The following is a 72,089-nucleotide window of genomic DNA, read 5'->3' on the forward strand; positions in this document are numbered from 1 at the left end:
AAGATAAGAAATGGGAACAAATCAATTCAAAAGCAAATGCTGGAGAGAGGTCAAAGGAAGGAAAGGGGTGACTGGAATGGCAATGGGCACAAACAGATAAATAAGTGGGGGGAAGGCTGTCAACAGCAATTTCTGGTGAAAGGGAGTAGTGTCCAACAATATTTTGCCATGAAGCAGCTTCTGGATCTTTCAGACAGGTCTGAAGTTGCTTCCAGTCTGTAATCTAATGTGTTTTGAGTGTTTTCCCATCTGCCTAGGCTTTCACCAATATCACTGAACTTCATGTAAATTCTATTCTACACAGATTTCAAAGTCTTACAGTGTCTTGTTTTGCTGAGGTGGGGTTCTTAAGGTTTAGTTAATGTATTTTCACACCTAATTTCAAGTCATTACTGAGAATATGAAATAAAATTGCATGTAATACCCCTGAAGCACCTGAAGCTTTTACTACATTTACTGTTCTTTGGCCAGATTTTGGCCAATGTGGACTACCAGTTCACATTCAGCCACTTATTTTAAATAACCCCATTCTAAATAATTTTAAAGCAAGTTTTTATTAAGGAATATTATTTCTGTGACATATCCTTATTAGTTTATTTCATATTCTCATAACAAGTATTTTTGTCTTCTGGGATTTATTAATTTTATTAATAAATACATGGTGGTGATTTCAATATTTTTATTTTGAATAGTTATGTAACACTAATGCCTATAGGCTACTGAGGCTGACTGTACAAATACAGACAAAAATACAAATGCAGTCATTGCTACAGATAAATTATAATCTAAGAAAAATGATACAATGGATCAATACTAAATGTTGAACTTAATGGGTAAAAGGAAAATAAATCCTATGTATTAGTCAGGGAGGACCTTTAAAACAAATTTTCAAAGTTTGAATGACTATATCAGTTTAAAGAGGCAGGTTCTGACCAGGTGCTAAGCTCTGGAGACTGTTTTCACTTTTGAGGAAACCACTCCTTTCCATGAAATACCTGTTTTTATGAAACAAACTTTCATGTATTACTTGCCTTAGGACCCACCGATAATTTTAACTGCATGTCTCTTTAGATACCTCAAAGAAATCTGCATTGCGTTGCATTTACCACTGTGAGCTACAGCAGTGATATTTTATGTCTCTTTTGATCTTTTTGTAATTGTTTTTTACTAAAATATTTTGGATTTGATCAGAGCACAGTGACTTAAATGTAATTTACCTTCACCTCCAGAAAACCAACACCTGAATTTTGCAAAGCAACTTCCCAAACACTAAGAGAGGGAGATGACTAATTTTTTTGCAGACTGTCCCAGCATATGCTCCCTTCTATCTCTTCTCAGGACAGTAAGAGCTTGATTTGAGATATTTTTTCTGATATCTACACACAAGAGCTACACTTTTTATTTCTAAACTGCAGAAAGTGATCCGTAGCTGATGCGGAGATGATGCCACTAGCCCTGCTGTTTCTGTCTGTCCTACTGTGGGAGACCCATCCTTTGATTTGGACAAATAGCTTTACTTCCATTGAGACAGCTGGTCTTATTAACACAAGTGATTTAGAGGAAAGTTTTTAATCCAGGCTTTAGCATTTGAGAGGTTGTTGCAGGGCTTGGCACAGGGGAAGATATTAATTCCAAATTACAGCTTCTCAAATACAAGATTAGCATAAGAAAATTAGGATAGCTGGTCATTTTACAGATTCCACTTGCTATCCATGCACTTACTCCAACCTTAATCAACTGTTTCAGTTTTAATGGAATGAAGATCTCAGTAGTCAGCTTTTCCAAGGTTTTAGCAGGCATTACTTTAAAGCAAGGTTTGCTGCTTCTCCACCTTGAAAATTTTGAAGGGGGTGTGTGCAGTTTCATGCAAAATGCAGATAATCTGAAGGTTTTAATAAACAATCATGGTATCTACCTGGTACTTACACTGGTACGTTCACTTTTACCATCTGCCCTATCTAAGATGTCTTAAAAATAGATACCTTCAGGTCACTTCTTCTGGCTTTTTCAGAGACACAGAAAAATTAATTTGACATTTTTACCAAAGATATTTTACTTACTTTCTGACTCATCTTCTGTAAATGATGAGAAGATTATTATATTAAAAATAAAATTCAAAAAGGTATCTGTGGATGTAATATAACTAGCTGAAATATGCGTAAAATTAAAAACATATAGACACTGTTTCTTGCTCAATCTTATTATTTAAAGGTAGGGACCGAAGGAAGACCGGAAAAGGACTTGAATGCCATGCTCAATTACAGCTAAATGGCAAAAGCATGTGTTTAATAAATGGGAACTTCACTTTTCTAATGAAATGTATTAAGTTATAGAGCACTACATATATGATATATAGACCAGAATTGTATTTCAAATACTTGAAACTCTTTGCTGAGCAGCAGAAGGTACTGAGGGGCCTGGACCACATGTAGTTTTGAGATTCTTTAAAGATTGTTTTTTAATGACAATTAGTCTGAATTATGAGATGTACAGAGTGTCTGAATTCTGCCTAATATCAGTAATATCCTGGCAGTTTAGTTAGCAGAGAACAAGCCATTTTAAAACCAGTGAAGGAAGGAGAGGGAAGCTAGCACTAACAAATGAGCAGCTCATGATTCAAGGATTGCTAAGAGCTGGTTCAGAGCTCAGTACAGGCAACAGCACAACTTCTGTTTTGTTGTTCTATTAAATTAATGCCTGTATAGCAACAGTAATCAGACACATATTTCTGTGTTGTGCTGTTAAGCTTTGTAACCTAAATGAAAATCCGTGGGGCATATTTCGTATAGGAAAAACCTTCTTGTGTAATAGCAGCAGGGAAGAGAAGATATAACTGCACTAGACAGTAGTGCAGGCAGGTCTCAAGTAATGTTTCCAACTCATCAGGAAAATTTCTAGGGCATGATTTTTTCCCTGAGAAATGCAGTGAATCTCTAAATCTGCCAGTACTTTCCCCTGTCAGTCATTGGCTCCTTTTTGGATTTCTAGCAATACAATAACATATCTTTTAAGTGAGGACAATGTGTTTTGCTACAGTGTTCATAGCTGTAACTGTTAATGGATGAAAAGAAGCCTAAACAAATGCACTGAACTATAAAGACAAGACAGACACACTGATGACTTGATTTGGATGCACCTTCTGAGACTAGTTTCATAGAAAAGGCACCTAGGGTGAAAAGCTGAATCACAGACCTGTGAAATGGGGTTTAAAGAAATGAATTATTCAGAAAGACCAAAGAGAAACTTCGGACATCTTCTTAGTTCATTAATCCTGCATGAGCAAAAGTAGTAATCAAAGGACTGTATCTAGAAAATGAGGTATGCTTTTAATTCTAAAAAGAAGGGACAAGTTTGAGTTTAGGATCCTCCTAACTGGGAATTAAATTAATTTAAAAAACGGATTAGCAAAGGCATCCATCTTGTACAAAGAAAAAATTAGCAGAAATTTCAGCAGAGAACCCTGTAATAAGGTTGCCTGCTGGAGACTCTGGCTGGCTTTATCATTTATTTTTTCCTTTTATACTGCATCTGTATGTATCTTCAGCCACTCCAAGATCCCTGTCATTCTACACATTACATTAACACATAGTTCTCCAGGATATTCCTTAAGAGAAATTTTCTTCTTTGTGTCCACAGTACAGTGTATTTTAATTCTGAATTTATGGAATCCTGATTCTGGTCTTGTGTTACTTACCCACTTGTTGCTATAATCTACTGACTACATTATTTCAGTGACCTCCATGCTGGTCATACACACTACTGCTGTGCTGTGAACCCACTCCAGAGATAAAGACTTCAGGTGGCAAAGGAACATGAGTCCTTACCATGTCATTGGATTGGTAATTCAGAGTCTTCAGTTTCTTACTCTAGGTTTTTCAAGCACTTTTTAACATCCCCTTCTACCTTCACATATCTTATTTCATAAGATCATTACTGTAGCACTTTGTGTGTCTCTGTGTGTGTGTATTTCTACAAACTGCTTCCTACAGGAATGAAGCTTTAGGAGAAAGACTACTGAATGAGTGAAAATGAGCAGAATATGTTTCAAATTTAGATGTGGTATCTTCAGGATACAGATGTTGCACATTCATGAAGTAATGTAGCAAAAGTTATAAAAGTTTCATGTAACAAAACATAATTAAGCTCAGCAGTTAAGCATTGAAACTCTCTCTTAAAGTTAGTTCTCATAATTAAACTTTTTACAACAGCATGCCATAAACTTTTGCAAAGTAGATACCAAGTAAGGCTTTAATTTCTTCCCTGGTGGCAGCACTCTTTAACCATATCTGCCTTCATTTTGCCATTTTCTCCCTCCAGCTATTCAAACCTCTCAACTCTGCTATACAGTACAACACTTTTAATAACTGATCCTGCTGCAGAAGGACTTGGAAGAGAGAAAAATAACACTGCTTTCAGTTGATGCACTGCAGGACTTCATAAAGAGACTTGCTGTACAGTAGAGAGTTCAATGCAGAGTGCAGGAAAAAAAAGCATCATCCACCACTGGTACTAAAAACATTCACAGGGAATCAGAGCCTCAGGTTTTGGACTAGTTTCAGTCTGAAAAAATGCTATGATACTTGCCTTGCAAAGAATCAGAAGCAGTATCTTTTCCCACATAGTCTTGGTTGTACATGCTGTTTCTTTTTACTTAAAAGGCCTGTGGTTTTGATTCACAGATAACAGTCAGTAAGTGCAACCTAAGCTGCTCTGGTATCTAATATTAGCCTTCACCACAGTTAAGTGTCAGTAAGAAAGAATTATGCTTGTTCCTCCCATAATTCAGTTGCTGTCATTTAAACAGTCATGCAAAATATTTTTGTTTAATGAAAGTATTGACATTTGTAAAGTTGTATTACTAATGCTTGAAAAAATATGGAAAGATAAAATCTATTAAGTAGTAGAACGTAGGTTTACAATTTTCAACAGTATCTCACTGAATATGCATTTTTATACTTGCTGTTAAAAAAAAAAAAAAGGCTGTACTGTGTTTTAACAGTTTCAGCAATTTGTTCTAACTGGGAGTGTCCAAGGACACAGGCAAAGCAGTATCTGTGGGCAGAAATAGTGTCTTTTTCTGGATCAGCAGGAAAAAGCTGAAAAATAATTTATAAAATATTTAAATAAATTCTGAACTGTTGTTTTTAACTGCCATTCAGCCTTGAAATATGCTGCTTCTATTTCTATTTAAGCCTGGAAAGAGTTTCTAACCAAATGTTGAGGTTTTTCCTATCGGTACAATCTAGCTTGCCTAAATGATTTAATTTTCTTTTATAGGTCATTCTTATGCAAGAAGCTAAAAGTAATTAAATTTGCAGGATGAAAACATGGCACAGGCACTGCTGGTACCACCTGGACCTGAAAGCTTCCGCTATTTTACTAGAGATTCTCTCGCAGCTATTGAAAAGCGCTCTGCAGAAGAAAAAGCTAAAAAGCCCAAACAAGAACATACAGATGATGATGATGAAAATGGTCCAAAACCAAACAGTGACTTGGAGGCAGGAAAGACACTGCCATTTATTTACGGTGACATACCTCCAGGAATGGTATCTGAACCTTTGGAAGACCTGGACCCATATTATATCAATAAAAAAGTGAGTAAATTATGTTTTTTACAAAATACAATATAAATTTATACACCAGAAAAGTTTAATCACAAAATGTGATGGTTGGAACTATAAATCTGCTAAACATCCAGAATCATATTTTGATTTATGCTCTTCCATATTGTGACTGCTTCAATTCTGTTGAATTACTTGCTGTTTACTTAATTATAAGAAAGATGTGTCTTCTTTGATCTTGCCTGAACTTGAGAACAGAATGAATTATTTTAATTTATATATAATAGTAAGACTGGATATGACAAAAGAGATGTTCCAAGCATGGTTTTGCAATGGAAATAGTTGTAGATTACAAGGTAGCATCCACTCAAGTTAGTGAAATAGAGGAGTGTAACCATATTCTTTGTATTTCTATAGCTATATAACATATGCAAAGATACATATGAAACACATGTCTATATATGTAGCTTATAGAGACTCTGTAAATGTTGGCTCATATGAAACTACCACAATGTGAACTATTGTTTGACGTGTTTGGGTTTGTTATGATAGATCTCTACTGCAGAGATTAGAAGTCTCTGGCAGACCATGGAAAGGCTTATTTTTAAGGAAGGAATTGCAAAAAGACATTTTTGGTGTTCTGAAGAGTTTTCATACAGAAAGACCAGAGAAAAGAGTTATGAAATAAAAGTTATGTATCTAAGTTACATGTGTGGGGCTGTAACACAACAGGACCATTATTAGCAAAGTTGTGTTTCATGAAGAATGCAAACTCCTAAAAAAGGTGCATTTTCCCTTCCAGTTTGCACAGCCATACACAGTCCTCCTTTCCACATGATCCCCAAGTCAGGGACTCAGAGATAGAAAAAGTAGTTCAAACAGATCCATTCAAGTAAAAGTTTGACTTTTTAAAAGTCAAGATGTACAATAGAGTGTATGGGTTTTGGTCTTGTAGCAATGATGCATAAAATTGGAAGCAGACTGGTGTTATTTGAGTTAAGAGAAAGACAAGAAAAAAACAAGTATTTGTTTTCCATAGCTGTGATTAGCTGTTGACTGTTTTAAAATCCTCCAGGGTCTGAAATAATCCAACCTGGGAACAGGTAAAAAGTACCTTAGGTCCTGCACTGATTAGTGAAAGTACAGGTGACAGTAGAAGCCTGTTTTCCTCTGTACTCTTGTTTATTTCTGTGTGCTCCTTTAGCAGCATCAAGATGTTCTCTCAGTTTCTGATAGACCTCAAAGTGTTGTGGGTAAGGAGAGTGAAGGAAGATGAAGAGGTGGATAACATCCCTAAATTAAAAAATGCAGAAGGTGTTATATGAAGAAGTACTTGGGACTATCTTTTCCCATCTCTCTGGAACAGAGATAGAACTGGTCATAGTTGCTCTATTGACGGCTTGAAGCATTCCAGGCTGCCATTAAGATAAGAAACTTGATGTTGAGCCACTATTAAAAAAATCAAGGCATAAAATACTTTAAACTCCAAACAAACTTGTTTGCTGGAAAAAGATCATCCAAATAATACTCTCACTTTTGTGTCTAAATTTTTGGTGGCCTTTGGTTTGTAAAACAGGTTTAAAAATTATGGCCTCAGTAATGGAAACAGAAAAGAAAACAGAATCTGTATGTAATTGCATAACCTAACAGTTGCCAAAGTTAAATAAACAATGGTGTAGATAATACAAGTATGTACATTATTAAGGAAATTAAAGCTCAAAGAAGTACCATTGCCAAGGGTTATTTAAATTCATATGGTTTGGGTTATAACAACAGTTCCATGCAAATTCTTACTTGCAATATAATTGTCAGTACTAAGCTCTTTTCTGGACTAGCTGCAAAACTTCAGGAATTAAGTTGCATAAATGAGTTCAGGGATAAAATTGTCTGAACAAGTAAATCTGCAGAAAGCCTGAGAAGTCCTGAAGTATAGTTTCTAACCTCTATTAGAAATAGTAGTCAGATTTGTTTGAACCAAAGTGTAAAAGGTCACACTAATTCTTAGTATATGAGGGCAATTAGTAAACTGTAGGATCTTTAGTCACAGGTGACATCTGTGTTTATATTACCTAGCAGTATAATTATGCTCGACAGAAAACAAATGGACATCTTAAATCATGGACTAGAATTAGTCATCCCTCCTCTGGTGTATAGTAGAAACTACCCTTAATCATTGACTTGTCAGTGCAGAGGAAATCATATGTGAATTTAGTCTGTCTTCAGGCTCAGCTGCAGCAGTGACCTTGGGACAGGCAACATCTTTCTAGCATTTCCAGCTGGGTGAAGGACTGTAGGGCAGGGAGAAACGAGTGTGTGTCTGCTCTCTGCCACCCTCAGTGTAAGTTTGGTGTTATTCTGTGAACAGGCACCAGCAACACTCCTTAACCTATTTCCTTTCCCACTGTGAAGAGGTTTGCTTTCCTTGCCCAAGATGATTGTCCAAATAGGCACTAAAGGCCACAGAGAGGGTAGAATTTTTCTGATCACAGCCAAGTCAAGAGACTGGAAATCAACATGGAGAACTATGATACTATATAGCTCTGCTGAGAGTTTAACAAAGACTCTATTATCTTAACACAAAGCAGAGCCATTACCATCGACAAAAAGCCAAAGGAATGAAGAATAGTCATGTCCTGAAGAAATTTCAAGTGGCACCAAAGATGCAAGTAAACCTTATTCACAGACAAATACACTTAGGCAACGACTGCCCACAGAAATAGAATAAACTGAAAACAAACCATAGGTTTATCGGACCAAAATTTAAAATATAATCACTAGCTAAATTTTCTGCTCACATATAAGAAAGTAAGAGCACATTGTTAAAAAGAAATCCAGCAATTTTAAAAAAATTGCTGTGACAGAATGCCAAATTCTGGTATATGTCTCACATTGCTTTAAACTATATTAGCTGGCAATATACTAATAATTTTTTTTCACAGCTATATGTTTTAGAAGATGCATATAATTGGTTTTGGTAATATTTAAAATAGAAAATGAAAGCAAAATAATTTTTAAATTGTGGTTGATTTTGTAATGACAATTTCTCCTTGTCACTACATATATATATGTGTATGTAATTCTGTCAAGTATTTGTTCCAAATACAAACTGGCATTTAGAATTGTCCTTTTGCTATTTTGGTTTTGTGTTTGCTCACAAGGTGGAATGTATTTGATAAATTTGAAGCTCTCACTTTAATCAAAGACTTCATAAAAATAAAATTTAAATATTTTAGTGGCAAAGTCCTGCATTTTGCTTTTGTTGGCATACTGCCATTGTTTTTTGTAATTCCCACTAATTTTAATTGCATCATAATTCAGTCCATATGTTGGCAAATTTTGCAAATTGGACAATTGGCTGTGGAAGGCTTACTCCATCATATTACTAGAAATCAGTTATTTTCCTACCACAGGTAGACAGTAGAATGGAACTTGTACCTCTCAGGTAGAGAATGGAAACTTTTAGTAGGAGGTGAAGATATATATGTAGTCAACACTGTATTTTAATTTTGTATTTCTTTTTTACAGACTTTCATAGTATTGAATAAGGGAAAAGCTATTTTCCGATTCAGTGCCACATCTGCCTTGTATATTTTAACTCCTTTTAATCCCATCAGAAAAATTGCTATCAAGATTTTGGTACATTCATATCCTTTTTTCTTAATGTTGATTTACATGTTGCTGTTAAAAATACTTAATGGTTGAAATAATACTTTTCATGTGAATATACAAATTGTGTCCATTGGAGTGAACTATGCTAAATAAATATATGTTGCTCACCTTAAAAAAAAAAAAGAGGTATTATCCCATGTGAATTGCAGCATGATCTTCATCCCTGCTGAGAGAATTCTCTACTGAACCACCTAAATCTGTCAGAGTTTAAATATCAGGCTTTATAACTAGAAGGAGACCTGATCCCATCCTAAGCCCTGCAGCTAAGGCCACATTAATAACAAACCATTGCACTTGAACATATCTAAGGTCACACTTTTACCAAGACCAGTAGTACTATTCATGAACTAGACTCACTTAGCAAGGACAGAAGAGCATAGGTAAAGAGCAGCATTTTCAGCATTGTGTTTTCAGCATTGGGATAGGTGTCCTATAAAAGATTTGGGATAAAGGAGAGTATTTTCAAGTATATTTCAATCATGTTCAAAGAAAAACTCAAGCCAAAACAACCAACCTCTGACTAAAGATCCTTTAGAATTATCTACCTGTATTAAATAAGTAATTACATTTGGGTAGTCATCTCATGATTTACAGACTTAAAGATATGTTTAAACTTCATTTAAAACCTAAACCTGCTATAACTACAAGAGTATTGCATTTTTTTACAGAAGTGCACCATAATATGCCAGATGGCACACCATTTAAAATACAAAAAATTATGTGCAAGGCTTTCTTTTTAGGCTTTAATTAGAGCGTCATGTTATTTGTACACATTTGTAAATACTTAATATTTTTTAAGTTATTTCAGTATTATAAAGCTGTCCTACTTTTTGGACTTATGTGCCTTAACTATAACCTACATTATTCAGCATGCTTATCATGTGCACTATTTTGACCAACTGTGTATTTATGACCATGAGTAACCCTCCAGACTGGACAAAGAATGTAGAGTAAGTTAAATAATTTTACTTCTTTATTTTTATGTCTTTGTTTTATGTGTGACTCCAAACAAGAAACATTTATAAAAATGTAAATGCCAGAATGGGTTTTTCCAGAGTTAGGAGGAATCAGATTCCATGACATCATCATCATTTCCCATTTCCCCCTGAATAAGTTAAATTATTTAAGAGTAACACCACATTTGCTAAAATTATGTGTGAGGAATATTTGAACTTCTGTTGTGTAATACAAAGAGGAGCTCTTGTCCTTGGATATTCTGAGCTGTACATCAAACAAGGAGCTACAGGTGTGCATGTAAAATTGCATGAGTATCCACGATCTCATCACAGTGGGGATTTTTTGTACTTTACTGATTTGACCTCGTAAGTGCCTGCCATGGCAAGAACACACAACCCACAAACCACAAGAAACTCAAACTGCCAGGGAAACGGCCTTACCTATGGAAGGGTAAAAAAGAGCTAACCAAAATAGGAAATATTTTTCTTTCTTGTTCATGGTTATAAATGCATGTTTATTCTTTAACAAAATACATGCTTTCCTCTGAACTACTGTAGAATCACAGAATGTTTTGGGTTGGAAGGGATCTTGGAGATCACCCAGTTCCAAACCCCTGGCATGCAGGGACATCTTCCACTAGGTCATGTTCCTCAAAACCTTTTATGTTTTTATTTGAAATAATACTACTCATGAAAAACCTTCTAATCACTTGTTGCTTCTCTCACTCCTTCCTTTTCTTGAAGAGCCATTACTGGCTTTTATTTATTTATTTCTCTGCATTAATGAACCTTACACTGAACCCTGTTTAGAAACAACTACCATTAACCCATTCCCAATTAACAGTGATGATAGCTTGTCAGAGTTGCTGGGAGTCTGAAAGGAGAGCAGTAGGGTCTGTAGGCAGAATTCTGTGACCCATATGGTCTCAGGAAGTGCCTGCATTATGCTGGTTATAACTGACTATTCCATGTTAAGTGAATAGCTGTTCCCACACCAGGTAAGCTGGTAATCATGCTCTCCATCTTTGAGAATAACAGTCTGGGTATGTGATGATTATTTATGAAATAAACATGTAATATAGCTGTTAGTATAGTTATTATCTGGAACTGATTTTTACAAAACTCTCTGATTTAGACATAAAAAAAACTTCTTCTGTTTTTGTAACACTTAGATATCTACCTGATTTATGAATGCAGGCGAAGAGGCAACCCTGTGAGTGGCAAAGAATGTACATATAAATATCAAAGTCTGAAATATATCCATGAATACTAGAGCCAGAAATTATTTGTGAGCACAAGAAGTGAGATCAAATGAACCTTTTAGAAAATAAGTAGCATATATATCAGGTTCAAATTTCAACAAATACTGAACAGCAACTACAATATTTAGGGCAAGTGAAGTTAATAATTTACTCCCTTCACTTCTATAATTACTTTTTCTTCTCTTTTAAGTCATCTTTGCTAAAGAATGGCACTGTCTGTGAGTATGCAAAATCCATTATTCCCGCTCTGATGATTTTCAGGTACACTTTCACTGGAATTTATACCTTTGAATCACTTATCAAAATTCTTGCAAGGGGCTTCTGCTTAGAAGGTTTTACTTTTCTGCGAGACCCATGGAACTGGCTTGACTTCAGTGTCATTTTAATGGCGTAAGTGGTTCAAGAACTTTTTAAACTTTTAGGGCATGAAATTAGTGCTGAATATTATTATAATAAATGCATTTATTTAAAAATATTTATTTTTTGCCACCTTTGAAGTTTAGACCCTGTATCACACATTTTAGCATTCATAAATCAAAGTAAAATATGGCAGAAGCCAAAATGGAGTGTCAGCCACTAGTGTAATTACTGCTGAGGGACACTAATTTCATGTCCTACATTTTTCTGCTCACTAGAAATGAAGCCATCCCTTTGACTTCATGTTACCATCCCATTACCAGCTAATTAGTTTAACTAGATGTTCAAATACAAATCAGTGAGTTTCACTTCAATGACTTTTAAGCAAAATTGATGAAAATAATTATTAAAGCGAAATGTACTGAAAAGACAGGTAAATTTTCAAGTATGATTGCTAGTATTACCACAGAGGTTTTGACGACCCACATAATTAGTATAAGCTCTGCCTCAATTCTGAATAACTGTGATTTAATCCTACAGGTATGTAACAGAATTTGTAAACCTAGGCAATGTTTCAGCTCTTCGAACTTTCAGAGTATTGAGAGCTTTGAAAACTATTTCTGTAATTCCAGGTAAGAAGTAGTTGGTGTAAGGTGTTAGGCCCCTCATATCTCCAACTGTTATTTGTGTGCTGTCATTGTGTTTGTGTGTGAACTCCCCTATTACAGATATGTGACAGAGTTTGTGGACCTGGGCAATGTCTCAGCGTTGAGAACATTCAGAGTTCTCCGAGCTTTGAAAACAATATCAGTCATTCCAGGTGAGAGCGAGGTTAAACACCGAGGCTGACTTTTGTTCCATTGAATTCACTTCCTTTGAGCATAAGTCTTGCTGTTTGCTGCTCATGTTGCCAAAAAAAACCAACAAACAAATAAACAAAAAAAGGCATGGATCATTAACTTAGTTTATGATTCTTTGCCTTTTCAGCATTAGCTTCTTTTATTTTGCAAAATCAGCCTTTGAGTTTAACAGTCTTGCATGAAACATAAAATATGAGGCCTATGGGTTATTTTGCTTTGTTTATCTGCATTTTATTGTGACAAAATGCCTCTACATTACAAAAGCTTAGTGCTATGGCTTTCTTGGTCTTGAAATTTTTCCTTTTTTTACCACTTAAAATTTACATTAGTCTTAAAAATAAGCATAACAACAAAGAAGATACCAAAGAAGAAGTAAATGATGCACAGGAAAATTTATCAAATGCAAATGATTTTTTCATTCAATATTACTAGCAATTCTATCTCATGCTGCTTCACACTGTTGTGAAGTCATGTTTAGAATTAACTGGAAACTGAATTATTAGCAGAATACTTAATCCAGAGGAAAATTAGGAAATTAAATCAAATCTGTACTAGGAAAGCATGATTGATAAAGTTTCCTGCTTGAGAATATTATATATTTGATTTATTGGAATATATATACATTGCATATTCATGAAAATGAATCTTTTTCTTTCATTCATCTTCACAAGCTCTGAGGCTGCTCATGAAGCTTTACCTTTCAAGAAATAAAAAATAATTTCTTTTTAAGTGTCTGCATGGCCTCTTAATTATATGGGAAGGGCAAAGATACTCTATGATAATTCTATGGATCTTTTCTCTTTGCAGGCCTGAAGACTATAGTGGGAGCCCTGATTCAGTCTGTGAAGAAGCTCTCAGATGTGATGATCCTGACTGTGTTTTGTCTGAGTGTATTTGCACTGATAGGGCTGCAGCTGTTCATGGGCAACCTGAGGAATAAATGCCTGCAGTGGCCTCCAGACAATTCTACTTTTGAGATAAATATTATTTCCTACTTTAACAGCACAATGAATGAAAACGGTACATTTGTTAACATGACAGTGAGCACATTTAACTGGAAGGATTACATTGAGGATGAAAGTAAGAATGTCTAATATAACTATTTTAATATATTTATGGCTAAAATATATAATTTTTTGTGACCAGACAAAGAACATTGAGGGGTTTATATTTCTGCCTTATGTAGAACTGCTTACATTCACTGATTTACAGATATCTAGTACTTACAATAAAAAATACAACAACCAGAAAGGTTCCTAAACAAGCTGCAAAGTGATCAGTAGTTAGCAACTATGATTTAACAGAATTTATTTTTATTTTACTTTGTAGCACTTTAAGGTTTATTTGATCTATTCATATATATTTCTAATGTTTTCTACACAGCTCATTTTTACATTTTGGAAGGACAAAGAGATGCCCTACTTTGTGGTAATAGCTCTGATGCAGGGTAAGACCCTTTCAAAAATTCTCTGTTATTCTCTGTAGAAAAAGAACAGGAGATCTAGTTGCTACTCTATATTTAGCAGGGTTACAGAACTTACAGAGTTTTGTGGCTAAGTGAGAATTTCTTACTGGAGTCAAAATGTTTTACACTCTGGCAAAAAAAAATACTAATAGTTTCCTGCTCAATTGGAAAATGAAGTTGGTTTTATAGATGAGATCTGATTTTTTTTTAAGTCCCTTTTGGTGATTTACTGATTGAAGAAAGTAGGAGGAAACAAAAGTTAAAAGTGAGAAAGAGAACATATTAAGAAAGCATAGCAGTGACTTCACAGTTCAAGATTGAACCTGTTTTTTCAAGCCTAACTCTTTCACTTCTGGCAGATTCTTTCATTTACATGTGCCAAATTATGAGCCTAGCATTGTTAGCTGAACTTGGATGCCTGACTGGCAGCAGTGAAGAGGGCTGCTAAAAATATATATATCAGCATTATGTGGGAAATCCCTAATACTACAGTTGGATTTAGCTAATAATATTGTTTAATCTCTCTGTAACCTTAACAACATTTTAGTAATTATTTCTGCCAGGAAATAATTCATTTGGAATAAAGATTCTATTTGCAAAATGTAATTGAGGAGAATCTTAGTATTTAGGTCATTTCAACCAGTGAGTGGATGAAAAGAATGTCTTTCATTTACTATGTTATAGTTAAATTCTTTTTTTTTTTTTTTCTGAATTAATTTAATTGTAATTTATGGATTTTTTTGTTGAAAAATAATGCATATTCTTCCAAAAGATAATACATATTTTCTATAAAGGAATAAAAGTTATGACTAAGTGCCTTCTGTTTGATTTTTACATAGACAATGCCCAGAAGGATATATATGTGTGAAAGCTGGCAGAAACCCCAACTATGGCTACACAAGTTTTGATACATTCAGTTGGGCTTTTTTGTCACTGTTTCGGCTAATGACTCAGGACTTCTGGGAAAACCTCTATCAGCTGGTAAGAAATTATTATTACATAAATAGTAAATTGTTGGTGGTGTCTAAAATTACATAAATAAGCTAATTTTTGCATGAGCTTAAAAAATTAAGTTGTGGGATAACATATAGCTATGCTTTCTACTCCCTAGACACTGCGTGCTGCTGGGAAGACATACATGATATTTTTTGTTCTGGTGATTTTTCTGGGCTCTTTCTATCTGATAAACCTGATCCTGGCTGTGGTCGCCATGGCCTATGAAGAACAGAATCAAGCAACAATGGAAGAAGCAGAGCAGAAAGAGGCAGAATTTCAGCAAATGCTGGAACAACTGAAGAAGCAACAAGAAGAAGCTCAGGTAATGATGGAAATTGTACTTTCTGAATGAGCTTGTTCTTAAGGCAAGGAAAAAATATTTTGTGATTAAGAACATGAACAAATTGTGCAATTAATTACAGAAAATAAAAGGTCATGTTTACTATGGAAGTTATAAAAGTGGAAATAGCCAATGAAAACTAGGAACTAACCAAATAGTAAAAAAGTAAGCTAACGGTACAGAAAAAATTGTTACTTCATTTACTAAAAGACTGTAAAAGTAAAATGTTTGTCATAAGGGTGCTCTAGAAACCTGACTTTAAGTTGTCAAAAATAATGGTGCTTTTATGTTACAGAACTTATAAACAGCATGAACAAAGTCTAGTGACATTACTTCTGGTTTACATCTGAGTTAAAATTGCCAAGCTTGAGGTACTTAATAATTCTCCCCAAATATTCATCAAATAGAGAGAAAGATTGTGATCAGTGTTCTTCCAGGTTTCTGTCCAGCAAGATAATTAAAAATATCCCTAATTGACACTGTAGTAAATCAGAAGTTTATGTATTCTTAGAAAAGACAAGCAATATTCAAAACCAGATGAGCAATTTTAATAACAAATATATTACTTCAGAATTCTTTGAAAGTAATCTTTGTAAAAGAGATGAAAAGAGAAGAAAAGAGAAGAAAATTATTTAAAGTTTTATGAGGAAAAAAGACATTTTAATAAATACTTTTGTGAAAGGTTTTCTTATCTGAAGGTAAAATATATGCAGGAGCTCAGGTCTGTAATTCAGCCATCTGTCTAATTTCTGAACTGATCTTCCTCTGCTTTTCAAAAGGCATTTAGCTATTTTCAACAGGACAGTGTTTATAAAATGCTAGCAAATTCAAAACTCCTATAAAACTCTATTTTTGATAGTACTTTACAGGTACTTTCACTAAGTTAGAATGATTCCATAAAGTGCTAACAAAAAGACAAACTCTCTGTCTTTTGTTTGAAAATAAACCTTTATGTATGACTTGTGAAATCTAATCAGCATACCTTCATTTTAGTCATTAAACTTTATCCCTTCCAAATTACTAAAGTAAAAGTAGAATCCTGCAAAACTCAAATTTAGAAAGGCTGAATGACAGCAAAGTGTACATTGCTGGGTTTTTTCTTAAATCTGGTACTTTAATGCCTTAAAGGCACTAAATCACATTATACTAAGAGATATCATCAGAGTCATCAAGACATTTGTGTATCTGAGAGTGGGGAAAAATGAAGCTGATCCAGACTTAAAAAGAATAGAAAAAGAAACAGAGACTATAAGTAAGGTTGAATTAAGACCCAGGAAAGTCATATTTTTTAAAAATGAGCAACCATTTCATTAAGTAAAACATTATTACAGGATCTCTTATGTTTGTGAAAACATTAGCAGAAAGTAGGCAGTACAAGGGGGATCACTGAAGTGTTGAATTAGTTACCAAGGCAGAAATTAGTTTGGGACCCATCTCTTCACCCCCTTGACACTGAACCTATTAATCCACAAACTTAAGTCATCATAGTGGTCTTTGGACTGCTCCACTTTTTTCGACCTTTACTGTTAGTATTATGAAGTAGATGGATGATGATGACTCAGCAGCTGCTGCTTTTGTTTCTTGCAGAGTCTTTGAAGGATGATATTCTGAACCAGTATGACAAAATTTTGAGTATTGTTTTTTTATTTTATAAACAGTTCAGAATCCTTTTAATACTCCATTTAGCAGAAAAAGTCTGTATCAAGTCAACTTCTATAGCATGGGTTTTTTATTGTGGCAAAGAAAGACATAAATTCATACTATGAGCTTTCAAACTATCCTTTCCTGCTGTAAAGAGATATGTCATCATTCCTGAAATAGTTGGCATTGAATATAATATGTTTTGCTGGATAATTACTAGTCATCTTTGTTACATAACCCTAGTCTCTTACCATTTATCACACCACCCTTTTTTGTAAGCTAAGAGCAGCCTATCATCTCCCCAAAGATATTTCCACTACAGAATTTCATCACAATCTCCCACAGTTCTTTTGAGGAACAGCACTGGACATACTCTCAATTCCTCTTTTCTTTGTTTTTCTTTTTTTTTTTTTTTATGACTAAAAGAACCTTTTTCTAATGAACCAAAATGAGTAGGCTATCCACTGTAGTTAAAGATACTTGTCCTGGGTTTTGGGATGACTCTGCTGCAGTAAGTCATTTCACCTCTTTCCACCAGAGAAGAAATTTCAACTATTTTACTTTTCTCAGGCTGTAGCACCAACAGGCAATAAATGTACTTTTGCATATCTATAACAAAGACCTAGAATGCAGATACAGTGGGATGTGTGGGAGGGGAAACATGAAGAGGGAGGAAGGTGTCTAGAGGTTGTGCCCGGTACCAGCAAAGGCAGAAGGAAAGTAAAGGGAGTGTTCTTGCTGTGAAGACAGTGAGGAAAGGCTGGATTCAACTGCTTTCAGGGTGCTAGCTGGATTTTTATACATGAACTCATATGATGAATGTTAGGCATTAGTTTTCTCTGTAAGAACTCAGAAGAACTCAGCTGAATTAGATATGTGGGGCTTTTCTCAAGAGAAAATGGAATAACAGGTCTGAAATACATGAAAAAGCACTATGTTAACATTTTTCTGACTACCTTTATTTTCAGATAAGTGTCTTGTGCAGCAATTCTTTAACAAGTAGTGTAGTTATTCTGCTGAAGTTCATGCTTCAAATACACTCAATAGCTTAAAATACAACCCAATAGTTTATCTTCAGTACAATTTGTTTGGGTATATTTACACACTCAAGAGCGTATGTAGAGCATTATTATCACGGTGATAACAAAAACCAGTTGATAAAATACTATAAAATTATTCTTTTTTTGGCTACTAAGAATACCTGTCTTTGTAACCTGACAGACAACAGCAGCAGTAGCAGCGGCATCAGTTGCATCAAGAGATTTCAGTGGTGTAGGGGGATTAGGAGAACTCTTGGAAAGCTCTTCAGAAGCATCAAAGTTGAGCTCAAAGAGTGCTAAAGAAAGAAGAAACAGAAGGAAGAAAAGAAGACAGAAAGAAATGTCTGAGGCAGAGGACAAAGGAGATATCGATAAGTTCCCCAAGTCTGAGTCAGAAGACAGTATCAGAAGGAAAAGTTTCCGCTTCTCCACAGAAGGAAGTCAACTGACATATGAAAAAAGGCTCACTTCTCCTCACCAGGTACAGCACTCTATTTTACTAAGTCATGTGTGTCCATTCTACTTTTATTTTTGCTGGTATTACAGCAGGTTTTCATATTGGAAGTTATGTAAATGGTAAATGAAGGAAAGATCAGTGGCAGTACCATTCACAGTGTAAGTTTAAGATGGTTTGACACATTATATTAGCAAAGGGATTAAAAAGTGTACCAAGAATACTTATAAACTTAATTAACACATTTCTGAAAATGTATTTCTGAGGATGTGTCTAGTAGACTGGAAAAAGGAAGATTACTATTCATATATATGCATTAATGAACCATATATTCTCTGTTCTGGATCCATTTCAAAACTATACAAATATGTGGGGTTTTTAGCAGACTGCAACATCAAAATACTCTGCCCAGGAAATCCCACATTACTATTAATTTCTATTATTTTCCTTAATTAGCTTCTTTAATGTGAAGATAATGAAAAAAGTAGCATTAGTACTGCACAATAAGGAAAAACTACACAGGGATCTTTTGGGCTGGTACATGTAAAAATTTACTCATACTGTTCTTCTTCATTAGAAATCCATTATACATGATGGAGAAACATTGCAATCATAGGAAAAAATGTAGTTTATGAAGGACCTCCGGAAATCATTTAATCCAAAGTTCTAAGATCTACTCCCATAAATCAAAGGGTCTCCTGTCACTTAAGGATATGCCCTGTGTTCTTGGCACTAGTGAAGCCACACCTTGAATTCTGCATCCAATCATGGGTCCCTCAGTACAGGACAGATGTGGAGGTGCTGGAGCAGGTCCAGAGAAGGGCTGGTGAAAGTCTAGAGAGTGAGTTATATGAGGAGAAGCTAAAGAAGCTGAGGGTGTTTAACCTGGAAAAGAAGAGGTTCAGGGGGCACCTTATCACTCTAAACTCCCTGGAAGGAGATTGTGGCCAGGTGGAAATCAGCCTCTTCTCTGGGGCAACCAGTGATTGGATAAGAGGAAATAGTCTCAAGATGTGCCAGGGGAATTTCAGGTTGAACATTGGGAAGAATTTCTTCATGGAAAGGATTGTAAAAAATTGGAATGGACTATCCAGGGAGGTGGTGGAGTCAGCATCCTTCAAAGTGTTCAAGAAATGACTGGATGTAACATTTAGTGTCATGGTTTAGTTGACAAGGTGGTGATCAGACAAAGGTTGGGCCTCATGATCTTGGAGACCTTTTCCAGCCTAAATGATTATGTGCTACCTTCGCTAATTTCAAGGCTACACAGAGTTACGGCATTTTTAGAAAAAAATCACTCAAAATGCTTCTCTTCAAAATTATAATGTGTGGTCTGAGCCAATAGATGACTTTTACCTATGAATACCACCCAGGTTAGGAATAACTTATTAACTAAAGATGGTCTTAACAATTCTTTTTTTTTTTTTTTTTCAGTTGTAACAAAGCTTTGGGGGCAAAAGTTGAGAGCATACAACTAAAACTTAGGTGCCACAAAAGCAAAAGAATTGCAAACAGTATAATTGGTAAAGGAAGAGCTCATTTGTTTTGTTAGCCATGGAGAAACATCCTGGTGAGACAGGGGCAGAGCATGAAGCAGTGAGAGAGAATGGTAAGGGGAGATAATCTGCTCAGTTGGGCCCTGTAAGAGGTTTTGTCCTTTGATACCATATGCAGATGAATGATGCAGTTTGCCAGAAAAGTCAAACCTTCCTTTCAGTCCTTACTTTCCAATGGCATGTAGACACATATATTTCTGCCTCCACATGTGTTAAAACTGCAGCCATTTTGGCTAATATCTTTTGTCTGCAGTAGGGACTTGCAGAACAGGCATTACTTCTCCCAAATCCCTGAGGGGGCTGATCCAATTAGCTGTGCTCAAAATGTGGTAACACATATCAGAAAGATTGGCCTGCAAATAAAACATAGCAGCCATGGGAACATTCTCTAAAAGAACAAGGGTATCACTGGTATTCAGATGAAACCCTGGTGAGCATGGCATTTTTAGAAGGATTGTAGGTTGGACATATTTATTTACAAGGAAATGTAAAAAGGGTGTAGTAATTAGCTTACTGCTTTGCCAGAATTCAGTGTCATACTCCATAGAAGCTAGGGGCTTTTTTTTGATAAAATTATCTTCCAGTATAAGCAAAACAGCACTTTTTCTCCAGCCACGTTTACATAAATGGCTTAGCAAAATCGTTTGGCTGATATTTTTCAAGTAACTCAGCCTGAGGCTGACAGCCAGCACAGAAAATTTCAGCCCAAACTATTAAAATTTGGTATAGCTGTAAGAGCAGAAAAAAAAAAAAATGCATCTCATAATGACAAAAACCTGCCAGGCCTTATAACAGGCAGTTCTACCAGCTCAGCACACACATAATGGGTGGGAATTTATGTATCTGACTATGCATATACAGAGATACATATGGGTTGATATATGTACATATAGAGTGTTTGATTTTTAAAATATTAACATAGGTTTATATAATATAGGGTATTTTTCACTTTCCCTTTAACTATCCTGGGATCAAACCCACTGATATTACATATGAGGACTTTCCACCTGCATAAATAATGAAAAAGTGACAATAGTCTCAAACCAGGTTTTTGATGAACCAAGATGTGAAGATTTGTACAAATGCAGAACTGAAGAAGGCAGAATGCCAGGTTACTTTTCTCCACAATTAGCACTCATTTTATTTATTCATGAATGCTGTTAATAAAATATGTAGCAAGGGAGAAGAACACTTCATTAACTGGCTTCTACTGTAATTAAAAGATGAATTACCAACAAATGCTGATTTATTTTTCTCACTTGTAAGAGAATATCTTCAGGTAACGGTGTCCCTAGTGAATACTTGCTTTGAGCTGCCTGATAACCAAGTGATACCTTCTGGCAGGGGTGTGCAACCTGCTATGGCCCCCTGAGAGCTGTGCCTGAGAGTGCTGCTGCTGTACTTCCAAAGCTTACCCAAGATGCCCTCTCTGTCTTCTAGTTATTTTTCCCACATTATTGAGCCTATTGGAAAGAGGTCAGTCAACTTCCTTGCATCAGTTCAGAAGGATTTCAATGGCAAACTTACGCTCACTTCTGCATCTACCAAATAAAACAGAAAAGCATGATCGGTGAGCATTATTAGTTGTTATCCCTAGGAATCCAGGGGATGAAGAAGACAAGTAAAAGACTTTTAGCTCTGTACTGTAACTGAAGGAATAAAAGACAAGTACCTTCAAAATCTTGAAGTGATATTGAAAATTTTCTCCAGCACAGTCCATGCCAGTTCAATACACATTCTTCACTCAGAACTGTTCAACCTTGCTTATATCTTCTGCACAACTTTTCCTCAGTCCTGCTACATTACCTTAAAAGATTTTTTTTCCCCTGTGCTTCAGGGCACCTGGTGAACACATTCCCCTAGTGGACACACTTATACAATGGAAGAAAAAAAATTACTGTCCTTTCTCCAGCCCTGTAGCTATTCTTTGAAAAGCCAAGAATTTACAACTTTAGTTCTAATGCCATTTTGTTTGGTCTGTTTTAAATCTTTTACAGTCTTTGTTAAGCATTCGTGGTTCTCTGTTCTCACCAAGGCGCAACAGCAAAACCAGCATTTTCAGTTTCAGAGGTCATGCAAAGGACATAGGATCTGAAAATGACTTTGCTGATGATGAGCACAGCACTCTTGAAGACAATGAGAGCAGAAGAGATTCTCTCTTTGTTCCAAATCGACATGGAGAAAGGCGCAACAGTAACATTAGCCAGGCCAGTGTGTCCTCTAGAATGATACCAGCCCTTCCAGTGAATGGGAAGATGCACAGCACTGTGGATTGCAATGGAGTGGTTTCCTTGGTTGGAGGACCTTCAACTCTAACTTCACCTACTGGTCAGCTTATACCAGAGGTAATTGTAAGTAATCCAGTATTTATTACAGTTTGGTTCAGGCACAGATTTTTCTCTTATTCCTCATCTCTGCATTCCTTATTGTTTCTTACAGAAATAATTTGCAATAGCTTTTAAATAAGACAACATAAAGGAAAAAATTCCTCAATCTCCTATGTCTAAGCTTTAGTAAAGTATTATATTCTTCTTGCTTTCAACAAGAGATCTACACATAGAAAAAAAAAAAGATGATTTTAATTTGAAAATTTGTATATAGTTGCACTTCCGCAAAGTAGACATTCAATATTTTAATAAGGCTATAGCTTGGAAATATGTATAGGAAAACTATAAAATTAAACAGAAGGTGGTTACTACTCACATGATATTTATTAGAAATACCCCTTTCTGAATTTTTCTCAAGGATTTTTTTTTCATACCTTTCATTAGAAAAATATTTACAATTCTTATGTAATTACATTTGAAATTATGTAACATTTTAGTCTCAATTTCAGACTTCTGTAGCCTAAGATGTTCTTTCAAATATTCAAACAAGCAATCCTTTTCTATACATTATTATTATTATTATTATTATTATTATTATTATTATTATTATTATTATTATTATCACTATCAAGGAAGTACAGAGCAAAAATTTTGTTCAGCCAGGGATTTAAGCATGAACCACCTTTGGTCCCATGCTGTGTTGGTATTGGGTCTTCCAGTTGATTATTTGTATCATTGTGCAAAATTCCCACCGAGTTCCTCAATAAATAAGAAAGAAATCCTGACAAGAACAGAAACACTAATTGAAAAGCATAGTACATTGCAGTAAACTGATTTGATTATCATTAATATTTATGCAGTAAATACTGTCAATTGGTTGTTGAAAAGGATGGTCTAATTCCTCAGTATTTCATTTACAGGGCACCACTACGGAAACAGAAATAAGGAAAAGAAGACTGAGTTCCTACCAAATTTCCATGGAAATGATGGAAGAGTCTGCTGCAAGACAAAGAGCAATGAGCATAGCCAGCATACTTACAAATACAATGGAAGGTATTTCGTGCTTTTTATCTGACTGGCAGTTCAGTGAAGTTCTTTTAACTACATGTACAGAGAAATTATTTCTGTAATTTCCTTTGTAAATGTAAAACTGGACATGTTGAGTTTATGAACATCAGATATAAAAAGTTTTTGAGCATTTCTAAGGTCATTTATACAATCTGAATTCTTAACCATGTTTCATGACACCTTCCAAAATATTATTTTACTGAGTGGACTAACAGAGATAAAATAATGGTAGCTAGAGGACTGCCAGAGCCTCAAACAGAAAATATAGGGATTTCTTTTTCCATTAGACATTAGCAGGAAAAATGAATTATGATAACCCAGGAACTGCCGTGATAAAGGCAGTGATGTGCTAGAACAGGGCTAAAGCCCTTAGGCTTTAAATCCAAGGATAGACAACAAGAAATTGGAATGAGAAATATAGAAGAAAAAAACCCAAATGTAATCAACCCATGCCAATGCCCACAAAGTGTCTTAAGGTTTTCTTAAATTTTTGTAGTTATCAAAGATAAAAAAATATTGTATTTTCTGTGTGAAAAAAGTGTACTTTTTGTTTTGTTTTGTTTTGTTTTTTCTTATTTAATGGAAACTGAGTATGCTCACTCTCCATACTTATGCCATTAAAGTATTTTTATAAGCTTGAAGGATCTATCTACTGGATAGAGGCAAAGTGTGGCAGGTGTTATAGTCATACCAACCTTGCACATTCAACATATATTCTAAAAGGACAAGAAATTACCAAGAAACTTTACAGTGTTACTAAGCCAGTATTGAAACATAATTTTAAAGTGAGCTCTGAAGCCCTTTGCTCTCAGATAAACAAATAGATCACAGACCAATTGTAGTCAGAAATACATGGCTAATATCACCTATTTTCTTCTAAAGAAAACTTTTTTCAGAAACATCTATCTTTATGAGTATATCTTCCTACTTTAATGCAAGTATGAGCTATTGGTACCTCTTAAATCTTGGTTCTCCACTCCATAAACAGGATATCTCCTTAGAGAGTGCAGCATTGTTCCTCCAGTTAAATAGTTTGTCCTTCCAGTCTCCTGACCAGAAAAAGGCATGTCAATGTAATCAAAATTTTCCTGATAGTTCACCTCCTTACCCCATATCTAGTTTCCACCATTTCTGAAATTGCTACATGCAGCAACAGAGTCTGTGTCAAGTCAGCATCCAGTATGAGTGGTCACTTTTGTCCAAAGCCTCTCAGCATACTGAGTTGCACATCCAGAAATGTGATTGCACCGTGAAGGAATCCATGCATTCCTTCAAAAGTACTGTCTTTGTTATGGTTTGTAAGGTCTATTGAAAGGCTTAGCTACTTATTATGTCCTTTTCTGCCTGGAGAACTAGTTTCTTTCTGCAGTTTGAAAGCTTTTAACTTCCAGTAATTCCACCCATATAGGACAATATTAGAGGCAGAAATCAATCCACTATCCTCAAAGTGTATATTTTTGCAGCAAGTATTTATTAGCAATCTATGAAACAGCTATTGTAGCAGAATCATCCATAAGTGTCATGATGATGGAAATCTCTGTGCTCTAAGGAGTGCCTGAAAAATGGGAAATTTCAGACTTGGGTTCATGCCACTACACAAAAATTTAATCAAAACTGTTGTGTAATTCTTTTAGTGGCTCAGTGTAGTGGCAAATATAACCCTTTCAGTATGTAAAATCAAAATATGTACTCATATTATATACCATAAAAAATGTGTCTCATTTATGAAGTTTATACCAATTATATACAGTGGGTCAGTGATCAGTGAGTCATGTTGACTTTTAATATCTGAAATTAAGATATCTGCTGCAAGGAAGTCAAGTAACCTAAACTAAATGTCTAGATTCTCCCTGCTTTCCTGTCAGGAAAGGCAAACACATCTGTCCCTTTAGACAGTTGTCTCAGATGATTTATTCTTTAGTGAATGGACTTCATTGTCCACTGGTGGTAGAGGATCTTAAATAAATTAGATGCCTTATTTTAAGGTTGATAAGCATGGGTGAGCAATCTCATGTTAGTGAGAGCAATTCATTTGGTTGATATAATATTTTTCCATATCTTAAACAAGAACTTCCAGAAGATAAATTTATAATATTCAGGGTTTTGGTTTTTTTGTTTGTTTTTTTTTCAGAGCTTGAAGAATCCAGACAGAAATGCCCACCATGCTGGTACAGATTTGCAAATACATTCTTGATCTGGGATTGCTGGAGTCCATGGCTAAAAGTAAAGCATGTCGTCAATTTAGTTGTGATGGATCCATTTGTTGATCTTGCTATAACAATTTGTATTGTTTTAAACACTTTGTTTATGGCCATGGAACATTACCCAATGACAGAACAGTTTAGCAGTGTCCTTTCTGTGGGGAACCTGGTAAGTAGTTTGTCATGTACTACTTGATGTAAAAATACTCTTTTCTAAAAGAAGAAACTTATAAATGTATTGTATTTGTTTAAATCTATTCCAGAATATCTTTTTATAATCAGTTTAGAAACTGTATATATGGTTTTCATAGGTAAAGTGATTTTCTTACTGGAGCTTTTATCTTTCATGAACATATTTTTTAACAACTGTAATGAAATAACTGAATATGTGTGGAAGTCCAGTCTTCACTGGAATGCCAGTTTTCATTACATCTACCTTGTTTTTTTTCTTTTAAATGTTAAGGTAGATTATGCTATTTTTACCATGGTACTAATATAACATCACAGAAAATATTTTTCTTCTGTACAAAATTGATGAAATATTCAAAGTTATAATTTATCTTGGATTTTTTTTTTTTCAATAACACTACAGTGAAAATACTTTTACAAAAAAGGCATTCTCCCAAACTTTTTGTTGTGCTGCACAAATCACTTATCACTATGCAGTGCAAGAAAGTGTTGAGTTAAATTCTGGACTTAAAAACACTAAGATACATTGATAAATTCACATTTGGCACTTGGAGATATTTCAAATAACATTATCACCCTGAAGTTCATTTTTCTAAAAGGAAATAGCTGTCACACAGCATGGTAGTTATGTGTGAACTCTATAGTCTTACAAAAAGCACAGTACAAGAATCTCCAACTTCCCCTGTCTACAAGACAGGCTTTAGAGAGTCTATGCCTAGACAGTCTGACATAAGAGACTGTTATCTTTTTAGACTGCAAGCTAGGAAAACACTTGCTGTCAAGTCTTCTTACTGGAACCATCCTCATCAAACAGGACTTAAAACACCAGGTCACATCACATCATCTGCTGGATGGATAGTCCAGCACATACCAAGGAGATGAACAGCTGACTGGTCAATAGCTTTTTATATGTTTATCAAACCTCTGTCTTACTTTGTACCCTGATTTAGTTACTTCTTTTCAGCATCATACTTAGATGCTATCTCCACTTGGAGATACCAATTGGTTTTTAAAGTAACAGGTAAGAGAGCTCATTCGATTAAAAAAATTTTCTCAGGTATATAAATTTCTCATAACAATTAATTACATTTTCTTTTAGGTATTCACTGGGATATTTACAGCAGAAATGGTACTAAAGATTATTGCCATGGACCCTTATTATTATTTCCAAGAAGGCTGGAATATTTTCGATGGTATTATCGTTAGCCTTAGTTTAATGGAACTTGGTCTTGCAAATGTTGAAGGATTATCTGTTCTTCGGTCATTCAGATTGGTAAATACCTTGATAATTAAATATTTGCATGCTATTATCTCACTCAAAAAATAAAAGTGCTGGTGCCTGTAATAACTACCATATTTTGTAAATATATATTTCATACTTCAATGACTCACATTATTTTTCATTTGTGCCTAATTTGAAAGCCATGTTTGGTAAGTACAAATTTAAGGTGTTTGATACCTTTTAGTACCAAATTATCCTTTTCATCTATCCAACTGATATCCTTTGCCAACAAACACTAATTGCTACCTTTGAAGAATTTTGTGAATCTTTACTCTGATTTCATTAAGAATAATAAAAGCTGAATATCTGTGAAAACATATGTTGTCAGCAGTACAAAGAATAATAATATTTTTAGTCTTTATATTGCGAACATTAGTTTGTGTTACTTGTCAAGAACTTAAGCAGATCCTCTCTTCACATTAATTTAAATGGGCATCAACAATAAACTTTTAGTCACTCCATTACATACAATAAAGTTGTAACAAGCTGACTTTAAGATAATATTTAAATTGAAATATCATTGAGCTTCTACTAGAAATGTATTTTAATAGCAATTAGCATTGCACACAAACAAGTTTATAAATATGGTTACTAGAGGCACAACATTAATGATTTAAAAGTCTTTATTACCAATAGATACCACATTACTTGAAAACCTTATCTCCTAATAGAAAAGGAAGAAGTGACTTTTATTTAGCACTACTTGCAACCCAAGTAGGTACCCAAGTTCAAACAACATAAGAGTTTGGGTAGTGAATATTATTTATAATTTAGTGTTTACAATTTGAATGGACATTGCAATGTCTGCATCAAGTTTTTGCATTAAAAATTGGCCTATATTTAAGCATGGAAGGCTTAATGTGGTGCTGAGGGAAATGTGGAACCAAACCAGCAAAGAGAGTGTAGTAATGGTGATGAACAGAATAGAAACTTCTAAAATGTCTTTAAGAATTGTTCAGGAATTATCTGTAAGTGGATGTTTAAAAACAGTAAAGTAAAATGTCATACAAACACAATGACTTTTTTTACTATGTGCATCACAGAAATGAAATTATAAACAATGCATTTTTGAAAAATATTCCATGTTCCCTGCTTTGCATTAAAATAATAATGTGATACTACTGAAGAACAAATTAATCTACAGAAATTGATATGCTTTGCTAAAAAACTCAGACCTCCCTTCTTTTTTGTAACTAACACTAATGGTTATCTCCATTTTTGTTTTACAGCTTCGAGTTTTCAAATTGGCAAAATCTTGGCCAACCCTAAATATGCTGATTAAGATTATTGGCAACTCAGTGGGGGCTCTGGGGAATCTGACCCTGGTGCTGGCCATCATTGTGTTCATTTTCGCTGTGGTTGGGATGCAGCTGTTTGGGAAAAGCTACAAGGAATGTGTCTGCAAGATCTCCAGTGACTGTGAACTTCCTCGATGGCACATGCATGACTTTTTCCACTCTTTCCTGATTGTGTTCCGAGTGCTGTGTGGAGAATGGATAGAAACCATGTGGGACTGTATGGAGGTTGCAGGCCAAACCATGTGCCTTATTGTTTTCATGCTGGTCATGGTGATTGGAAACCTAGTGGTACGTGATGAACATTCTTTTAACGTTAACTCTGATGCAGATGTGCAGGACTTACAGCTAGGCAATGAAAATGCTTGTCATCCTTCTGTTTAGAATTTAAAAATTAATCTGAATATGCCAAATCTTGCGTAAAAACATATGAAGTATCCATTTTCCTATTTTTTGCACATTTCTATACACTGAAGTATCCTTACTATGGGTACAAGCCTTCAGAAGGAAACTAAAATGTCAAATCCAACATCCTATAATAGGAGTGCTGCAGCTAATTTAGAGGTGGTGTTTAATTTTTAGTACTGAACTTTTTTGCTTGTTTACGTGTAAAAAATGAGAATGAATCCCTGAGTGATTTGCCATCCAGCTTAAAAACATGTTAAAAAGCTTCTAACTCAAGATTGTAAAAGAAAACTTTATAGAAAAGCTTAAATTCAAGCTGATAAGTTAAAATGCAAAATTTCAACTGGAAAATATTGAATTGCTGAGAACTTCCTAGAAAAAAGTGTTATGAAAGGGATGCACTATTTACGCTTTTATTTTATTTTTAAGTTTATTTTACTGTGAAAATTTTCAGTCAAAATTTCCTGTCAAAATTCTCTTCCTTTAGTGATATTTTTGACAGTACTTACATTTTTATAAAATAGAATTTAAAATGTTTGTATGTTAGTCATTTACCTGACCGTGCAATCTTGACATTTTACCAACAAAAATGGGCAGAGCCCCAAAAAGTTATTTACGATCTGCAACCTGTTCTACTGATTTTTTAGAATCACAGAATCATTTACATTGGAAAAGTACTTTGAGATCACCAAGTAAAACTGCCAAATTTAACACATCTGATATTACTGCATTTACTATAAAGCTGTATTCTCTCATCTTTTAGGTATTGAATCTTTTTCTGGCCTTGCTGCTGAGTTCATTTAGTTCAGACAACCTCGCTGCTACAGATGATGATAATGAAATGAACAATCTCCAGATTGCTGTAGCAAGGATTCAGAAGGGCATAGATTATGTTAAAAAAAAGATTCAGGAGTTCATCCGAAAAGCCTTCGTTAGAAAGCAGAAATCTTTAGAGGAAATCAAAGCACTTGAAGAGCTAAACAACAAGAAAGACAGCTGCATTTCCAATCACACTGCCATTGAAATAAGCAAAGATCTGAATTATCTTAAAGATGGGAATGGAACCACCAGTGGTGTAGGCACAGGCAGCAGTGTGGAAAAATATGTAATTGATGAAAACGATTACATGTCATTCATAAACAACCCAGGCCTCACTGTGACAGTGCCCATTGCACTTGGAGAATCAGATTTTGAAAATTTAAATACAGAAGAATTTAGCAGCGAATCTGATATGGAAGAAAGCAAACAGGTAGGATTTTTCGTACCTTAACTATTAAATTGTAGTCATACATTTACATGTTTCAATTACATATTTAGAATTTTTTTTTAAACTGTAATATCCCATGTACATGTATTTTATGTTTTAGAATTTTATGTATTACCATTCAAGAAAAAAATGTATATATTGGTATAGTAAAGGATCCTTAGAGTTTACATTTTTAGTATTTTATTAAAATTTGGAAGATATTTGATTTTAAAGATGATTATTTCTTTCACAGTTTTATGAGTTTTTAGGAGTAGTAAACACTTGATAAAGCATTATTTCTGTAGTACCTACATGTTATAAGAATTTATGGAATAAGGGCAGAAGGCTAAGGAGCAATTAAGGAGCTTTGCAAACCAAAGCAAACATAAGTGGAGGAAAAATATTCCTTTCAGTATTTAGGGCAGTTCTAAAAATTCATCCTGAGACATGAAAGATCAGTAATGTATTCTAGATTATCTAAAAGGTTCTGTGAGTAATATTTGTACAGACTTTGGATTCAGAGGATATGAAATAAATGGTGAATGTCATGGTAAAGCAGCAGCTTGAGTTATCCTGGAGAGCAGAATGACCTTGTAATATAGATGCATGCAGAAACAGCTTACTTGAAGGCTTTATGCTGCTATTATCTGTGCAAAGCAACAGAAGTTGGTCTAAAAAACCAGTGCCATGTGTTTCAAAATCTAAGTTGCTCAACTACAAGAAGTGATCATGAACAGGTGTTAATGGTATTCAAGGAAAACTCTGTACTGGGGTAGTGACCCATGACAAGCTAATAAATGCATTAGCAGAATCTAATTTTATTAATTAGAAATTTAGGAACTTTGAAGTTTAAGGGATCAGGAACCATGGATAAAGTTATTTTCAATTAGATTACAATTTGTGATGTTATGTAATAACTCATTAATCCAAAAGGGTTTGTTTACCAATGAAGTTCTCCTGTAAAAAAGTCTTGTGTTCATGACTTTATCTTAGCTGTATATCTGGCATATTTGCAATAATGATGTATTCCTCAGCAGTATCAAACTACACCACATTACATTAACGCATAGCCATGATCCAGTTAATCATGGTGTGGGGTTTTTGCTAAAGAACATCAAGAGTGTGTGTTTATTTGCAGCTGCAAAAAATGCTGCTCTGTGTAACAATTGCAAGATGAAGAGCAAGATATTCTATCATCTGAGTTGCTCAGTTATGAGACAAACAGCTTCAATGCAGATGTATAAGACAATATAACAGTAGTGCTTATCCATGGTAAATTCAGAATATAAGAGATACAGGAAGTGTAAAGAAGTGTAAATTAAGAGATCACTTAGTATTAAAAAACCCTCAAAACATTCAGAGTGATTCTGGATCTCGGAGTTAAGTATTTTTCTTATAAGCCGATCTAATAAAAGTTGGTTTTCATTTCCAATGAACCTTTAGCAAAGTCTTCTATGTCCTTTCACACATTCTGATGTTTTTAAAAATTACAGTACACTATATATTTTCTGTCTGTGTGGCTAACTTTGATAAATACAATTATGAGTGCCTTCCTATTTACTCCATCAAGTTACAAGCCTAAAAATTTCCTGAATATGTTACTTTTTAAGAGGTTTGTAATATGCATCAGGAAGTTGGGTGGCTGTGCAGATACTGAATTTGTGGTTACATTACATGTTAGCCTCTCCACCAAAGAAACTTGGGAAGTTGCCATCCACACCTGGCTAGTGATCCCCTGGCAGTCTTTGCCACTTTCTCTGCCTCGGAGAAGACAGGTCACTGGTTGTGCCATAGGTATCATTGCTTTGTTTCTCCTGTAAGGTAGACTGAATGGCTCCATTTACAATGTACTGCCATATATTCTATCAGAACAGCTGAGAAAAAAACTAAATGCAATGCAAAGGTAGAAACTCCTCTGCTTTCCAGGTGTATATGTGATGTATGTACACCCCATAGAAAATGGAGTAAAAGCCCTTCTTGATGTGCTGACAAGTTCTGAATACCAATTTCAAGGTGACTTGTTCAAGCTCAGTTTTGCCTGGTTCAGGCATCATGCCTTTATCTTCTATCTCCATCCTGAAGTTTCTGGACGGTAATAAATCAAAAGGGATGTTACCCCTTTTTTAATGGACTGGTACCTATATGTCTTCAGGAAGAGAAACCAATTAATAAGCAATTTGACAGTGGAAAATTGCAGGTGGCTATGGGAAATCCAGCAGTAAATGATGGATGGTGTTTATATTAAGAAATTGTGGAGGCATTTTCAGTGGAGTTAAAATGGGTTTAGGACTTCCATGCTGCTTCACCATTTTCATAGATTGTAGTAGTCAATACCATTGGGAAACTGGAGCAATGATATTTCCATCAAGTTCTGCTCACACACAACTGTTTATTGTTTAAGTGAGTGACATGTATTCATACAGTGCAAGTATGCATATTGTGTACAGTATCTAATCAGACAGTATCCTGAAAATTGTGAATTCTATATTAATTTCCCTTCCTGCTCTGGATTCCTTATTCAATTTCTTCTGGATGCTTTCTATGGAAAGAATAAAGTGGGGTTATTTTATTGTGTGTATAAAAATCCACTGACTTTTGGAATATACGAACAGAAGTTCTGGCATGTGACAGGAATTCGTGAAGTTTCCCAATTTTCTACTACCAAGTCAACAGTACTGTTGAATCTTTTGCTGCCTTCTGATTGTCTTTCAAGGAAGATAAAGAGTACATTGGTTTAAGTTACCTCTCTAGAACAGTACACCATCACTTGCTTTGTTTTGCCTCTCAAGGGGTCCCACTGAGAAAACATTCCTGCTAGAAGGCCTGGGCTGCAACAGGAGGGGTAAGAGATGGGACAGAACTTTCCCTGCCCTAACTGCAGCAGCACTTAGCACTTAAAATACCCTGAGGAAGTATCCCCTATAATAACATTTTATTTAACCACAGAGCTGTGGGAAGCTAGATCTGCACAGGAACTGTAAAATGAATCTTTTTTCTGGTGTCTTACTGCCACTGATGTTAAGAGCAGAATGATTGAAGTCTGTCATGCTAGAAGTGGGTCATAGCCTGTGTTTCTCTGAGGAATATACTAGGAGCAGGTAATTACTAGAGACATTGTAATTGTGGGTGAGTGAGGAACAAATTGTGATATTCCCTATTTTTAAAATCAGATACACTGTATTAGAAGATAACTAGCCATCAAACTTCTCTTTAAAGACTAGCTCTTTTCTTTTTCTTTTTCTTTTTTTTTTTTTTTTTATTTTTTCCCCTTTCATGATTTCATGGAAACAATTTCCAATTAGGTTGCTAGTAAATAACTTCCAAAATCTGCCAAAAACTGTTCTGGAACCTACTTGCAAAATCCAGACCCAAAAATGATCTTTCTAATACATAACACTAGAAATCTGAGGAAATCTCTTTTTGGATGAAACAGAATGGTAACACTTGTTAGATTATAAAGTTACTCACTGCTTTAGAGTAATAATTGGCTGAAAGTACCTGCAAGAAGTGAACATTTTATTGATACTTTGAAGGAGGATCTTTTTAATAATCAGAAAAGAGAGGTGCAATACCCAATGAGATAATCATCAGAAAAGAAACAGACTTCTGCTCTGAAGAAAAGCTATTCAAGAACATTAGCTTTGAAGATAAAAAAATTAGAAATAGCCAAAGAGGATAATTTGGGTTTTAACATTAGCATGTGGATGTTGTTTCTATTGTGAAATGAGTAACTATGTTAATCTTACCAAACACAAGACTCCTAACTATTGTATATTGTATACCACTTAACAACTGTTTGTTATAGATGATTGGCAACTTTATAAATACCGTTTTGCATTTCAACACTGGAAAATAATTTCAAATATATTTCTCAGTTATGGAAAACTTATTTTACAACCAAAGAAATGCATATACCTGTAGGCCTCAGTCATTCACAATTCCAAAAACCTTTCTATCTACAGTGTATGTACAGTAAATATAAATTCAGATTGGAGAAAAAAGGCTACTCAATTGACTTTTGATAATCATAACACATGATTTTGATAAAATTAAAAACATCCTTCATCATCCAATCTACTGGATTTTAAAAAGAGTTAATACATTCAGTTTTCTGATTGGCTTCATCATGGCCTTTGTGTCTAGATGAAGTGAAAAACACAAAAACAGAGTTATTGCATTCCCAAAAAATATGCATTTTTATTGGGCTCCAATAAATGTCTTAGCCAAAACAGATTCAGCAGGATTTCATCAATTTGTTGGAGTTTTTTTTTTATAATGTTTAAAATGTCCAAAAATCTAATATTTTTTTTCTAAAACTCACCACTATCTTCAGAAGTGACAAATTACTTAAGTTACAGACTAGCTGTGGTTAATGATTTAAGCCATTTCTCTGGATACTGATGCTCCCCTGTCCAAACACTGATGCAATCCTCTTTTGAAACAATGAGAAAAAGATTATAGATTCAGAAGTGTACAGCATACTAAATCTAAACTCAAAACTTACCCAATGTGATAATTCATCACATTTAAGTTGAAGCGAAATTAAATATCTTTATTTTCATCAAGATCTAGGAGTTCTACCCTTATTAGAGGATGAAGGAGGAATGGGAAGGCATACATCCTCAAAATATTTTGCTTCCTGTATGTACATATTTTTCAAATAAAAGAGATAACTGCATAGTCAGTTAAAGACTAGGACATGAAACAAAGAAAAAAAACCCTTAAAATTTTAATTAATAAGCGTTAAGGACTATATAAATACAATAATAGTTTCCAGATCTGCTAACCATGTATTTGTTAATTCTATTAATTCCATTTTTGTTTATTAATAACAATCTTTGTGTGCAGATTACTAGTTCTAGCTTCTATATTTCTAATTTCTCTAAAATAAACTAACATGTTCTGTAGAAAAGTTTGTTGAACATTTCAGGTGGTATGTATTTCCCTTTTTCCAGCTAATAATAAAATATTTCATAATTATGTTTTAACTGTGTTAAAGCCATGTTTGAATTAGAGATTCCAAAAAGAGAAAAACTAGTGATCCTGTGTCTTGAACTTCACTACCTACCATTCTTACTTCTGACAGGGGTAAAACGAAGCTGGAGCAATCAAGAATGCAGCTCTGGTGCTTTTTAACCAGGTAGAGCAACGTGTCACCACTTTCACACAGGTTACCTAAGCAAGTTATACATATATATGTATATATATATATAATCACTTTTTAATGGATTTGACTGGCCTGCATGCTATTCAGCTATGTACCTTCCCTATCCATTGCAAGAGTAGAAACATGCACAGCTGCTCTCTGCTGAGTCATGGGACTCACATCACAGCATGGTCAGGTGGGACTGGCAAACCCAACATACATTTTTTAACTCTGCTAATGGTTTTTCTGAATATTTAAATACAGTATTTAGCAATAACTGCATGCTCTTCAGGTTTTGAAGTATGGATCATGAAAGTACTGGAATGTTTTATGCTAAAGAAGCCAAAGAAAAAGGGAGCATGCATAGTTTTTAAAAAATAAAAACAACCCTTTTTGATTCAGCCCTTATAAATGTAAATACTTAATGAAATATGTTAAGTGATTTTGAAATAATTACTGCCATGAGTTCAACTCCTTAATGAATAACATTTGAATTATTGCAGTAGCTACAGTAGCTACTGTATAAATTACAGTTATTCTTTTAAGTCTACAATGCACTATAATTCAAATCTTCAAGATGTTACAAACTCCACTCTATATTCATTTGGACAGTGCATATCTTGAGTTTTATAAACTGGAAGCAAAGCAAACAGTTTCATAATTGCTAAAATTATACCTAGCAAATAACTCTCCTTAAAGAACTCTCAAAAGCTAAACATTTTACAACTCCTCTTTTCTTAAACCCCTTTATAAATAGTGGTATTTGGAATGTGTTTCATGATAGTGTTCCATAAATGAATTGGGGGACTTGCTTGTGTAAATTAGAAAGACTACGGAGTAGTCAGCATCATTTTTATAAAACTGCACATGTGTCTGTTTATCCTAGGGACATTTTTTCATTATATGCAAACATGCCCACCATTGATGAGTAATTGGCATAGCCTTCAGGAATAACGACAGCAATTATTGCATAAAGCCAAAGTTATATGAAACAAAGGTGGTTAAATTATTCTAGTAAAACTGAGCATCGAAATTTGGAGAGCACTGAGATTTCGGTCTGTAGCAGGACCAAAAGCTGTTTCCTTCAGACGGAGTTTCACCGGCATCAAAAGGATCACCAAGTGGTTGGTTCATTTTATACCCTTGATTATAGTGTAGCATGATCTACCTACATTATATTGAGGCCTAAATTGCCCAGAGGTGCAAAAAAATTTAATACTGGTGGGTATTCTGAAAATTCTCAGATTTTAATGAATAAATTTTAAACCAAGATATGCTTTAAACACCAAATAAAACTCTAAAGAAAAAGATTTAAAAATTACATTCTTAACAGAATATAAAAGTCAAATATCATAAGATCTGAGATTTTAAAGCTAGTTTAGAATCACTTCGGAATCATCAATCTCCATTATTTTATATTTTTCACTCAATTGCAGTGCAGCTTTCAAGACTGAAAGGATAAAACCACGTGGCAGAATTACTAAAGGCAATTTGTAATGGCTGAATCCTTTTATTTTACTGTCACTTGAATCATGAAGCCGTTTGTAAAGCTTAAAACTTCAGTAGCCTGCTCTTGCTCTTATTGAAATCTGGAATAGAATCAAATGAGAGCAAGACTGGGTCTTAAGTGAATGCATTTTCTTGTAAATGGGCACATTAACACGCTATTGGTCAAAGCTTGTTTTAATGATCGAAGCTGTTGATAAGAGATGCACTGCTCTGAAAGAACATTATGGAGGCCGATTATACAAACATTAACAATGTATTTGGGTGGGTAATGAAGCACTTTTAAATGCTGCACAATAACATTTATAATACTGTTTTCAGAAAAAATATAATCCCACTGAGGTAGTCTGATTGTTTCTTTTATTTTTGTGTGTGATTTCCACAGTACTGCTCAGGCTTCTGCTCTAGTCAAGCATGTTGTTTTGCTGATTCAGGCCTTGAGAATGCTGCATCATAAGCAATTGCTTTCAAATGTTTCCTTATAAAGGAAAATGTGTTATCATTGAAGATTCAAATAAATATTTACAGGGCATGGTGTGTTCTAGAGGCTGATAATCACATTTATGAGCTGATAAGAAGATTGTGCTAATCCATCATGTATCTCGAGCTTCCTATTACTTTGATTAGCTTTATTGCTGGAAAGAATATAATTAATGTCACCTTATTTAAAATGTATTGGTTCTTTCCTAATTTAGGGTCTTGAAGAAAAGAAGAGGAGTTTTATTAAGTAATGAGGATTTTCTCTTAATAACACAGTTGTTTGAGATTATATGAAAAATAATGAAGAGAATGCTTTATGTGAAAATTACTGAAAAGAATTATAGTAGTTTTTGTTTGTACTGGTTATAAATTGCACTTCTGTCACTTGGCTTTTAGTAACTTTGCTGACAGAACTATCTGCAGCAGTGTTTACATGGGAAGACAAAGTTAAAAATTTGACTGCCTTTTAATTTGCACTCATAGATTTATAATGGATGCTTACTATGAACCTTTATCTTGCTACTATTAAGTCATATTAATTTATTTAATGATGATGGATCAGACTATGAATTAGTTTTACTTTTTCTAAGTTGAATATGACAGAAAATTATTTTTACAATATTTGGATTTTATTTAGTGAAGAAACTGCCTGTCATTTCAATGGAAGGTTTCTTATTTCTTGGTATTTCAATTAAAAATAAGAGAGTTAATTCACAAGTACTTTTTTTTTAAGAGACAGCCTTATGTATGGATAATTAAGTGCACTAATAATGTTTAATATAATGTACATTACTGGGTATTTTGGTTGTAAATGTAACAGAGAAAGTGAAATTTAAAATATTCTCAGAATGAGATACATGGTATTTTATCTCAGACACATAGATTTACATGACCAGTGATAAAATTATTTCATGTAGAGGCAACATGGCTGTAACTATTTTACATATATAAATTTTGGAAATCATAGGGGGAGTGCAGTATGAGAAGTGAAACATGATATTTTTGGTCACAATGCAGTAACAACCATGGGACCTGAGGTCTGAAAGACCCTACATTGACTACATATTGGGTATACAAAAGGTAGCTTCTTGAAAATTATCCCTGAAATTATCCATCATTTAACACGATATTTGTTTAAGACTTCGTATCATGTAAAAGTTAAATTTGAGGAAATAATTCTTTACAAAGCTTTATTAAGATATATGTGCCACTTACTTCATTTCTGGCAGAAAAGCCCTTAGCTGCCAATACATTTTCCTGAAGAGACTGAGTTTCAACTGAAGAGTTAAATAACTAGTTTTAATTTTCAGCAGAAAGATTCTTCTGTCCCTGAAGAACAGAATACATGGAAATGCCTCTCAAGAAACAAGTTACTGTTTATTATTTGTTGTAAAATCTGAACAGTAGGGGATTTTTATATTCTAAAAATGTCACTATTTTGAAAATTAAGTGTGAAAAGTAGTTGATATTAAGCACTCTCTCAACAAAATTGTATAGAAATGTCTTCATACTTTCTAAACATGACCTTCCTCCAAAGGTCAAAGGACATCATCAGTTCAGCTTAGCTAAAAGCACAAATCTACTCTGTGCTGGAATGCCCTTTTGTTACATCAGTATATGTACAATTTAAAGTATTTAAGTGAGAGGTGCAGTCTGCATCCCTTGTGAAATTCCTATGTACAACTGCTATGTGTGATAAATCAGAAGAATTTCACTGCCACGATTTCTTTAATGTTAATTTGTGATTACAAGCCTTATTTCATAGTAAAAGGGAAAGTAGTTTGGATGAAAAAATTACAACAGTGCTGTCAAACAAGTTACAAATACTATGTCTGATTACTGTATTTGTTGTTTGCATCTTTAGTAGGATATTCCCTTCAAACTGTGCTTTCTCAAATGTGCAAAATTATGGGCAGTCTTGTGTGACTGACAAACTGTATGACCTGATCAGATTTTTAATGTGCTTGGTAAAAATTTTATTAATTTGAGTTATTTTCTATTGCTCTTCAGTTCTTGCAGTTTTCAGATCTAGAAGTGCTTGTAAGTAGTAAGGACTATAGTATTCCACTGCATAAAAAAAGCAGTAAAATGGTAGAAGAATTTGGGATGGAAAGTACATCAGGAGGTCTCTCAATAAACACAGGAGACCAGATTGCAAACAAGATGTTTCAGCTCTGGTGATTTGTGTTTTCTGCAAAAGTTAAATTGCGCAGAAATTTTCCATTAAATGTTGTTAAATTTACAACTTTTTAATCCAGATAACATGTATTTTTGTGAAAGTATCGTATGTGGTGGACAAGAAGATATATAAGCAGATTTGTGTTAGTTCATTTTGCTGGGAAAACTAAAACATATTTTCAAAGTAATCCAGTAAAATGGTAAAGAAAATTGAATAACTTGAGAGTGTGGTGCGTGCTAGCTCTCCAGCATTAATACTAAGAATATTTCACCAGTCATATACATAGATAAGGTTAGTAGCCAAATTATATGTAATTGCTCCCTATGAGAAGATAAAGTGGGAAACAGAACTATAAAATCTACGTCATTACTGTGGTTTTACTTTTAATGATGCGTATTCATAAATTTGCCATGCTTTAAAAGTTAGACTGCCATGACTTGATTCAGTACCATTTTTTATAGAATATGTATCTAATGAGAAAAATTGTTCTGTGGAACTTTACTTACAGAAACTAAATGCATCAAGCTCATCAGAAGGCAGCACTGTTGATATTGCTCCTCCTGGAGAGGGCGAGCAAGCAGAAATTGAAAGTGAAGAAGCTCTTGAACCAGAAGCCTGTTTTACTGAAGGTTGTTCAATAACTGTTGACTTAAGAGATGTATTGCTAAAATGACATTGTTACAAGGCATATTTAGGCTCTTGAGGGTTTCCAATATGGTGTACCTTCATGTCCTAAAAAATCAAAAGAAAATATTTTTAGCCCAGAATGCTGGAAATCAGATGAAAAAACAAGGTTTCCCTGAGCTTTGAGTAACTTCATATATATCTGGCCACTGCATACAACTTGCGACTATGAAACTTCCTTAACTTTTATATTGGTAAAATGCTTTTCAGCTGTTTGAAAGGGCCCTTGAAATTTGGAAGAAATAAGTTTTTTTGTGTGTGACTCCATCAACAAATAGAACAGTTGCATGCCAACAGTCAAAAATCCCAATGTTTTTTGGATTGACTTCTTTCATAATTAAGTATATTATTGTCTAGTTTCTCTCCAGTTTTCTTAATTCAGATATTCATCATCCTGTGTGATGTGATAGCCTATTCAGCACTCTAGTGATTACTTTTTACAAATCATATAAAATTAGTAAAAGCCAGTAAAAATATACAGCACAGTAAATATTGACTTTGAAGTAATTGGCTTTTGGATACTAACATATCTTAATCTAATGCAGGTTGCGTGCAGAAATTTCCATGTTGTCAAGTAAGTATAGAAGATGGCAAAGGAAAAACTTGGTGGAATCTTAGAAAAACCTGCTACAGCATAGTTGAACACAACTGGTTTGAGACTTTCATTGTATTCATGATTCTCCTCAGCAGTGGAGCACTAGTAAGTAGAACAAAATTGCAGATGCTGAAATATTTTGTTATCTCTTAGGAGCAACAGCAAAAATCAAATTTGCTTCAGGAAGACTTCTTTGCATAGAGCTATATAAAACTCCCTGCATTTCATCATTCCAGGATGGAATCAAGCTTGACCCAAACTTGAAAAAGTTTGATACATTTCATATGCACTTTTTTAGTCACGCTTTTGTCTTGCTGCTATAAAATGGTGCCATTTTCTTTAAGACAATATAGTTACTCAAACTTTTCAGCATGCTTGTCAAGATATTTGAACATAAAGGACTATTGTTAACTGTGAATATATAGCTAAATATATGGGTTTAAGTGTTTAATTCCTCCTAGGCTGATCCACTTTTTGAATTTTGCTTCTGAAAGACCATACTAAAAAATGGAATAATTACTTCATTCTATTCCTATTTTGAAGGCAGGAGATATTGAAGAGTGCAGTAGCAAACTAAACATAACAACCACCATCCAAAAAGATTTGCATTAGCCACCTTTCCAGCTTTACTCAAGCTGAACACTTGCTACAATATCAATGCACATACTTGTACATTCTAGCAAATAAATTGCTTTTTAATTTGATTTTTTAGATATAAGTTTTATCTAACTTTATATTGCTTTCTAGAAAGCAATATAAATATTGGGAACAGATATATAAGAAAAGGGGGGGTTGTGTCTATGTGAATGTTCCTTAATGCCACAGAGGATAAAAAAATCATGCTGTGAGTTTCTTTCTTCATTCATTAGTAAAATATAATTTTATTTTTTTTTTAAACTCCAGACATGTACTCTTGTTCCAATTAGTAGTATGGTCAACGATGGAAAACATAGAATAAGAGACTTAAGAAAAATAAGGGGGGATATTAGCTCTGCTCTAATTATTTTTTATTCTTTATTCCTTAATTTAGTCACGCATATTCTATGAAACAGTAGTAATACCTGAATATATTTTCACAGGCATTTGAAGATATATATATCGAACAACGCAAAACTATCAAGACCATGCTGGAATATGCTGACAAAGTTTTTACGTATATTTTCATTTTGGAAATGCTTTTAAAATGGGTAGCATATGGTTTTCAAATATATTTTACTAATGCTTGGTGCTGGCTGGACTTCCTGATTGTTGATGTAAGTACAAATTAATTTTGTAAAATTCACTGTGATAAAGTTTCTGTACTGTAAAATTTATTAGTACTACATTAATATTATAAATGTGCAAAAATAATTCCCATTTTATAGTTATACTGTATTTGTAATGGCCTGCAGTGATTTGGAGGTGTTGTTTAAAGTCCATTCATAGGCCAAAAGGAAAGGACGGCTGCCTATCACTTTGTCTATTCTTCATGGTTAATATTTTCATACAAAGGATGTATCAAACTTGAGAATTTATGAGGAAAAACCTAGTTTTTAGCACGCTATTATTAATGGACTCTGATCCTGCTACCTTATTCCTTAGAAAATAAGATAGTTCATTGTTCAAGTTTCTTCTTTGAACACTGCAGCTTTTCAAATGAAACTATTAATTTGGTCCAGATTTCATCTAAGTTCTCAGAACTCTCTCACTGAAAACTATCCTGTAATAATTTCTAGTAAAAACAGAAAGACAGTGGCTATTTGATTTAAGAAATAATTGGTTTTAATGGACTGACAATCTGCAATAACTAAATCAGCTATGACTTGGCAGGGTTTATGATAGAGGAGAGTACAAGGCTTCTTGGCTGCCTTCCCAGCTGTGATACACTTCTGTGCAAAGGCCTTGCTTATGTTGTCAGAAGGGATCAAAGCTGGTTTTGCTCCCAGAATATTTTGGTCTCTTGCCTCACACATTATCTGACCCAGTTCATTGCCTATACATGTCCTCAGTGTGGAACTGAGAGATAGCATCACAGGGCATTTGTGCATTTATAGTAATTTCTGCCCATACTACCATATTTCTTGAGATATTTGCATACATTCTGGTCTCATCAATACTTATTTCATATTTACATAGAAAATTACAATTTTTGTAACTCCCACAGGAAAATAATAATAAGAATAATAATAATAAAAAAAAAACAACAAAAAACCAAAACAGCTAGATTGGCCCTTAATTCAAAATGGACGATCTTCTCTTTTTTTTTTTTTAATCTTCCTGAGTTAGTTTTGTTATACAGTTAATCTCTAGCTCTATCCTGAAAATATACACTGGAATGAAGCAGCGTGAATGGTTCTCCTAAGAGGATGTTAATGAAATAGAGAGATGCACTCTCACAGGATTTTGTTAAAAACTGATATTTTTAAGATAAACTACAACTCATGTTTTAATTATTATTATTGTATCTTAAACATAACCAGATTATTCTATGCCATATTCTATGATTTCCTAGTTTACCCTCAGTGATGTTGTTATCTGAACAGGATTTCAGACTTAAATATACATAATTTTAAGTAAAGCATCTTACGTTGCTAACTTTTTACTACTGTTTGTAATTTTATAAACAAAAACATGAATAATTAAGAGTGGAAATTTCTACTTTTGAAGAATTATTTTCAATGTTCTAGAAAGAGGTAAAAAATGCCTTACTGTGTTTAATGCTAACTCAGCAATTCCTTTAGCACCACCAGCACTTGAAAGAAACACTTGAGCTCATGTTATCTTTCTATAAAAAAGCAGATTCTCACTGCTTTAAATGGGAGTTTAAACAGGTATGATTCAGAGAACATCAGTGTCTCCTTCTTCATTAGAAGTGACTAAAGTTAATCAGATTGTTTAATTTCATTCTCTAAAATTATTCAAGAGTAAACACAGATAGTCCTTTAGGACTTTGACCTTTAATATCTCACATACCTGAGTGTCTTACTGTGACAAGTAGCCATAGTTGCTCTCACTGATTGTGATTAAATAAGATTTTAATAATTAGACTCAGAAATGGTAATTTTCAGCTCTGTCACTTTATAACTGTGACAAATGACTCTTGGTACATCTGCCTACCTCAGTTTAAGACTCTATCATTACTGTTTAACCTGACTGAAGATCTTGAGCAGGGCTGTTACAGCTAAGCTTCTAAATGGGTTTTTGTTTGCAACAGATAGTTATATTAGAAGACAAACACAAATGAGGAGGCAGAATCCTTCAATTTTAGGGGACGTATCTTTGTACCATTTTAAGTTCATTTTCACTTCTTAAAATTACTGCATCTGCATGCATTAATCTATTTATCAGTGGGCAGAGACATTTATTTTCTTACATACTAGCAACAAAACAGATGGAACAGATGAGACGACCAAGTTAACAAGACTGAGATCACCAGAGAAGTACAGAACAGCTGTAGAATTCCAAGCAAAACTTTGCATCCCATATGAACTGTCCAGAGGAAAACATTGTTTCCAATAGATAAAGTGTTTCTTTTGGAAAAAGAAATTTTATGGTGTAAGAGCACTATCACCATGGTAAGAAATCTGTCAATAATCTGAACTAGGCATCACAAACAAGACTGAAGAATTTTACAGTCAGAACCTACAAACTGCCAGTACACACAGTGCCACTGAAGGCTTTCAGGAGCTGCTGCTACCTGAGAGTTTGGAAGGGGTCTTGTTTGTGAAAGATAGGTAGGGCACAGTGCAAACTGGGGAGAAAAGTATAACATGAAGGAGCAATTAATGTGAGTTTAATTTCATAGGACTTCTCATTCTTCCAGTGAGAGAAAGATTTTTAAAATATTTGTTTCATTGTTTAGTTTTAGTTCATAAAATGTGCTGTCTTTACACTAAGGTTTATTGTTATGCCTGGGTATCTTGTTGATTTGAGTGAATAAATAAAGATTCTATTAAAAATACAGAAAATTCCATATCTTGTTATCTCTGGAACATATTATGGGTGGCTAAGGATAAAAAAGATCTTACCGCCATTATCAGTGAATGCCTATTTCTGCACAGTCTTTGAAGAACTCTTTAAACTGTGGGACAGAAATTAACATTTCAGGGATTTAAAGACCAAAATATGCCTATGTTCATTTACATGTCATCTATGCTTTTGGTGGTAGAAATTAATAAAATGTGAGTAAGGTATGATTTTTCCCCACTCTGTCTCCAAAACTTCTGGAAGAAAATCAATTCCTTTCATATTAACAGTGTCTAAAGCTCAGTTCCATTTGAGAAGCAAATTAATTGCTCCTTACTTAAGTGGATTGTCTTAGAACAAAATCCCAATAACATGCATCAGGCGCTTTATACTGTTGTAGATAATAAAGATTTTATTGATCTAAGATGAGATGCTGTTAATATCTGTCCCATAATATTTTCCTATACTTAAAGGATTTAAAAAAAAAAAAAACAGAGACTTGCCAGGCAAGTGAGAAAGTACCACTTCTTTCAATACATATTTCAGAGATATCCTCATTATTGTTACTGTGAACTGTTTCACTTAGAAGTAATATTTATAACAAATATTTGTAATTAGTACTACAATATTTACTGTAGTATTAGTGTTTATAGATAGCCACAATATTAATAGAAGTTAATAAAATAATTTAATGTATTCATAATTTTTAAATTGTTTGGAAGGTTAATGAAGTTACAGAAATTATGGCTATTTTGTCTTTCAATATTCCTGAAAATTTTATCCTTCACCAACAATATGCTTCCATATGACTTTTAAACTATCCAACCATGATAGATAGACTTTAAATAACATATATTCCTTTTTCAACCATGCCTTTATGAGACCTCTTGCTTTTCCAGCAAGTATGAAAATGGTAGCATTCTACAACTTCTCGCTGTTGATTTGTTGCTTGAATTTCTGTTCATTTTAAATAAACCGTATAGAACTATTTTTAATTTTTTTTTCTGTATTTGATAGGTCTCATTGGTTAGTTTAATAGCCAATGCTCTGGGCTATTCAGAACTTGGTGCCATTAAATCGCTACGGACATTAAGAGCTTTAAGACCTTTAAGAGCCTTGTCACGATTTGAAGGAATGAGGGTGAGATAAAACTAATGCATCTGAACAAATTTCTGCAAACAAAAATTAATGTATTAATGGCTACACTCACATTTTCTTCAAAGAACTCCAAAACGGGAAGGCATGCAAAAATGTGTGGAAAAAGGCCTTTCAACATGTCCTTACAAACAAGACCTATGTACACCTTACATTTGGAATTTAGACCTTGAGCTCATTAAATTTGCCTGGAAACTGCTGCATAGTTCTGTTTTTCCAGCCTCCTGACTGTTAAAATTTCCATTGATTTGTGGACCTAGAAAAATTAAAGGACATGACAAATTTTACAGTAGACGGTTGGAGGTTTTTTCTGCAGTTTATCTGGGAAATTTTTTTACTCAGTTTCTATAGCTAACTTCAATTCTATGTTAGTTTGTCAGTGGTTCAGGATGGAACACGAATAGCCAGAACACAGAACAAACCACCAAAAGGTTAAAAACCTGACAACTGTGACACACCTGAAATTAAAGTGTCTTCCTGTCTACCTGCCTAGAGAAAAAAGATCCCAGTGTAAATGCTGTAGTATTAGGGAAAGGTTTTTTGAACAGACACCTGAAATAAGGAGAGGTTTGGAAGTAGAGAAGGGGAGACATGGGAAATCATTTTCGCAGCTAGAGATTTTTTACATCATATGAATGTGAAGAGAGCTACAACGTTCCTGTTGAGGAGATTGTCATTTTCGTATTCTGCTAATCTGACAAAAATAAACCAAGTAACAAAAAAAATTTCAAACTCCCCCCTGGAAAAACCCTATTATAAAACATAGCAGACCATGCTACTTACTGAAAAATTAACACATAAAAAATTAACAAGAAAATGTTATTGAGAAATCTCCTTTTAATCTTTCACCTCAAAATACCCCAGTGCTGCAATACATATTTATAGTTCAGTCGTAAGTCTTCATTTGCCAGATAAATAATGCAGCTCCTGTCTGGGAAAGGCTGCCATTATCCTAGAGCTGGCCATGCCTTCCAGCGTAGGGAAGTGTGTCCTGCGCACATCACCATCACCACTGTGTTTGACCTGATTTGCAATCCAAACAACATGCTAAGTGCCTATCTAATAAATAAGAAAAAGTTCTATTGATGCTAGAATACTTTTGGTCATCTCAGTGAAATGAAAAGTACTACCTTTTTCAAAACCATACACAAAAGACTACTGCAGTCTGTACTGATTTGCTACAATATACTGTTTGAATATCGGCAGCTTTCTTGTAGTTGAATCACAATAACTAAAAGAAAACTTTTGTCCAAGAATTTCATCTAGTCTTTTACTGCCTCTTGCCCATACAGAGTATCTCAATGGAATAAAACACAACCAATGAAAAAGAAAAAGAAGGATAAGTGTAAGAGCAACTAGTGTGACCCAGGCAATTTAAAACCAAGACTTAGAGCAGACGCTGTTAATAAAGATTAAATATGATATCCTTAGTTATTTTGCATTCAATGTGGATACTAAAATAACCTGATGCCATTATATATTATATAAGGTTTCTAAGAATAAAATAATTGTAATTACAATTTTACATGCAGACATTTTTATTCAGTCTTCCACATCATCATTCTTTCAGCTTTTTCTGGTTTATTTTCTATTTACAGATTTTAATTTCTGTTGCTGGAATTTGACATTTATTTCTCTCTTTTTCTCTAGAGCACACAAATTCTAAGAATCCATCTTGCTACTAACAGGTTTTCTTTTGCCTTTTGATTTTTTTCAGACTTTTGCATTGTCTTTGTTTCCATATCATTTTATTTCTTGCTTTTTGCAATCTTATTAGCAATTTATTAAACCTTAATTAAAATTTCTACTACAAATTTTATTGTAATATTTTAACTGTCAATCCTATAATAACACTGTTTTGACATTTTAAAGTATTTAAAAGTATTTTTAATTTTCTTTTTGTAAGCTAAGTGGTTATTTTGTCTAATTTGTACACTAGGTGGTTGTAAATGCCCTTGTAGGAGCAATCCCATCTATCATGAATGTATTGCTGGTATGTCTTATATTCTGGCTAATCTTCAGCATCATGGGAGTAAATCTTTTTGCTGGAAAATTCTATCACTGTGTCAACACCACAACTGGTGAGATGTTTGATATCAGTGATGTCAACAATTATACTCAGTGTGTGGAACTCATAAAAAGCAATCAAAGTGCCCGATGGAAGAATGTGAAAGTAAACTTTGATAATGTAGGAGCTGGATATCTTGCTCTGCTTCAAGTAGTAAGTAAATGTATATGTTTTGGTTTTGCTCTTTATAAAGATATCTAGGAAAAATGGTCAAGTTAAGACTATCAAGTAGAGGAGTAATTTCTTAATAGCAATAATGTACAGCTCATGTAACTCTATTACATTATTTATTGTAATTTTTTTTTGTTAATGATAGAGTAATTTTCCTTTCCAAGACCAGGGAATACAATCTTATGATGATGATAATAATAATAATAATGTGAAAATAGTAAGTGTAGAAAATAAAAGAATCTCTTTAGTGGTGCATAGTATAGAATTATCATATTCCTTAATGCTTATTAAAGAGTCATTATAGTATACTAAATAAAATATTAGGTTACTTATAGTATTATCCTTGTGAAGTATTGGATTTTATTGCATAGCATATTCATTCCATGAATTACTTCTACTTTTACAAAATCTGTAAATTGCATTCCTCCTTCAATTTCTTATCTTATGCACTGTGTTCAGAACTGCCTTTATTCTAGGTGCTGAGCATATTTTATTTGTGTCAAAGAAATAAAGACCTTAGCTCTTTACAGGTTCCTTGCTTAGAATGGAGCTTCTGATAGCTGGGATATGATCCAAAACACAAGCAAGAAAGCATGTAATTACATTTAGACGATTGAACTCTGTAGAATCACTTGTCTATAACCCAACATACAGTTTTGGTAGTGAAAAGATTTTTACAGCTCTGATATTCAAAGTTATCTAAGAATTGTATGCTTGTCCCTTCTATCTCAGAGCAGGTCAGTATCTCTAGATGACCTTAATTCCAAAATTAACTACCTAGGTTAAAATGTTTTGCCTGTAAAGGAAATGTGACTCTTATGTGCTGAGTAGTAGTACTGAACGACGACTCCGATTCTCTGGCTACAGATCTTGTTGCTACCATTGCCTCTGAAGATGTGTAAGAAAAACTGCTTCTCTTGAAGCTGTGTATGAATATCATCTCTGTCACACATCCAGACATTCTAGGTCTTCAGTGACTACTTTACTGCTGTGAACCTTTCATTCTCTCTCTCTCTTTTTATTTTTATTCTGATTTTTCATAATTTTCCTTTTCAAATATTCCTTCTGACCTTTACTTTCCCCACAGAGATTAAGGGATCTTTAAGCATATATTGTGTCACATCTTCATTTGACTGCCTCCATTAACATTTTCCCTCCACTTTTCTGTATGTATTGCTCTTATCCAACTCTGATCCTTTCCTAATATTGCTATGCAAAGTGAACCAAATGGCTGGCAATTGCCAACTGAGCTAGAAAGATCTGTGGAGCCTGGCTTGAAGCACACATTCTTAGTAATTGGTATTGAACTGCAAGATTCATGCATGGATGCGAATGCTTCCAGAGTGCAAGGTTTCTGCTGTGGAAACTGGCAGCTGCACCAAAGTATCAAATCTACTTCTGGCAAGCACAGATTGAAATATGCTCCTTGGGATGGTTCCTCTCCTGAATGGCTTCAGGAGTGAAGCTCTTTGTTCATTTCACAGCCTCTTTAGCTCTTTTTTCTTAATTGGGAATAAGCTTGGAAACCCTGGCCAACGTTTGCACACTCACACTTGCAATTAGCATGTCACACGAACTTCGGTGTTCCTTAGAAAATGGATATCCTGCATCCATTAAAATCACCTTAGAGCAATGATGGCAAAATCTTTTTTACTTTTTACTTGAAAAAAGTCTCTATAGGAACTCTGCCAAATTTTTATAGATGTCTATTACATCTCTTTCACAGTTCACTTTTTGGTCTTCTGTAAAACAAATCCCTTAGGAACCAACTTATATTTTTACTTTGAACAGTCTATTCTTTTTAGCTATGTGGGATTAAAACATTTCTAAAAATACCAGGTCAGTTTAGGCACAGAAAAAAACATTCAGACACATGTTGGTTTCTGTCCAGAAGTTATATGACTGATTCCATCAATTCATGTGGCAAACTTAACAAAATGGCTGTGTCCATGAGTGATTCTAGTAGACCCTACCTAAATATCTCTGGCATTAATGTCTGTCTAAGTCGATCATTCTTCATTTGCAAAGTAAACATCTGCAGCTCCAAACATACTGTTCAATTGTTGAGATTGTAAGAGCCTGATTTTTAATATTATTTTAATAACTAAAAAGAAAATTATAAAAAAACCCCTAATATTACTATGAGAAATATTTATTATGCCTATGTTGTCAAGTGTGGTTTAAAACTTCAGAAGTGATTCAATTAAAAGTGGAGGTCCAGATATATAAGTAACCTACTTATTGTACATATTAAGAATTTTTATGGGGAAGATAAAAAACTTTGTTTTATTTCTAGGCTACTTTCAAAGGATGGATGGATATTATGTATGCTGCTGTTGATTCACGAGATGTAAGTGTAAAATTTTCAAAAGTCATCTGTTGATTATTTTCTGATAAAGAGTACAGAATTTGAACAGCTACACACACACTAGAACAGCTACACACCCAACAAAGAATTGTAACCAGCATCAATACATATATTTTTGAATCTCAGAATTTTTACTGGAAAGAATTAACCCCACTTCCTTCTGTTTAGCCAAAAAAGCTAAACTAACTTCACTGGATTTTTTTTAAGGATAATGTTAAAGTAATAGAACAAAGAAGACATTTCTGACAAATTTTTTGGTAAACATAAGTATGAATTAATTTAAGATTATATGATGCAGTTATTAAATATGGAATACATTAATCAGGTTTTATAATTTGTAACTGTGCATTTCATTGTTTCCTTAGGTTGAGCACCTATGTTATCTAGATATTTAAATGAAATTAGATTTTAAGGTTTGAGATCACCTGTTATGTTTTCTGGGGATTAGAATTTTATGTTGACTACAAAACTAATACTCTGTTTAACTTACACAAATAGTCATGTCAATGATACTGTCTCTCAGAGTGAAATATCCTGTTTCATTATCTTTAGCATTTCTACACTCAGGCTTGCTGTGCTGTAGAGGTGCAGGCACTGGGATGTGGCATCCAGAAAAATCGAGACAATAACAAAATCTTCCTTTGAAACTTCCTCAATCCAGTGGATTTCACAAAACATATATCCACTAGAAATTTGTTAAAAGCAACTGTTCCTAGCTAGATGTAAAAATGCTCATACAAGACCAAAAAGTGTTCCAGGGAGATTTAGGTGGCAGTAAAATTTATTGATTCTGTTGCATGATAATATACTGAACACAATATAAAATATTTAGATTTCTGCTAGCAAAATTTTAAGCATTAATAACTGCTCTGCATCCCACATTGTTTCTTTCTTCTATATGAGGAATTTTTGATATATATACACACAACATACATACGCAAACATATGTGTGGGCACATTTACTTAAAAATTCCACATGAGCAATAAGTCTGTCAACTTCCTGCTCTCCAAATATGGATGGGAATGGATGACTTGGATCTTTGTAATAAATTAGTCCTGCTAATAGCTCTTCTATCTGAGATGGCATGTACCTAAATCTAAATTACACATATTGGTTTTTACATCTAGTATTCTCATGGGTAATATTTTTTTTTAATATTTTCTAGGTAAAAGATCAACCTAAGTATGAGGACAACTTGTATATGTATCTCTATTTTGTCATCTTTATCATATTTGGATCATTTTTTACCTTGAACCTTTTCATTGGTGTTATTATAGACAACTTCAATCAACAAAAAAAGAAGATAAGTATTTTCCATATCAGTATGAATTACTAGCTATAATTAATAAGTTATTTCTATAAGGCAAATAAAAATCAAAAGTCATTTCAAAACCTTAAGTGAAGTTTCTCTTTTTAAATGATAATCTGTGCTAAAGTCTGTGGATGTGAATCTGAACTTTGCATTTTTATCATTTTGACAAGTGAAAAGTTGGTTCATAATAATTTTCAAATTGAGTAAACAGTTAAAATGAAGACATGAAAAGTGAACATGAATTATTGGTTTGATTAGATGCAATATTATCTGGCATGAAATAATTTCTTTTTCAATTGACTCCATAGAATTAAGATAAATTAAGGTACATTAATTATAACTATTCTTACAAACCCTTGAGACTTAATGAAGACACAATATGGCATTGTGTTCATACAATGAATAATGGATCTGCAAATTGATTAAACAGCAAGTTAAGAGTAAGTCAAATAGACCTCATATGAATAGGCTTATAGATAAAATTTAAAAAGTGTACATAAGGGCTTTTTTGTTCCTAACACTTTTATGAGAAATGAGATTAATTCATTAGACACAAATACAACCTATAATTCCTCATCAGGAATAAAGCAAAGATATACAGGGAATGGTGTTTACTTTCTGTATACTTTTGACATACAAGTATGTTTAAAATAATTGTATTGATAATGCATACATTCCAGTTTTAAAGAACTATAAAATGTAAGAAAAAAACAAATAGTCACATTTAAAATATTTTAAAGCCCCACATTTTTTAGTTTTCAAATGCCAGGGTCATTCTAAATTTTTGTGTGCTGTGAAAAAGCAGTTTCACATGATCTGCTTTTTTTCCAGTCACCAATTAAAAAAGAGCAATATCAGACAGTCTCTCTGGTAGAAGAAAACTGCAAACTACAAAAATTTTCCCCTGTGCAAATATTCCTTAGCTTCCTAAAAGAGTCATAAACATATCTGGGGTTCTTTTCAATTGTGTGATGCTTCAGGCTGTGCTAGTCAAGTTAGCAGACGGTGACGTTGACATCGTGCTTCCATCTGACCTAGCACAGATTCATCAATAGGCACAATTTACTTATACTGGAAGTCAGTCAGTCAATTGCACATCTGACTGGCAGCATTTGCACCTGCAAACAAAGGCTGATTGCAGTTTGCCAGCTTCCAGTGGTGTTTTAATTTGCTATGGCATGACATGAATTACTTTTCTTAATTTTAAATCAAAGGTGGGGGCTGGTTTGCCGTTGAAACCCACGGATTAGATACTAATACACTCTCCTAACAAAACTTGTGCCTCAAAGTTATGCCTCTGTGAGACCTGTCTAGCTGTAATCCTAAAAATCTGCATAGAAGATAGGACATATAAGGCACTAGTGATGCTCCTATTCAATAAACATATCCTAATCAGCAAGTTATTGAATATAATCAGAACTTTTACAGCAAGAACTTTTATCCATTTCAGCAAACACTTTTGAAGTGCATGAAGACATTGAAAAAACTCAACTGTCAAGATGACAAGGCACCAACAATAGGCTTTTTCCTGTGTGTTAGGAATGCATATGAGCATCCACACTATAAACACCTGAAAAAAACCCTTCCTTTTTAATATAAATTAATTTTAATATTATATTACAGAGAGACATATTGTAGGTAAATGTATTATGTGTGGATATGATACTAATTAATTTTGATATTATTTCTTTACTTTGGAGGTCAGGATATATTTATGACAGAAGAACAGAAGAAATATTACAATGCAATGAAAAAACTGGGATCCAAAAAGCCACAGAAACCTATACCTAGGCCAGTGGTACGAGCAATTTGATTTTTATAACCCCAATATTAAATGCTCATTTGGGAATATGATCTTGTGCACAAGCTAAGATAAGGTTATAGGTCTGGAAAGAAAATAATTTTTTCCATTTATTTTATTGTAAAGGTAGAAATTGTCCCTTTTTTAATCCACCAGATTAGATCATTCATATTTTGTTTAAAAGCATACACACTGAAGTATGAACAAAATTTTTTAATAATGTTAATATGATAATTTTCAAAATTCCCTGCCTAAGTCCTGGAAAATCACACTTAATTGGAATATTTATTGGTTCTTGTTACCAGGGATAAACTTCATTTTCTGTTTTTTCTCCTCACAGAGAATTTTTGGGAAATGGGGATGCACTGGCCCTTGCTGCTGAAGACAGAAAGGGGCACTGGTAACTTAATGGGAAGGACAGATGCAGAAAATCTTACCGAATAAAAGAATGTCCTAGGGAGTAAAGCATAGACTACGATAAATTTGTCTCTAAGACAAGACACCACTCTTGTTATTTTCTGAACTCCTACACTGTTTAAAAAAAATAAAATACTTGTTGCACCTTATGCACCAAGTGGTTAAAAATAGATTTTCTAAGGAGAGACATATGGGAAAAACACTGAGATAAATACTAAAGAAAAACTAGGATATTACAGTCATGGTGTGTTTGAGACATGGATCTTCAGCAGCACAATGATATCACCAAGAACAATTAGTTTAAGGAAGAAAAAGGGTTAGCATTCTAAAACTATCTGAGAATAAAGATAAGAAGATTAGTTTCTATTTGGCTAGTACTCTTGCTGGCTATCAATTTCCCCACCTATTTTACCCCAATAATATTAATTGTCATTGTTACTACTCTTATTACTGCACAGTTTACCTTCTTGTCTCTTCAGCTGACAGTGGTGAACTTCTTGATTCAGTCTAACAGGATGAGATAAACCAGCATGTATTGGGCTTATATTCATGCTGATATTGTGAATGAGTCTTTCTCTGCACTCCTAAACTTTGAAGGGAGTTCTTGTCTGATTTGGCACTTTAAAAGACAAATATTTTCACTGTATAAACTGTATTCCATCTTTGTGTTTGCAGAACAAATTCCAAGGCATGATCTTTGATTTTGTAACCAAACAAGTATTTGACATCAGCATCATGATACTCATCTGCCTTAACATGGTCACAATGATGGTAGAAACAGATGATCAGAGTAAAGAAATGGAAACGATTTTATCCCGGATTAACCTGGTGTTCATTGTCCTTTTCACTGGAGAATTTGTCCTGAAATTGATTTCACTTCGCCATTACTACTTCACTATAGGCTGGAATATTTTTGATTTTGTGGTTGTGATTCTCTCCATAGTAGGTAAGAGCAATTCCCCTTCAAGAAAGAGCTAGTGGAAGAAATAGGAAATATTAGTTTCAAGTATGTTGATACTGATAGTAGAATTTCCTTTTTCCTAAATTAATTACATGTTGATTTGGATCTTCATACTATCTAGCAAATAGTATATACTATGTTGCATATGAGATTTTTATGTCTCCCATTGGATTCACTGGCATTTTCCACAACAAAAGACATAATGGAACTGTTTGGCACATTAGATTAATGTGCACAAATATAAAGAAGAATGTTTAGTGGTATATGCAAACTAACCACAGATTTACTTTCATTACTAAAACTGAAAATTATGTGAAATGGGTGAGATTTTTTTTTGCTTCTGCTAGCTAAGATTTGTCAGTTAAAAGCTAGTGACTGTCTAAGGTGCAAATAAGTGACACATTGAGAAAGATTGTGCTGATAAAACATAGATCTGGTAAAGAAATCTCTGACTTGCAGAAATGAAGCCAATATCATCCTTCATAAAAGACAGTGGTTATAGGCTCAGCTTCGAGAATTAGCTGTATCTATAACATAATCATCCCTTTCCCTACCATTTTAAGAACTATGAAAAGCTTTGCCAGGAACTACCTACTTGCAACAAGTAGGTAGTCTTTATTTTACTTATTTACCTTCTCCAGGATAGCATTTCAACACAAGGAGAGATTGTTTCACCTTATTAACAGCTTTCAATAAAATGTAATAACTCATATAATTTTTTTTGTTGTAACATAGGATCACTGTACTGATTATTTTGGAGATAGCAATAAATAAATCTTTCTATAGGTAATTAATTAATTTAAAATTGTATTTTAATTATTCACTTTCTTTTCCTAGGTATGTTTTTGGCTGAGATGATTGAGAAGTACTTTGTATCTCCCACACTCTTCAGAGTCATCCGGCTCGCCAGAATCGGTCGAATCCTGCGCCTCATTAAAGGCGCTAAGGGAATCCGCACTCTGCTTTTTGCTTTGATGATGTCTCTTCCTGCTTTGTTCAACATTGGGCTGCTGCTCTTCCTGGTCATGTTCATCTACGCGATATTTGGCATGTCCAACTTTGCCTATGTCAAGAGGGAAGTTGGGATCGATGACATGTTCAACTTTGAAACGTTTGGCAACAGCATGATCTGCCTGTTTCAGATCACCACGTCCGCTGGCTGGGACGGTTTGCTCGCCCCAATTCTGAACAGTGGGGAGCCAGACTGTGACCCCCATAAAGATCATCCGGGGAGCTCTGTGAAAGGTGACTGTGGCAACCCTTCTGTTGGGATTTTCTTCTTTGTCAGCTACATTATCATATCCTTTCTGGTAGTGGTGAACATGTACATTGCTGTGATTTTGGAGAACTTCAGTGTTGCTACTGAAGAAAGCGCTGAACCCTTGAGTGAGGATGACTTTGAGATGTTCTATGAAGTCTGGGAGAAGTTTGATCCCGATGCAACACAATTCATAGAATATAGTAAATTATCAGATTTTGCAGCTTCGTTAGATCCACCTCTTCTCATAGCAAAACCAAACAAAGTCCAGCTTATTGCAATGGATCTGCCCATGGTGAGCGGTGACAGAATTCACTGCCTTGACATCTTGTTTGCTTTCACAAAGCGTGTCTTGGGGGAAAGCGGGGAGATGGACGCCCTCAGAATACAGATGGAAGATCGGTTTATGGCAGCCAATCCTTCCAAAGTCTCCTATGAACCAATTACAACCACACTGAAACGAAAGCAGGAGGAGGTGTCTGCTGTCATCATTCAGCGTGCTTACAGACGTCACCTTTTAAGGCTAAAAGTTAAACAGGTGTCTAGTATATATAATAGAAATAAAAACAAAGAAGGAGATGGACACAGTATAAAAGAGATAATTATTGATAAACTAAAAGGGAACTCCACTCCAGAAAAAACGGATGAGAGTTCTTCTACAACTTCCCCACCCTCTTATGACAGTGTAACAAAGCCAGACAAAGAAAAATATGAAAAAGACAAAGCAGAAAAGAACTACAAAGGTAAAGACATCAGGGAAAATAAAAAATAATGATCTAAGAATTTTGTTAAGGGGACAACTTGTTTACAGTCTTTGAGAATGAATCATCTACTGGACTCCTGCAGGAGATTTATGCCAAACTGACAGTTTTTACAGATATATGTGTGTGTGTGCGCGCGCGTGTGTGTGCATATATATACATTACATATATACTTAAGGTCAGTGCCTATAACAAAACAGTGAGCCTCTATCATCAGACTGTGACTCTGTTAATCAGGGTAAAAAAACTTGACAAGAGGTTACTGTTTTCACTACAGCTGACACTGCTACGAACAAGGGAAAAGGTGGCTCCACAGAGAAGATGGAGCACAAAATGAGTGCAAAAAGATACTTTATTTCCACAACATGTAGAACAGTAATTCTCTTCACTGTTTGTAATGCAACTGCCACATTTGTCATATTTTTACAAAAACTGTATTAGTGTATTTATCATTTTTTAATTCACAGGTTGTTTACTATTATATGTGACTATTTTTGTAATAGGTTTTATGTTGGGGAAAGAGGTATGAGGACCAGGAGTTCTACTCTCAGATTCTCTATAATGTACAGATAGGAGTGATTTGCATAGACATGCTGCACTTGTCAATCATGCATAAATAAAAATATGACGTTGCACAAAGCTGAAGATTTTAAGAACTTCCATGTTTCAGGGTTGCTCTTAAATTTGAAGTATTCTAACTACTTGTATGGATTATGTGCATCCAGATTAATGTGCCTGGAGAGTCTCCTCTAATTTACAGGAATCTGCAATGACTTATTTTTATGTGAATGATTAAACATGAACAAGTTCTTGTTTATGTTAAAATATTTACAGATCAAAAAATATTGTGCAGTTTCTACACTGGAAAAATAGCTTCACCAAAATATATCTGGGAGTTCTTTTGTTTTATTTTTAACAGCTCTTTTTTTTTTTTCTTCCTGGGCTATTCTTTGTTTACTGTCTTCTCTCATTATCTCCGACATCCAGTGAATCCATAAAATACCCTTTTCCATGTAAATATTAACAGTATACTGTTGTGCATATTTGAGCATAGAATTAAATGGCTTTGCAGCATTGAATTGCATCAGATATGTACCACAGTATGGTTAATTTGCAAGAGCTCAACAGGACACGTATTCTGTGTCACAGATAGTTAGGGGAGTATCACTGATGCATGTCAATGCTTTTGCTGCTGTACCTTGCTCCTTCCACTGTCCACAGTCTCCACTATAGGAAGCCACGTGTCAGTGATGAAGTGAATCAAGTTGTCCAACCAGACCTCATTCTTTCAAATCATTAAGCAATAGTTTGCAGCTATTTATGAGCATTTTTAATTTTGCATTTTAAATTTGAAGTGGCTGCTATATGGTGTAGAATCAGACTGTACAGGCCATATTGCAAACTGTTAAACCTGTTGACAATGTGGTTAGCATATATAAATAATATAATGAAATACCATTTGGCAACAGTTTTGTATATAAGAAAAGTGTCTTCAAGTTTAGATCACTGTTTCTTATATTTCTTTCCTCATTCACTTGGTTTATTTTCTAACCACAGTAATTCCAAACTGGCATCATCACACTATGAGAAAAAAAGTGAGTATTTGTAAACTATCTTGTTTTAATAATATATTTGCATATATTCCAATGTGAAGTAAATTGTGTAAATCCGGAACCCAGCTTCTTTCCAAATAGTTACAGGACATAGCAAGACAAGCATTAGGGGAATGTGCGAATTTCTAGCACTATTTGCATCAGAAGTTCTAAGATAGTCTCATAGTTGATTAAATCCTTGCTATCTTGCAGTGTCTGTTTACATAGTCTACTCTTATTCTTTTTTGAATCACAGTGCACTAGGCTTGTACAAATGAAATACTTCCCAAGAAGAAAATGGCACATTTGTATAATTGAGGACATCAGGACATTTTGTGTTTCATACACAAGCTAACATTAAATGTAGAATCTTTCTTTTACAAATGCTTTGACTTGTAATGTGTTGGTGAAATGCATGCAGGAAATTGTTATTATCATGAACAACGCAAACAATATTACATATGAGCCAAAAAATAAAGATTTCTTTTTTTTAAAATTGTGTTTATTTTGCTTTGTCTCTGACCTTCTATTGGTCAAAGCAAGATAAAAACTGACTTTGGTGCAAATAAGAATTGCTTTTTTTCCCCCCTAGAGCTAAACACCTTATTTTTCACATTTTAACTTCTATGTAAAATAATTATAAACAAAAAATTCTGAGAACTTTGATAAAACTCCATGTATTTCAAATTCTTCATTATCAGCATATTTTCTGGGAATAAAACAGGACACCTACACAATTCTACCCCCAAAATGTCCTCTCAACCCTCAAAAGCTCTTCTCAGCCATAAAGGCACTGCTCAGTACTCCTGCCAAAGCTGCTTCCATTTTATGAGTCTTGAATAAGCAAACAAATTTTCCAATGAAGTTTTTTTGTTTGGTCCCATTTAACATTTAAACAAGGGGCTCATTGTAAACAGATAAAAGTTGGTTTTAGTTGTATAGGGATTATTTTTATTCCAATAATTCTCAAAATTATTAAATACCATCTCATCTGATCTCACAAGTAAGGGATAACACTGATGCTCAGCTGTGCCAAGTAGTGTTCATAACCAAAGTATCCGGATGTTAAAGGTAACACAGTGTGACTTAATACAGATGTCATTAAGCTGTTTAAGGGCAGAAAGATTTAGGACATTGAAACACCACATTATCATATTATTGAATTTAAAATTTATTATTATACTTCAAAATTAACAGTAACTAGAATACTTTGGCATTTTCTCATTCTCATTTCTTATTCTGTGGACATTATGCCATATTAACCATATTTTGGCTAAATATTAAATTGCTCATATAACCATGAAATAACTGATGGAATATTGTAACACTAAAGTCTATCAAAATCTCTAATACACTCAACATGAGCAGTCACTGCAGCTGTCTCTGAGTTGGACTAGCATGCAGTAAGGAAACCATACTTCACTGGCACACAGAAAATGAATCATTGAATCCAACTCCTACCCAAGAGCATTGTCCAAATCTTCTTGAACTCTGTCGGGTTTGGTGCTGTGACCACTTCCCTGGTGACCTATTTCAGTGCCCAATCACCCCTTGAGTGAAGAGCCTTTTTCTAATATCCAATCTAAGCCTCCCCTGATGCAAGTTCAGGCCATTCCCTCGGGTCCTGTCACCAGTCACCACAGAGCAGAGATCAGTGCCTGCCCCTCCTCTTCCCCTCACAAGGAAGTTCTAACTGCAATGAGGTCTCCCCTCAGTCTCCTCCAGGCTCAACCAAATGCCCTCAGCCACCCCTCATACAGCTTCTCCTCAAGGCCCTTCACCATCTTCATTGCCCCCCTTTAAACACTTTCCAGTAGTTTCAGATCTTTCTTATATTGCAGTGATCAAAGCTGCATGCAGTATTCAAGATGAGGCTGCCCCATTGCAGAGCAGGACAATCCCTCCCTTGCCCGGCTGTGCCTGATGCCTCCCAGGACAGAGCTGACCCTCCTGGCTGCCAGGGCACTCACATTCAACTCACCAGTGACCAGGTGACCAGGACCTCCAGGTCCCTTTCTGTGGCACTGCTCTCCAGCACCTCACTTCCCAGTCTGTCTATACGTCCAGGGTTGCCCAATCCCAGGTGCAGAACCTGGCACTTTCCCTTGCTGAACTTTATATGGTTGGTGATTGTCCAGCCCTCTGTTGAGGTCTCTCTGCAGGGCCTCCCTACCTTTGAGGGAATCAATAGATACTCCCAGCTCCTCTGTGTACTTGCTTAATATCCCTTCCAGTCCTTTATCCAAGTCCTTCATGAAGATGTTGAAGAGAGCAGGGCCCAAGACAGAGCCCTGTGGAACCCCAGTGGCAACACACCACGAACCTTACATCATCCCATTCATTATAATGATTTGCACCCAACGTGTGAGCCAGTTGCTCACTCATCACATGGCATGCTTATTCAGCTGTATGCTTATATGAATGGCTTTCCCTACACCAGAAAAATGCCTTACTAAGAACATGCAGAATTGTTTAGCCTGCTCATACCTTTAGATCCTGGAGATGGTCTCTACCCTCTTAGAATACAGGGTTAAAGCTCAAGTCATGGTCTTCCCTAGCTGTGTGGGTATACTTAAAAGCACCTGGCCTGCAGGCCTAAATGGTCTAACCAGTGTTAATGTCAATATGTACATCCTTGAAGTCAAATTTACGTACATTATTTATTCCACTGCTCCTCTGACTAACTCATCTAACCTTATAAATGATTAAATTTACTTCCAGAGACTTTTGGAGCTCTTCTGCTTCTTTGGTTCCTGACTTCAATCTAACAATTTCATTTTACTCTTATCTTTTCATACTACCTGTTCAGACCAGCACCAAAAATCTGCAGAACTTTTGCTCTCTGAACAGGATGGCAAGTGTTCTGATGGAAAATGAAAGTTCATTATTCATCTTCAGGAACCCGGAGTCTCTTAAAAGTGCTTTATAAAAGTGAGGTTATTGCATCCATCTTCACTACCAAGCAATGTATGTGCAAAACCACTGCCAACACTTTTGGTGTGGTCTAGCAGAAATGGCTGAGGGTCTTGGTTCAACCTGGTCTGTAAATAGGCTCACTTTGAGGGCATGTATTCTAATTACCCTTTGCTGCTTCTGTGAATAACTTCTTCCCTCCTATCTATTCTTTTTCACACAGAAATCAGTTGAATTTGTATAATTTAAACCTGATATTAGTCCACTCCTATGCTTCTAATGCTTTTGAATGGAAATGCCACTTGAAAGGATTCCCCACATGCCACTAGGCGAGCCAGTAGTGATAGCTATTCCAGTTGAGCATAGTTTTATATTACTACCATACTGTGTTTGTAGTCCTTCCCCACTGTTAGCCCTCCTTTGTTTCCAGTCAGCAAAGGAGGATTCCTTATTTTATTAGCTCCTAAAATCCTCACTGTATGATTTTACTGATCCATGTCCACGTGAATTTTCAACATGTCCAACCACAGACAAAATGTCTTCCACTCTGTATTAATTTTCTTATCTGTCACGTATTGCCAAAAAGAGAGCATTAGTAATGCTGACAGTAGAGCTAAGTCACTCTCCTAGTACCAAGTTCATTACTTGGTACTTTTCCTTAATGAGTTTTCAGATGAAAAAATTTCCACATGGATGCCCAGAAAGGAGACATATTCCTGTTCAGTACATTACAAATTAATTCATAGGGCAGCACAGCTTAATGCTGTTCCCAAGCAAGTGTTCCCAGAAGTCCCAGTGCCTCACATGAGCTAATGCAGCAGTACTACCATGTGCAAAGTCATAAAAGAGTAACTAGTTTGTAGAATTAACTGGAGCTAATTCAGCAGTGAAGTAATTTTAACAAAGGAGAAAAGACCAGTATGTAGCGGAAAAAACCCCAACCATTTCCTCCAAGAAGCAGACTGGCCACAATAATGACAAGCAGGACTGCCATTATGGAAAGTTAGGATCCTGAGCAGTCAAATGCACTTATTGTGAAATTCATTAACACATTAAAGGAAATGGTGAGTGCTCAGCACTTCTCAGTCCATTAAAAATTGCATACTGTAGTTTATTGTAGTTTACTGAAAAAAACAATTAAATCCTTTAGAAGGTGAAATCACAATGGGAATTAAAAAAATCAGGAAAGTCCTTACCCAGAGGGTTCATCACTAGTATATGAGTATATGACTGACATGATACACTATTATTATTGCTTCATTAAATGTCACAATTATGTGAAGATTTTTACATTTCAAAGCTTAACTCTCTTGAAGTGTCATTTGTTGTGATTTTTATGTTCATCTCTTTAGCTCATTATTTAGATAGATAAAATGGAAAAAACATGAAGAAATCTGAACAGGAAAGATTACTGGACTAAACAAAATCTTACACTTAAAATAAATTTGTATTATTTTCTATTTATTTACCGTTTTGAAGAGTGTTTGGCTATCTACAAAAGGATAAGCCTTGGAAAAGACAAATAACACCATGAGAGTGAAGCTCAAAACCACAGAAATACTTAATTATAAGTAGACAAAGCAAATAGCAAGCAGAGTTCATTAGTCATGTGTTCAAATTACTGAGCTTGTTACAATGGATATTTTCTAAAAGATCATGATTAATTCACATACAATTTAATAATAAGACAAGGTAAGGTAAAGGAGGATGGTGAAGCGCTGTGATCTGTTTCCACTAAACACTACAGAGCAGGGATATGCTTCATCTCTGTAATGTAACACGTACTCTGCACCACTTTACAAATTAAATACCTCACCCTCATAGAAGAAAACATACTGCAACATGAGGCTTGGCTAAGCTAAGAGAATAAATTGTACTGCAGTAGCCTAAGTAAACTGAAGCCAATTACCATCTCTCAGGAGAGAAGACAAATCACATGCATCTCTGCAGCAAGTGCTATGTTTGATGCATATATGAAAAGACATATCATGAACAATTTATAGCAGTAAAGCAGGCATTCATTCCCAAGCATTCCACACTTCAAGCACATTTCCTGTATAATAAAAACCACTTAATGTTTCTTTTTTCTCATAACCTACATTAAGGGGTAACAGGGAAAACACTATCACCCCTGAAAGTATTCACTGTTTTTATAGGAAACACACATAAAAAATATAAAAAGGAATTACCAGACCTTACATAGCATGACTGTTTTTTTCTATAGCTATAACAGGAATTTCAGCATCACAGGGATATTTACTCTTTCTTCTAAAACCCTAGTGGTCTGTACATGGATCATAAGCACTGCCTCACCATTTTCCTGATATAGAAGTGTTTTGCTTTGCTTTCAGAAGGCATAGCCCCAGGTACATGCTTACAGTGAAATACAAGCAGAGTACAGTCTTAATGAGTGAAATCGGTCATCCTAAATCGAAGTGGGTCATGCCATTTTCCCCTCAGCCTAATGCAGTGATATCACATCCAGCCAACCAAAAGAAGCAGTTTAACAACATATCATATAACAGCAGCTATATTCAAAGATGACTTGCACAGGTTTTTTAATTATGTCACACAAACACTGTAAGTTTTATTATTAATTTCTTTCCCAGAGATTTGGACCTGACTGACTGAATTGAACAGCCACAAAAATCTACACTTCTTCAATTTCTCCTCTTGTTGTTGTTACAGGGCAATGACAGTGATGGGTCTAATTTTATGACTGCAGGAAGCTCAGTCCTGGTATACACTTCAGAGGTCCCAGCTCTGATCTAAGGAAGGAAATTGATTGACCCAGAAAAAAATAACAGATTTTATCTCTGAGGAATATCAAAGGCCTTATCTTACCTCTTCACGCAAATACACAGAGAAAGATCTGAGAAGCATGTAGAAAGTATGCAATGCAAAAGTTGTATAAATTCTCCCTCTCAACTTAGATACATTAAAGGAAATACATAAATATAAAAATACAAAAATATGCAGAAGGTCAAAGGGATAGTAGTTTAAATTTATATAATCAGATCCTACCACGTAGGACACATATCGTAGGTATCATTTATTCTTTGGATGGGATTTTGCTACTGCAAGTCCAGGGAACAGCACATTCTTTTCAAACTCTCAAAGTGACGAGACAAAAGTGGCAGAGCATATGCTACTTCCATGAATGTGTGCTGTGTAGAAAGGATGTTACTAACATCTCCCATCTGCACCAGGCACATCCTTAATTCATGTGTTGCAGAGTTTGTTCAGAAATTAGGACAAGCAATGATTTTTATTTTACTGCTACCTTCACTTCATAATGCAGCATTTTAACCTAGAATCTAATTTACATGTGTATTTTCAATTATATGTTTTAGCCTTAAAAATATATAATTGCTCCATTTATCGTTTTTTTCTTTTTTTACCAAAGAATGAGAATAAGCTTCCTGGTGCATCCAGGTTGTGCAATAGGCAGCAGTAGTACTTAAATTACCTGCATCCTCTACCATGCCTTCTGGGTTCCTCACATACAGCAGAATTTCAAGAGCTATACATGGGGACACAAAACAACATCCTACTTGCTGCCCATATACATGGAAATATATACTGAGTGCAAATAGCTGTAAGGGGTACTTGGCCTCTATTGGGCAGTCCTATAGGGTAACTCTCAGTTCCCAGATCCAGCATGATCTGCCTGTTTTCATACTGTGATCTGAGCTCACCACGACTCTGACACTGACACCTTGGATGTCTTCATGATTCTCATGAAAAACAAGTCATAAAACTTAGTAGGTAACTAAAATACAAAGCCCTCTGCTGTTTAGTTAAGCCTAGAGTACTTGTCCATAACATGAAATGTTTTTTTAGTTAGGTGATTCATGCTGTTAATGAAACAGGCAGAGCTATTTGATGGCTGGGTAGTAAATTCTCAAAGTGATTTTGTGAGCCTGTATTTCTCGTTCTAACAACTCTATTTCTATTTTTCATACTGTTCATATATATAGGAATATAAAAGTTCTTTGTTTTGCTTCAGATTAAAGTATGTAACTGATAATGCTGTTTACAGGCTTGGCTGTTCCCAATCCACATTCTGCAGAATTTGTCTAGCTGAAGCTAGAGACTGTAAATATTTTATAATAAAATTATATTCCTATATTTTCTAGGTCACTGCTTTTTTCTGTTCCTGAATCATTAGAAACAAACAGCAAAGTGAAGGAAATACTTCATCTGAAGATGGAGTACAAAGGAGACCAATTGTTCTCTGCAGCTCACCACTGCACTGAAAACAGCACTGAAAACATACACAGAGCTGCTTCCCTTGAGAAACTAAGATCCAGATAGTAACTCTCATTTAACATGGGGACTTAGACACTTCAAGGAAGTACTAGCTGGCGTCCTTTCTTCCATTTAGCTAAACCACTCTAATTAATTCCCCATTAAAAAGGTAGGATTTTTTTCCATCTCTACTCTCCCAGAGGTCTATACTCTCCTTCTTTATGTCAGCCTACATTAATTTGAAACAGGGACATCTTCCCGTTGCCTGTGTACAACATTCCTGGCTGAACTTTAGGCTGAAACCTCCAACACTGAATAACATTAATAATATCACAGATAACAAATTATTTTCCACAACCCATCTTCACCAGGTATTACGTGCAGACATACAGAGTGACAGCTGTATGGTCCTTACTATAAAATTTCACTCACATAAACCACAAAAAATCCCAGCTTTCATTTAACCTTGTTCTGTACCCTTCAAGTCTGACAGTCCTTTACCTTTTCTGAGGTTATGGTAACTCTCTTACATATCTCTCCAGTTTCCCATTCCTTACTCAAGCACTTCACTTCCTCCTATAGCAGAGGCGTTTACTTGCACTGCTGCAAAGGAGGAGTGGAATTGAAAGGACAAGGACAAGTATCCTGCAGCAACTCCAGCTCCAGCTGTGGTCTTGGCAGATTGCAGAAGTTTAAATGAGGCCACTCCAGGTCAGGCCACACAAAGCATGTGGAAGGAAAATACTGGCAATTCACTAGGTGACACTTTTACGACCCACTTGAATCTGAAGCCAAAGAAGATGCAATCACATTTTTTTGCTATGACACTGACAAGGTCAAACCATATTTCATCACTGAAAATGCTATTAAACCTCTTACACAAACAGAAGTCCGTGTGTCCTAAGCAAAGACCAACTTCCTATTTCTACTCACCTAAATTGCTGGGATATACTGAGGGAAGACTGAGATGAAGGACTTTTCCAATTTTTTCTCATTAACAATTCCCACCATGTGTGTCTACTTTCTGCTGCTAGAAGTGGTCACAGCCACAGAATTCTACCTTCTAATTCAAACCAGTGTCCTAAACCACTGCTGTATTAATGTTTTCACCTCAGCATATAGGTATACCTTTCCTTCTGAAGTGCCTGGGAAAACAAAGGGAAAACCTTTGGTCAATACAATGCAAAAGCTCAGGCAGTCCAACTGCGATTGCTCTCTTGCCTTTCCAATCCATCCTTTAAATGGCAAATGTAAGCAGCCTCTGTCACACTGTCTGCAGTGATCGATTGTTTTCCAGTCCTGCATTTCAGGGAGCACGCACGCACATTACAGTGTAGACAGGGTAAGCATGTGATCATGTGTAACCCATACAAAAGAACCTGCAGCTAGGAGGAGAATATTTTCATGCCCTTCCCCCATTCAGGAATTACTATCATCTTACAAGAGCCCTCCCTAAGGGCTGTATGTAGTCATGGTGACAAGACATCACCACCTGTCTGCCCCTGCAATGGAGGCAATGAGCCAGAATGCAAAGCTTTGTTTTGCTGCTGCTGAATGCATATACTACGTTTGTGAATAGCCTGATTCAAACAGAAACAAAAAAAAATTACAACACTTTTCAATACATAAAATCTGAAGAAAGTTCCAGATTTATTAATAAGGGCTTATGAAAGTGAATCAATAAAAAAAGTGGCTTGAAAATCTACATAAATTAACATGCTTCACACTCTTCAAAATGCAGTTTTAGTCATAAAATCATAAAAATGGATGCTTTATGACCAAAAGCTGAAAATGCTGACATTACAGAAACAGAATTTAAAATGTGCTGCAACTGTTAACACACGTTGCTTTTATTCCAGTGAAAACGAACACAGACTGTTACATACTGCTTGCCTCTTCTTAACAATGTCCAGCTTGCAGCAATTTGCTGGTTTTGGTACTGACTCCAAACATAAGCTGACCAAAAATCACAGAGAAACTGGCTAAAGTACCAGCACAACACCACTCAGTGAAGGGAAGCAGTAAACATTATAAATAATGAAACAAGCAGGTGAAATGCATCCCATTTAAGAAAGGGGATGGCCTAAAAGGAATGGGAGCAGATTGTTTCCTCCTTATCCCAGATATCTAGGCTAGACCTCAGGTTATCCATACATTAGGCAGCCCCTCACAGCCCTCAGACTTGGATGCATGCCCCTACCTCAGGCTGAGCTTGCACTAGGCAAGACATAGTGGGAGTATCTCCTTTCTCTTATCTTCCCAGCACACTGGGTTTCCCCAGGAGAGAAATGCAGACTGGTAAGGATTTTCAGTGCTCACAAGTTCCCTGAAATGGGTGAATTTGAGGGTGAAGACTAAAAAGCAAGCTGCAGAAGTCTCTGTTTTGTAGTTTAGATTTACCATCAGAGACGGTACGTAAGTTTCCCGAGGCTGCACTGTTGAACTGGGCAGGACCTCTATTTTCCTATATGGGCAAGAGCTACTAGACACCTGGATCTCTTATGGATCTACTCACATGGGCTGACTCTTCTCTGGACATGCTTCAGCACTTCAATGAGTTTCTGGGAGAGAGAGGCCCAAAACTGAACACAAGATTCAAGGTGTGGCCCCACCAGTGCCCTGTACAGGGTGTCAGTCAGTGCCCTGGTCCTGCTGGCCAAACTAATACTGATACAGGCCAGGATGCCATTGGCCTTCTTGGCCACCTGGGCACAGCTGGCTCATGTTCAGCTGCTGTAAATATACCCCAGGTGCTTCTCTTCCTGCAAAGATTTCCAGCCACTCTGTCCCAAGTCTGTGGCACTGCCTGGGGTTGTTCTGCCCCATGTGCAGGACCTGGCTCTTTTCCTTGCTGAAACTCATGCAATTGACCTTGGCCCCTCAATCCAGCCTATCCAGATCCTTCTGCAGATCCTTCCTGCTCTCAAGTAGATCAACACTCTCATTCCACTTGGTGTAATCTGCAAGCTGACTGAGGATGCACTCAATCCCTTTCCCCAGATCATGAAAAAATATATTAAACAGTACTGACCCCAGAACTGAGCCCTGGGGAACACCACAGCCAACTGGATTTAACTCCATCCCCCACCAATCTCTGGACCCAGTCATCCAGCCAGTTTTTTTACCCAGAGAAGAGTACACACATCCAAATCAGGAGCAGCCAGTTTCTCCGGGAGAATGCTGTGGAAAACAGTGTCAAGGGCTTCAGTAATGCCTAGGTAGATTATATCCTCAGCTTTTCCCTCCTCCATTGTGACATCTTGTCACAGGTGTCATAGATTACATCAGATGCTCTTTCAGCAATTACTACATCATTTGTAAACAGTAAAAATTTTATCTTTCAAGTGATAGCAGAAAAGGCATAGTTTTGATAAAGTCAGGAGAAATTAGGAGTGCTTCAGTGCTCTCAGGTACTAATTGATTAAATTTTGACTAATCCTTAAAACTGCACAAAGGTGATATGCTTATGCACTCTGCCCATGGTCACTCTCCTTCCAATGTACCCCTTTAACAGGCAGACAGAGACTTTCTGGCATCAATAAGCATAAATTCTTCATGTCCACACCAAATATTTAACAAACGCTAAAGGTCACATGCGCTAAAGTTAATCTGCCATCTTGTGGGTGTATATCACAATACACTTTTATTATTATCAACCATACAATTTATTAACAGACAAATTAGCATCATGTATTCACATATAAGTACTCAAAGGTTTCTGAATGAAAAATGGGAGACACAAATACAACCTACCACCTGGTAAAGAAGACATGCACACTGAATACTGTAGTTCCTAAAGAAGTAACCACAGAGAAATATTACCCAAGATACAGTAGTAATTCTAGTTGGACAGATACTTTAGGCTGGAAACTTGGTCACAAATAACAATATAGGTATAAATTACAATTTAACTGCATAATAAATTAGTGTAATGAAAAAGAAAAAGAAAAAGAAAAAGAAAAAGAAAAAGAAAAAGAAAAAGAAAAAGAAAAAGAAAGGAAAAATACTCTTCTTCAAACACAGGAAGAAAGATCAGTCATGAGGTGCTGGGACTTCATTACTGCTTTGGCTGCCAGTTAAATTGTACGTGGTATAGAGCAAGTGCCAAACTAAATGCAAAGTCCAAATGGCATCTGCAGTGGTACAAACATTAAAAGTGTTTCCTCACAGATACATAAAACTTGCAAAAATATTATGAGCATCAAAGAAAAAAATACTTAAATGTGCTTAAAGATGGCTCTAAACTGCAAATGGCTTTTTCTATTCTGTGTGGGATATTTTTACATCAGTAGTTTAATTGGTGATAACTACAACAGTGTCATGAAATGTTGATGCCTGGCAGAAACTCCCAAACTTCAATCACACTCCATATCTTTTATTTGTTCTTACTCTAACAAAAATCTCTCCCTAGTCATGAATTGTGGAAACTCTTTATAAAATTAACAATAAAACATTGATTCTATCTTATTTCAGTGTAATCTATCACAACACTTTTCCTCATCTCTGATGACAATGACTACTTGCAAAGCTATAAGACTCTAAGGTGCTTCCATAGGAATATTCCTACTAGATAGAAGTAATACACTAGTATGGAGACATCATGAGTCTAAAACATTTTTAACAACTGGAAATCAAAGCTCTGGTTATGTCTCAGCAAAAGGTATTTAGGCTGTTTTAATAAAAATAGTTTAATGTACTCAAAGGAGGAGCAAATAGCATTTTAAACCATCATTATTAAAGCCATGATGTGTATCACTTGTGTAAGTATTGTGGTAAAGATTCACATTTTTCTTCAGCAGGATTGAGGATTTAGCTCCATTCTTGGAAAGGAAACCTGGAATCTTTATGGGCTAGCTAAATTAAAATAGCCATCTTCTCTAAATAAAATGAAAGAAAAAATCTGAAGAAATAGCAATACAAAGCATGTCTCATACAAAGTAGCTTATGATGTCCAGTGCTTTTGAAGAGAAAAAAAAAAATTCTAATGAACACCTGGAATGTATTTTCAGACTGAGAAAAAAGCCTACAGATCTGTAGGGTGTTTAGTCAGACAAAGATAATCTTAGCAGTAGACAGACATTGGATTTGCAAACAATACTTCCAAATTCTACATATGGGACACAGTTTTGAACTGAAATTCTTACTATAATTCTGTAGTAGTTGTAGCCTCATAACTGGTGTTGGTGTGATATCTGAATACAATTATATTCTACAAAGGCTTCACCCAAGGACAGTATCAAATGAAATAAATTTCTACAGTTATCTGTAACTTTGCCTTTTCTCATTATGTCCATGTATATATAATGTATATATATATATTGTGTATACAAAATACAGTTCAGGAATTTCCATAACGATTCAGCAAAGGCTACACTAAGGTGACAACAAAGAAAAGAAATCATGCTTTGCTAACTTGACTGCCTCTTTTCCCTGTCTGTATCCTCTCTCTGTGCTGCTCTCCATAGTTATCACCCATTTCCTTTCTCATATGATCTGAGACCAATTATTCTCAGTGGTATTTAATTTTGAAGTTTGTTGTTCTCCTTCAGATCCATAATGGGATTTCTGTGACCAAATACTATTTTTGAACTGTACTAATTGTTCCAAGAAAAATATCACTTGTACCTGCAATTCCAGACTAGCATCTGGCAGGATATAGGAGCTAGTATGAACAACAATATCTGTATAGTTGTTTTAATAATTCTGGAAGAGATGAGATCCTATAAAATCACTTTATGGCATTAGTATAGACTGCATTGCATAACTATTTAAGTGATGCAACTGAGATCTGTGCATAAATGAATAAAAACAGTCACGGGTTAGACTTCAATAAAATGCTAGCAAGGGTTAAATTCTGCTTTAATCCTTGGATAGTTATGTGACTGCTATTGAATGTGCTCTTAAATGTCCCTCAAGCTTTTCTTCATATGTCTTGATCTGTAAAGGAGTGATGAATAAAATAACTAGGAAATGTTATTTCTTCCCTCATGATGAAGTGGGGGAAGGAAGGGAGAGAAAGATTCAGAATTCATAGCAGATCATGTAGTGAAGTCAAAGAATTCAATGTACAAAGAAAAGTGAAAGCAGTGACATCAAAACTAATAATTATTTACTAACTACAGTGATATTCACATTAAAACATGGCAAATTTCAGATGAAAATGGGATCTTTTCCAGTTTTCAGTTATTTAGCTTTAAAGGAGATAGCTATTTGTCATAAAGAAAAGGTTTTGTTAAAAACCCAGACATCTGGTGAAAAATAGAAATGTATCAACCTAGCCTAGTTGTTTTGGCAAATTTCATCGCATATAATAAAATAAATTTTCTAAGTGAGCAGTGGTCTAAATAATAAAGTC

General features: G+C 34.9%; 1 protein-coding gene across 12 annotated transcripts; it reads left to right on the plus strand.

Annotated features, from left to right (window-relative positions):
• The first annotated feature begins 5,327 nt into the window (after positions 1–5,327).
• LOC134047227 (sodium channel protein type 2 subunit alpha-like) lies at positions 5,328–56,989 on the plus strand. Of its 12 annotated transcripts, none has more exons than XM_062498235.1 (26): positions 5,328–5,594; positions 9,087–9,213; positions 10,090–10,180; positions 11,710–11,838; positions 12,534–12,625; positions 13,473–13,745; positions 14,049–14,112; positions 14,970–15,111; positions 15,242–15,448; positions 18,329–18,628; positions 22,155–22,502; positions 23,405–23,537; positions 25,684–25,922; positions 27,042–27,215; positions 28,454–28,810; positions 29,688–30,173; positions 39,990–40,110; positions 40,711–40,865; positions 41,840–42,013; positions 45,723–45,845; positions 47,800–48,081; positions 50,396–50,449; positions 51,634–51,771; positions 53,474–53,578; positions 54,674–54,944; positions 55,797–56,989. In XM_062498235.1, exons 1-26 carry the CDS (start codon positions 5,328–5,330, stop codon positions 56,987–56,989), a joined length of 6,045 nt encoding a protein of 2,014 aa, XP_062354219.1. The 12 variants fall into 12 exon arrangements, with proteins under 12 accessions (XP_062354219.1, XP_062354218.1, XP_062354222.1 ...); XM_062498234.1 differs by lacking the exon at positions 12,534–12,625 and adding an exon at positions 12,346–12,437 and having other exon boundaries at positions 9,087–9,205; positions 10,091–10,180; positions 22,155–22,520; XM_062498238.1 differs by lacking the exon at positions 12,534–12,625 and adding an exon at positions 12,346–12,437 and having other exon boundaries at positions 9,087–9,205; positions 10,091–10,180.
• The last annotated feature ends 15,100 nt before the right edge of the window (positions 56,990–72,089 follow it).

This window comes from Cinclus cinclus, chromosome 9 (assembly GCF_963662255.1).
Source record: "Cinclus cinclus chromosome 9, bCinCin1.1, whole genome shotgun sequence".
Lineage (NCBI taxonomy): Eukaryota > Metazoa > Chordata > Aves > Passeriformes > Cinclidae > Cinclus > Cinclus cinclus.

Excerpts from the sequence above, each read along its gene's own strand:
- LOC134047227 (XM_062498234.1), top strand. The coding sequence starts at position 5,328 with ATGGCACAGGCACTGCTGGTACCACCTGGACCTGAAAGCTTCCGCTAT. Across the intron at positions 9,206-10,090 it reads ATCAAGATTTTGGTACATTC|ATTATTCAGCATGCTTATCA; the intron begins ATATCCTTTTTT and ends ACTATAACCTAC. Across the intron at positions 54,945-55,796 it reads TGTGATTCTCTCCATAGTAG|GTATGTTTTTGGCTGAGATG; the intron begins GTAAGAGCAATT and ends TTCTTTTCCTAG.